The sequence below is a fragment of the Lissotriton vulgaris genome, chromosome 5 (genome assembly GCF_964263255.1).
Source record: "Lissotriton vulgaris chromosome 5, aLisVul1.2, whole genome shotgun sequence".
In the NCBI taxonomy this organism is placed as follows: domain Eukaryota; kingdom Metazoa; phylum Chordata; class Amphibia; order Caudata; family Salamandridae; genus Lissotriton; species Lissotriton vulgaris.
The window spans coordinates 1,943,683,456-1,943,755,544 of record NC_141693.1 but is presented as its reverse complement, the minus strand read 5'-3'; positions in this window follow the sequence as shown (position 1 = coordinate 1,943,755,544).

Here is a 72,089-nt window from a genome sequence, read left to right as displayed (position 1 = left end):
GCAGCAGACCTTTAACGTAATTTTGGACGAACAGATGATGTCTGGTTGCAGTGGTCATGTCCTGGCCACTATAATTGTAAAACACCGTCTCGAACCAGGAGAAGTACTCTGAGACATCTTCCTGAGGTTTCTGGCGGCAAGCCATTACTATCGACCAGTCCACCTTCTTTTCTGGGATCAGGGTCTTCAATTTCTGGACAATTTTGTCCGGGAGTTCTAAAATGGCTTTTAAGAGTTTCTGTCCCGGGTCTCACTGCTTATCTATGCCATCGAGTTGTATTCAGGTATGTCCGAACAGTTCAAGGTGGTCGACTTTCCGGATTTGCTTCCACACATCAGCTGGCAGACATAGCCCGAAAAACAAGTCGATGTCTGCTAGGGTCATAATTGTCGATCCTAAGGCTGTACCTAGTTCTGTGTAAAAGGCAGTGGGGTTCTTCCGTAAATCTGGCAAGGATTTTCGGAAGGTCAGGATGTCTTGTCGATCCCATGGTTGGTAGACCCAGTTATACACTACCCTTCCCTTTGCATCTTGATGATTAATGTCGTTGTGTGTTCCTTGACCTCGTGGGGGGACCCAGCAGGGAGCGGCCTCCTTTATAGGCATCATTGTGCTAATTTTCTCTGTTTGGGGTTCAGTCGTTACAGGAGTCATAGTTTTAGCTACTTGCCTTTGTTCGGTGAGGTGGCGGAAAACTTCAAGCGTATGCGAGAAGAGGTCCGTCACATCACACTTGCTTTCATATCCAATATCAACTTTCCTATACAAGGCCGCGAGGCGTTCGGGGCTTTTATTCTGGTACCTCTCCTCATAGGCAGTGAGGGTGTGATAGAAAAATTGTACAACAAAGTGTCGTCTATGGATATCGGCATATGAACTATACATATCCGATATATACTCTTCGCTTTCTTTCCATTCAACTAGAGTTTTCACTACTTTATCAATCCCCGCTTGTTCACTTTTGCTTAAGCGGTTCATTCTCGTGGAATCTTTTCTTTTAGCTTCGGGTACGTCTAGCGTTTCTGCTGGTGCTATGCTTAGTACGAGAGGCTCGGCCGGCGCGGAGGCCGTAGAGACCGAGGCCCTGGCACTATATTTATTTGGGTTTGGGGGTTGTGGATGCGCTACTAAAGGACGGGAGGGAGCATATGGAGGGAGCATATAGATGATTGGGGGACCTAATAATAAATCATTGTTTGCTTTTTGCTTTGAGGGTAGCTCGGGGTAGAGTGTGGAGGGTGTTCTAACAGGACATTGGCCTGATGTTTCGGACTCTCGTTCTTTCTTGACTCTCTCTCTTTCTTTGATCTCTTCTTCTAGTTTTCTACCAGCTAGGTGAGCTGCCTTCTGTAGCTCTTTGTCTGTTTTTGCTTCATCTCTCTTTTTACGTTGCGTTGCTTCTTTGCGCCACATGCCGAGACTATCGAGCATGGTTGGCGTGGTTTTATGTTTACGAAGGGCTATTTCTAGAGCTTCTATTTTATTTATATAAAAAGATCCTATCAGTAGCCACTGACTTTCTCGATCCTTCTTGGTATTTTTATGGCATAGTTTACTATAGGCTACGGCGACTAGTCCATATTTCGTGAACATGTCCTTATTAGGGGTGCCTTCCAGTGGAGCTGGATGATCCACCTCTAATAAACGGTCCGGGCTAAACCAACTACCAATCAGTGGGGAGAAGATAGGCATGACGTATAGCGGTCAAAAAGATCTCAAACAATAGTGGACAAAGGTCCGCACTACCTATCCTTCGCTACTTGCAAAGATTAGACAGAATATCTCTATTCTACGTATTTGCAAATAGGGAATATCTCAAGAGAACCAAAATCCAAACAATCAATCAGTGGGGAGAAGATAGGCGCGGCATATTATCAGCCCTTACCGATATGGACAAAAAGTCTGCGCTACCTATCCTTCACTACCTTCAAAGGGAGAGAGAATATTTCTATTCTTCACCATTTGTAGGCAGAGAATGTCTCAACAAACAATCAATATCGTTAACCGAGGTTAAGCGATGCAATTAATGAGTAATACTAGTATTTTCAAACAATCATTTCGCAATTCGTCGTGTTACATGACCTTACCCGACCGTATGGACAGTTTCCCGTCTTCCACTTCCAGCGCCCGATCGTCCTCTATTCTCCGTTGTTGCCGCGGCACTCCTGAGGGTTCCCAGTCAGGACCGTAGATCACTCGAGAGAGGTCTGCTCGGAACCAGTGAAGTTCGGTTGATCGGCTACCAGATGAAGATCTATCGGGCAGGAGCTCTTCCCGATCGTTGCAGTCGTTCACTCTGTCGTCAGGACCACTCCCACTGGATCCACGTGTCGCTGATGGGCCCCACGCTTGGGACGCCAATTGTCGATAAAGCAGTTTCAATAGATAACCTTTAGACGCTGCTTGGTGTTAGTCGCCTCTCTTCCATTCGAGGATTTAACAAATAAAGAGGCAGGCGCTGGAAACTGGAGAAGCGGGAAACAAAGTTTAATTCCGTCGGAACAGAACACGTCAGATCAGACAAACAGGGTATCGTCTCGAGGTGCTCTAACTGCATCTCTGAGGCCTGGCCTCTTATACACAGGTTTATGGTTTTTATTGCAGTTTTTTACATATGGCGCATTCTTACAAATGCTTTGATGTACGGAAAGACGTCCTCGGAATCCCCGCTTCAGACCCGTTCCCACACATATCTACAGTAGAAGTCCCCACCCCAATCTCAGTAGGTGATGACTATCGCGCAGCTGGACATTCCGCCGGTTCCCGGAATGTGTGCGATTGATCGGATCTCATGGGGTGGAAGCATTGATTAATCTTAGCTCCTTTGAAGAGGGGTGAGTTTTACAGTAGGAACAATAAACTACATCCGCAGGGCTAGGTGATGGCCTGGGATCAGTTCGGACAAGCGGGCATGGAGAAGGGGGTTATCAAAGGATCTATGGTCATGAAAGGGATGGAGGGAGGTGTTGGCCTGGTACGGGATGCGGTTCCGAGGCAGGGCCGCGCTGAAGGGGTGGTTTATGGCCCGAGCATGTGAGTGCGGGGGCTGTCAGTGCGCGGGGGATGCTTGCGAGGTCAGAGAGACGCGCTGGCATGGTCAGAGATGCCATGGTACTCAAAATGGCTGCTGCTTACGCACACATATGGGCCTGGAAAAGGGACAAGATGGCGCTGTTAATGTTTATGCTGCAAACTAGATTTTAACACCTTTTTGAAGATCGGGACTGTAAATGCATTCTGCAGCATCTCTGCAACACTTTCAATGGGACAGTACATGCAATCTGCAGCAGGGCTGCAACACTTTTAATGGGAGAGTACATGCACTCTGCAGCAGGGCTGCAACACTTTTAATGGGACAGTACATGCACTCTGCAGCAGGACTGCAACACTTTTAATGGGACAGTACATGCACTCTGCAGCATGGCTGCAACACTTTTAATGGGACAGTACATGCACTCTGCAGCAGGGCTGCAATGCCTTTAACAGTACAGTACATGCACTCTGCAGCAGGGCTGCTATCCTTTAATGGGACAGTACATGCACTCTGCAGCAGGGCTGCAACACTTTCAATGGGACAGTACATGCACTCTGCAGCAGGGCTGCAACACTTTTAATGGGACAGTACATGCACTCTGCAGCAGGGCTGCAACACTTTTAATGGGACAGTACATGCACTCTGCAGCAGGGCTGCTATCCTTTAATGGGACAGTACATGCACTCTGCAGCATGGCTGCAACACTTTTAATGGGACAGTACATGCACTCTGCAGCAGGGCTGCTATCCTTTAATGGGACAGTACATGCACTCTGCAGCATGGCTGCAACACTTTTAATGGGACAGTACATGCACTCTGCAGCAGGGCTGCTATCCTTCAATGGGACAGTACATGCACTCTTCAGCAGGGCTGCTATCCTTAAATGGGACAGTACATGCACTCTGCAGCAGAGCTGCTATCCTTCAATGGGACAGTACATGCACTCTGCAGCAGGGCTGCTATCCTTCAATGGGACAGTACATGCACTCTGCAGCAGGGCTGCTATCCTTAAATGGGACAGTACATGCACTCTTCAGCAGGGCTGCTATCCTTAAATGGGACAGTACATGCACTCTGCAGCAGGACTGCAACACTTTTAATGGGACAGTACATGCACTCTGCAGCATGGCTGCAACACTTTTAATGGGACAGTACATGCACTCTGCAGCAGGGCTGCAATGCCTTTAACAGTACAGTACATGCACTCTGCAGCAGGGCTGCTATCCTTTAATGGGACAGTACATGCACTCTGCAGCAGGGCTGCAACACTTTCAATGGGACAGTACATGCACTCTGCAGCAGGGCTGCAACACTTTTAATGGGACAGTACATGCACTCTGCAGCAGGGCTGCAACACTTTTAATGGGACAGTACATGCACTCTGCAGCAGGGCTGCTATCCTTTAATGGGACAGTACATGCACTCTGCAGCATGGCTGCAACACTTTTAATGGGACAGTACATGCACTCTGCAGCAGGGCTGCTATCCTTTAATGGGACAGTACATGCACTCTGCAGCATGGCTGCAACACTTTTAATGGGACAGTACATGCACTCTGCAGCAGGGCTGCTATCCTTCAATGGGACAGTACATGCACTCTTCAGCAGGGCTGCTATCCTTAAATGGGACAGTACATGCACTCTGCAGCAGGGCTGCTATCCTTAAATGGGACAGTACATGCACTCTGCAGCAGGGCTGCTATCCTTAAATGGGACAGTACATGCACTCTGCAGCAGAGCTGCTATCCTTCAATGGGACAGTACATGCACTCTGCAGCAGGGCTGCTATCCTTCAATGGGACAGTACATGCACTCTGCAGCAGGGCTGCTATCCTTAAATGGGACAGTACATGCACTCTTCAGCAGGGCTGCTATCCTTAAATGGGACAGTACATGCACTCTGCAGCAGGGCTACTATACCTTTAACATGACAGTACATGCTAGCTGCAGCATGGCTGCTATACCGTTAACAGGACAGTACATGCACGCTGCACAATGGCTGCTATACTTTTAACAGGACTGTAAATGTACTCTGCAGCAGGGCTGCAATGCCTTTAACAGTACAGTACATGCACTCTGCAGCAGGACTGTTTTTTTTTTAATGGACAGCACATGCACTCTGCAGCATGGCTGCAACACTTTTAATGGGACAGTACATGCACTCTGCAGCAGGGCTGCTATCCTTCAATGGGACAGTACATGCACTCTGCAGCAGAGCTGCTATCCTTCAATGGGACAGTACATGCACTCTGCAGCAGGGCTGCTATCCTTCAATGGGACAGTACATGCACTCTGCAGCAGGGCTGCTATCCTTAAATGGGACAGTACATGCACTCTTCAGCAGGGCTGCTATCCTTAAATGGGACAGTACATGCACTCTGCAGCAGGGCTACTATACCTTTAACATGACAGTACATGCTAGCTGCAGCATGGCTGCTATACCGTTAACAGGACAGTACATGCACGCTGCACAATGGCTGCTATACTTTTAACAGGACTGTAAATGTACTCTGCAGCATGGCTGCTATACTTTGAACAGGACAGTACATGTACTTTGCAGCAGGACTGTTTTTTTTTTAATGGACAGCACATGAACTCTGCAGCATGGCTGCAACACTTTTAATGGGACAGTACATGCACTCTGCAGCAGGGCTGCTATCCTTCAATGGGACAGTACATGCACTCTGCAGCAGGGCTGCTATACTTTTAACAGGACAGTACATGCACTCTGCAGCATGGCTGCAATGCCTTTAACAGTACAGTACATGCACTCTGCAGCAGGGCTGCAATGCCTTTAACAGTACAGTACATGTACTCTGCAGCAGGGCTGCTATACCTTTAACAGTACAGTACATGCACTCTGCAGCATGGCTGCTGTACCTTTAACAGGACAGTACATGCACTCTGCAGCATGGCTGCTGTACCTTTAACAGGACAGTACATGTACTCTGCAGCAGGGCTGCAATGCCTTTAACAGTACAGTACATGCACTCTGCAGCAGGGCTGCAATGCCTTTAACAGTACAGTACATGCACTCTGCAGCAGGGCTGCAATGCCTTTAACAGTACAGTACATGCACTCTGCAGCAGGGCTGCAATGCCTTTAACAGTACAGTACATGCACTCTGCAGCATGGCTGCTGTACCTTTAACAGGACAGTACATGTACTCTGCAGCAGGGCTGCAATGCCTTTAACAGTACAGTACATGCACTCTGCAGCATGGCTGCAATGCCTTTAACAGTACAGTACATGCACTCTGCAGCAGGGCTGCAATGCCTTTAACAGTACAGTACATGCACTCTGCAGCAGGGCTGCTGTACCTTTAACAGTGCAGTACATGCACTCTGCAGCAGGGCTGCTGTACCTTTAACAGTGCAGTACATGCACACTGCAGCATGGCTGCTGTACCTTTAACAGGACAGTACAAGTAAAACTTAATTTAAATCTTGCACCGGTCTCACCATGGACGTTGTCTCGGGTGAATGGTGAGAGATTCTTGGATTCTAATCATGGTAGAAAAATATGGAACACAGCATGTATAAACATAATTAATGAAGTGATATCATCTCAACAGCTTCAATTGCCAGACCGTACGCTCGATCCAATCAAGCACTTCAAGCAAATTCTTATTTCCACTACTAACAACCTACAAAAAATGGTCTCTGTGCATAATTTTTCTTTCAAAGCTATGAAGATTTTAGGAGGGGAGAATATTTCCAAAAAAGGAACCAATTAATCAAATGACAATTTATTACTTTCTCAAGTACAAGAAAAGCTGAAAGTGCCAGCTTGAAGAAAAAACTGTAGAGACTTATAAGGGAAAACAACAGAGCCATTTCGGAGAAACACTGGAGGGATCTACATATGGCGGCCACTAAAAGGAATACTAAACAATTTTGGCACTTGATCGCCAAAGGATCAGGAAGCCTTAAATGTATAGGAGCGACGCTGGTATAAGAGACTGAGTGGGAAGCTACCTTCTAGAACTCCATAAGTCAAATGTAGAGCACTCTGGTTGCAGGGAAATATTCGATTTGAGTCCATAGGATGAGACTGTACTATCTATATCCTCTCTCCCAGGAACAATAATTGAGCTCTATATAAGGAAGGAAAAAACTTCAGCAGGTATGGGGCCGGACATGATACCAATAAAAGGCTTGCAAAGTGATCCGGTGAAGTGGGGTGTGTTCCTGTCACCCCTTTTCTGATACTGTTAAGCCACTGCCCAAATTCCTTACTCATGGACTGGGATTATCATTGTTCCAATATTGAAAAAAAGAGCTCCCTAAACTATCTCAAATCACACTTTTGGATGCTACAGGGAAAATATTTGTCGAAAGTATTCTTGAGCATCTAAGAGAATAGGCTTTCTCCAAGGGCAGCTTTCCAAAGTTTCAAGAGGGCATTCAGCCGAATCATTCTGTAATTGACAATATCAGTATTTTGCAGTCAATAATTGATAAGTATGTTCTATCTAAATCTCAAGTAATATATTGCCTATTTGTCGATTTCTGAACATTTTTTGATTGGGTCAACAGACCATCGCTCTAGAGGAAATTAAAGGAACTAGGGATGACGCGCTCTATTTTAAAGCTAATTGTAGCCTTACATATGTCAATATGGTGTAAAGTACAGATGGGAGGTGACAAAGGCCTGACTCATAAGATCTCTACTCAGAATGGTCTAAAACTGGGCTGTCAGTTAGGTCCCCTCCAATTCTCACTCTATAGAAGTGATTTACCATAGATCTTTCAAAAAGTAAATAATGTCCCTCCTAAATTAGCTTTAGATAATATACATGTGTTGATGTATGAAGATGATGTGGTTCTTTTTGATCTTACTTCATTGCTATGCTATGCTATGCTATGCTATGGTGATTTGTATAGCGCGCGGCTGCCCCAGCGAAGGGGCGCCCCGGCGCTGCGGAAGGACAGAATACAGTTTACAATGAGGTGGAGACGCTAAGGATGAAGCTATTGTTGAAAGAGGTGTGTTTTGACAGCCTTTCTGAAGGCTAGGAGATCTTGTATCCCACGGATAGCTTCGGAAAGACTGTTCCATAACTTGGCCGCTAGGAAGCGAAAAGAGCGGCCGCCCATTCTGGCCAATCTGATGCGGGGAATGATCGCAAGATGCTGCCCCTCTGACCGGAGCGATCTCCTAGGGATGTACTCTGACAGGAGTGGGCGAAGCATTGGGGGGGAGGAAGTTTTAAGGATTTTGAAAGCGAGGCACAATGCTTTGAACTGGACCCTTTTGCCCACCGGGAGCTAGTGTAGTTTCTTCAGGGTTCCAGATACCGAGGAATGGCGCGGGAGACCCACCAGAGCCCTGGCAGCCGCATTCTGAACTCTTTGCAATCTAGTGATTTCTGCTAAATTAGCCCCCAATAGGAGGGAGCTGGCATAGTCCAGTCTGGAAAGAATGGTTGCCTGGACGATTAGTTGGCGAGTGCGGCAGTCAAAGAACTTCAGAATGGGCCTGATGTTACGCAAGACGCCAAAGCATGTGGCGGCAACCTTTTTTGTGTGGTGCCTGAACTTTAGAGCAGAATCCACCCAAACTCCCAGGTTTTTGACACATTCCTTAGGCCTAGGGGATGGGCCTAGCGCATTCGGCCACCAGTTGTCGCCCCAGGACGAAGTGTTTTTGCCCAGGAGGAGAATCTCCGTTTTCCCGGCGTTTAATTGAAGAAAATTCGCCGTCATCCAGTTGGTGATGTCAGTGAGTGTCTGCTTAAAGTGTTGTGCCTCCAGACCACTGTTGTCCATAAGTGACACCACCAACTGGGTGTCGTCTGCATAAGATACCAGGGCAAGTCCATTTCTTCTAGCCACCTCTGCCAGGGGGCGGACATATACATTGAACAGGGTAGGGCTCAGGGAAGAGCCTTGCGGCACTCCCTGTCCAATGTTATGTTCCTCAGAGATGTGTGGAGGGGTAGAGACTCTAAAAGACCTATTGAAAAGGAAGTCTCTAAACCATCCCAGAGCTGACCCTGTGATACCAATTTCCTCCAATCTCATCAAGAGGACCTCGTGTGACACCGTATCGAAGGCAGCACTAAGGTCCAACAGGACCAGTGCTGCCGTGCCTCCGGTGTCAAGGATGGTACGGAGGTCCTCTGAAACACTGAGCAGGGCGGTCTCGGTGCTATGACCAGCTCTAAACCCGTGTTGAGAGTCGTCCAAGATGTTATTGGTGAGGAGGAAATCTGTCAGAATGTTATTGACGTGTGCCTCGATGATTTTGGCAGGCCAGGGAAGCAGGGAGATAGGTCTGAAGTTCTCAGGGAGCGAGGGGTCTAGAGTGGGTTTTTTTAGAATGGGAGAAACCCAGGCCTGCTTCCACTTGGAGGGAACTTTAGCGGTCGAAAGGGACCGGTTGATGATATCTCGGATGTGCTCAGTGATAGATTCATGGGCTTCGCAGAAGGTGACCGGTTTAAGGGGATCTGCCGGGGAGCCTGGGCTAACAGAGAAATGTAGTCACCCTTACAAAATACTCAGAAACAAACCACTTAAAGGTGAATATTTCTAAGAGCAAGACAGTCCCATTTAGGAGTAGGAAACACCATATCCAATATGAATGAAAATTAGGCGATAAAACAATTGAGGTGGCAAAGTTATATACATATCCCAGGAGGGTCTTCTCGCAAACCCTAGAAGTCCACTCCCACCATCATAACATGAATCTAAAAGCAGTGGCACATAAAAAACACATTAAGAAGATTTTACTCTTATTCGGGCAACAGGCACTTTCAAGCTCTTTTAGAAGTTTATAGGGCAAAAATTCCCCCAACTATAACCTATGCTACAGAGTATATCCCTATAGCTATTTGGAGTGTTCTGAATAATGTTGAAGGCAAATTTCTACGGCAACTAATCCTATTGAGCCAGGCTGTCCCAGTACAGCTCCTGCGCTTAGGATTTGCCATAGTAAGTGCATTCTCCAAAGCTCTAGCGAATATAATCAGATGGGCTTCCAAATTATTACATGCAGAAGAAGGATCTTTAAGGGCCTTATTGAAATATGAAACTTTTAAGTCAGGGTAAAAACATGATACTTTTTACACAAATCTCAATGCAACCGTAGAATATTTTCAATGCACTGAAACCGTCTTTCAATCCTGGTCTCCAGCACACCTGAAGCATTTCTTGAAAAATAGGATCCCCGATTAAGTTATGAGCTGGATAAGGCACGTTGCCTTCAACTTTCTCAGTACAAATCTTTCACCTCTAGTATTGAGTTGAGAATCTCTCAAAAATATGTTGGATAGGAGGGGCGTGGCTAAGGCGGCGAACATGGCGGACGCAGCCTAAGTGAGCTCCGTCCCGCCGATCATTTATCCGGCGAGAATCCTGCGTCTCCCCGACCCTGGGACGTCCTAACCAGAGTGTTTGGCAGTCGGAACTAGACGCGGTGCCCCGGCTGCAATTTGAGCACTGAAGACGGCTGCCGGGCGGAGGTCCGGGGTCTGAGGAGGTACGGCCTTGCTGACACACGGAAAGCCGGAACCTCGAGTTTGAGGACGCCGGGTGGAAGTACAGCGCGGCCGGTGTGGATGCGGTGCTCTGCACTTCCGGTGCTTGGACGACCGCAGTGCGCCACATGATATGGCGGGGGAAGGGTGCAGTGGCTGGAGACACGGCTGCAATACCCCAACATCAAGTGCTGACTAGGTGAGGGGCGCGGAGGAGACTGGGCAGGCCCCACTCGGCGGTCGTGTCGGACCGGGGGGACGCTGCTGGTTCGTGAGTGCGGCGGAACACCTCTCCCGCTTTTCCCTCCTGCCCTCTGATGGAACTCGGCAGATGACACTGGCGCTCACTGCAGGGGGGCGAATGACCTCGGCCGAGGCTAACCACCGCCTTCAGACGGTGCTTCCTGCACGGCGCGCCGGGGCATACCCCCAGTTCAGCAGCATTATAAGGCCACTAAGGAGACCCTCCTGGGATGAGGGACCTGGACACTGATGACCGGTCGTGAAGTGGGTGAACACGAGCCGAAACACAGTGGTGCTCGGAGGTGGAGGCGAGCTACCCCACGCGGAGCCTGTGACTGACTGCACTCTGTGGCCCGGTTCCTTGATGGGGGTCTTAGACGGAATGGTGGCGAGGCCCTTGAAGTGACACCTACTCAACGGTGAGACCAACGCAACCCCGGCACTGACCATAGCGCACCTATCAGCATTAGGGTTAGAAGGGGGTGCAGAACCATTGAGGTGCCGCTGGTGCAAGGAGACGGGACGACGCGGGCGGACACACGGACTGGCCTAGGGGTAGACACTCATACCCTGATCAATACTCCTGTAACGCCCTGGACCCAGAACTTATAATCACAGGCCAACATGACGAGGGGTGGCAACAGTGGACACACCTCGAAGCAAGGCACGATAGACAAGTTTACGGGGCTGACTGGGAGTGCCGGAGCATCGGGGGGGCTTCCAATATCCGACCCGGATAATGCCGCCATCATGGCGGCGATAACTCAATCCAGAGACATGCTAGATGCAAAAATAGGGGCAGTTGGAGCCGACGTTACCTTGCTGCGCCAGGATCTGCGTAGCGCGGTGGCTCGCATTACAGAAACTGAGACTAGGATCACGGGAGTGGCGGACGATGTGGCGACCCTGAAAAAGAAGGTGGCCAACATGGAGGGGATCCAGAAGGGCCTTACCCTGCGTGCTGAGCATCCCGAAGGGCGTGCTCGGAGAAACAATCTACGCTTTGTGGGATTTCCGGAGGGCTGTGAAAAGGGTGACATGGAAGCCTTCCTGACCCGCTGGCTGGAGGGGTGGCTCCCTCCGGAGTACCTTTCGTGCTGTTTTATTATTGAACGCGCGCACCGAGCACTGATCCAAATGCCACCGGTAGGAGCTCGCCCTCGACCAGTGATAGCCAAGCTGCTCAACTACCACGACTGCGACACGATCCTGCGGCAAGCGCGCATAAAGGAGCCTCTGCTGTATGACAATCACAAAATTCTGATATTTCCAGACGACACCAGGCTGGTACAGCAACAACGCCAGTCCTTCACCGCGGCCAAGGTGTGACTAAGGGGCTTAAATATCCAGTATGCTTTTCTTTACCCGGCCTGTCTGCGGGTGGTTTTTCAGTCCCGGACTCCAGAAGAAGTTTTTGCCTGGACAGATGAGACAGTCCGGATCAGAGTACATACCCCCCCGGGTCGGGACTCGGACTCATCCTCCACGGCGGTCGCGTAGCAGAAGTAATTGGCGATCCCGGACAAAGAAGAATCCTCCTTCAGAGAATGGAGCTGCAGGGGCCACCGAGGCTACGGACCCTCAAAACCCGGCATCATAACCTCCGAAGGTGTGTGGCGGACTTCGGATCACGATCCGGGGTGGAGATTGGACTCCTCCTGGACATGGACGACTTTTGCAGTTTGCTGCCTGGCTGTGACTTCAGCTGAACAAGTAACTTTGTGGTTGGGGGCGCGGGTTGGGGGACGACATAGGGAGGGCGGACTCAACCCCTCAGTTCAGAAGGGTTTGTTAGTGGGGGGTAAGTTGGGACTAAGTGGGTAGTTCTTGGCGATCCATTGAGATAGTGGGTTTCTGACCTCCCGTTGGGGGCCGGTGACGATTTATACCGCGACAGGCACTTCAATGTTGCTGAGGTATGAGGTGGGGGGAGGTGGGGGAGTTTTGGGGGTAGTTAGCAATGGGGAGGTAGGGGGGTGTGTGTTGTGGGTGCGGTTGGACAGGATGGGAGGAGAGGGAGGGGTAGGGGTGCAGTAAGGGGGGTAGTTAGTATTGACACAGTGTCCGCGCGAGTTCTGCTGCAACTGTATGTGTGTGTGTGGCTCCAAGTACCCAGGACCTTGATTTTCCTGCCCATCGATGGTGGTTGACGCCCAGGGAACAGGCACTTCACACGCGTTATTGTGGGTGATGAGTTGGAATGTCCGGGGAATGCTCGATAAGATAAAGCGAGATGCGGTGTTGCAGCTAGGGAAAAGGGAACGTGCGGATGTCCTTCTCTTGCAAGAGGCGCATCTCCTAGGCACTAAAACCCTTAGCTTGCAGTGGTATGGCTATCAACAAGTTTTTCCTGCAGGTTTTGTGAGAGGGTCTCGATGGGTCGCAGTCCTAGTGCATCGCAGACTGCCCTATGTACATGAGACACAATGGATTGATGCCCATGGCAGATTTGTGTTTATTAAAGGTATGGTGGGTGATGAGCCAATGGTCTTTGGTAGCGTGTATGCCCCACCCCCATTGCAAGAGGCACTCATTGAAATTTTTTTTGCAGTATGGGCCGATATCCCGAATGTAATGGCAATTGTGGGTGGCGACTGGAACGATGTGATGAATGGACGAATGGACCGATATAGGCCCAGAGGGGGGCTTATAGCAGATACCCCCACTAAATTGAGCGGCATGGTGCAGGGAATGGGATGGATTGATGCATGGCGGTACCAGCATACTCATAGCCGCGAATACTCCTATGTCTCTGCAGTGCATAGGTCTTTTTCCAGACTTGATTACCTGTTTATTCCTTATACCTGGATAGGGAGGGTGGCCTCTACGTCCATGCTCCCACGTGGCCTGTCGGACCACTCCCCTGTGGTAATGAACTTGCACTTAGATAAGAGGCGGCAGCCCTTTAGATGGCGCCTGTCCACGTGGCACCTGCAACAAGAGAGCTATCAATCACATATGCGGGAGGCCATATCGCAATATTGGGATGACAACGATAGGCCGGAAACAGATGATGTAACCCTATGGGAAGCTCTAAAACCCGTGCTCCTGGGAGTCGATATTGCCTGGTGTGCGGGGGTCCGCAGGACCCGTAAGGAGGACATAGAGGAGGCAGCAAAGTGGGTCCGGGATCTGGAGGAGGGGTGTAGTGCTGGGGACAATGTAGATGCCGTCGGGCAGCTGATGCTGGCGCAGCAATCTTATACGTCCCTGCTACTGAACGAGGCTCGCCAGCTGTGGTTTGCCACGCAGAGTAGAATTTATCAATGGGGAGATAAATCCAGTACCATGCTATACAGGCTTTGTCAGAATACCTTCCAGGCGCAGTCCCTGCCAGGACTTCGGGACGAGATGGGGGACCCTGTGACGGTCCCAGAGGAACTGGCGGCCAGTTTTGCACAGTATTATGCGGCCCTGTACGCCCCCTGGGAAGTTCTCCCAGCGGACACATTTCTGGCAGACCTCCCGCCGCGGGCGCTTTCAGATGAGGGACGCGACCGGCTGAAGCTCCCACTATCGATGGAGGAGCTAGACACGGCGCTTGGGGAACTGAACACTGGGAAGGCCCCTGGACCTAATGTGTTCCCATGTGAATTCATGAAGACATTTCATCTCCAGCTGGGGGTGCGTTATAGAAGGGCCCTGGAGGCGGCCAGGGAGCATGGTCGCCTTCCGACGGACTGGTGACACGCTGAAATCGTGGTCTTCTGTAAGCCTGGGAGGCCCCCTGAACACCATTAATCATATAGGCCAATATCGCTCCTAAATGTTGAAGCGAAAATACTGGCGAAGGCCCTGGCCAATCGCCTACTCCCATATATTACCGATCTAGTCCACCCTGATCAAGCTGGGTTTATGCCCCACAGGGCGACGAGGCACAACATCCGACACGCGCAGGTGGTGGTGGAGGCGGCCCAGGCTGCCGGGATCCCGGCGTCCTCCTTCTGGCTGACATTGATAGAGCCTTTGACTCACTTAGTTGGGTCTATCTCCGAGCGCTCCTGTCCCGCCTGAATCTTGGGCCTCATTTCCTCTCATACCTACAGTTGCTGTACACAGATCTGAATGCGTCTGTGAGAGTGGCGGGAGCGGTGTCCGATCCCTTCTCTGTCGGCCGGGGTACCAGACAGGGCTGCCCCCTTTCACCCTATTTATTTGCCCTGGCCATGGAGCCTTTGGCGGCGTGGGTGCGAGTGGACGCACAGTTGCAGGGAGTTGAGTGGGAGATAGGACCGTCCGATCAAATTGCACTCTATGCTGACGACGTCCTCTTCTTCCTCACGGACATAAATAGGTCAGGCCTAGAGTCCTTGAGATAATGCGGATATTCGGGGAGGTATCCGGCCTACACTTGAACGTACGAAAATCCACGTTGTGGGTGCTGGGGGGACGCGAGAGGAGAGGAACTTGGGCATCGGCGCTGCAAGAGGCGACTGGCGGCATTAAATATCTGGGCGTCTTCTTGACGGATGTACTTGGAGTGGCTTGGGCACGCAATGTGGTGCCTGTCTGGGACCGCGTACGATCTGATATGAAAACATGGTCCAGAATTCCCCTGAATATATATGGTCGATCGGCGATATTCAAGATGGTGGCCCTTCCGCGTCTCCTATATCAGCTGCAAAATCACCCATATCCCATAGCGCCACAGTGGTTTAGACAAGTGAATTTGGCGTTGAGCCAGTTTCTTTGGGCCGGAGGAGCGGCGAGAGTGGCACTCCGTACCTGCTTCCTCTCCACGTATTGTGGGGGCCTAGCGACATCAGACATCCTATCCTATTACCAAGCATCTCACTTGTTGGTACTGAATGAATGGTGGTATGGGGACCGGAGTGACCCGGTATATGCCCTTGAGAGATACATGATGGATCCGGATACGCTGCATACCATTTTATATTCGGCGGCCGTCAGGAAGAGGCTCCCAATGGTTACCCAGGTGATTTTCCGAGTGTGGCGTGGAGCTCTATGCCACATGGGGTGGTGGAATAAATTAACCAGAGAGACTCCGCTGTGGCAGAACGGCCGGCTGCTGGCCCTGGCGTCCTTGCAGGGATTCCGGGGCTGGGATGCCATCGGCATATCGGCGTTGGGGCACGTCATGAAATGCATGACCCTCAAGTCGTTCCAAGCATTGAGAGAACAATATGATATGCTTCGAACCCAATTTTTCAAATACTTGCAACTGCGACATGCCTTGTCCCCCTCCTTGGTAGGCCTGGACTCGTTGCCCGGATTTAGTCCCCTTGAAGCCAAGGTGTTTATGGGGGAACTGGAGGAGAAGAAAATATCTAATATATATCAGACTCTGGTTACGCATTGCTCCTCTCCATTAGATAAACTACGTTCTGTGTGGGAGGGAGACATAGGTGCCTTTGAGGAGGAAGACTGGAGGGAAGCCCTGGAAGCTCCGAGAGGAGCGGCAATAGCAGTGCGCTTACGTTTCATTCAATTCAAATACCTACATAGAGCCTACTATACTAGAGACTGACTGTGGAGAGCTGGTTTGATTGCCTTCCCTGAGTGCTTGCGGTGTGAGCATGCAGTGGGCACATTTATACACACGGCATGGTCATGTGAGAAGCTGTCGAGGTTTTGGATGGGTGTATGGAATTGCTTGTCTGAGGTGCTGGGCTGGGACCACCCCACTCGCCGCAGCTGGGCCTTCTCCATATTATGGAACAGGTTGGAGGAAATATATATAAACGCCATCTGCTAGTCCTGGGCCTTACAGTGGCCAAAACAGGATAGAGATCGAGCCTGGAAGGACCCCAGGGCTCCTTTGTTGGAAGTGTGGAGGAAGGGTTTGGACTTTTGCATGGGACTGGAGCGCCCGATATTCGAGGCCAGGGGCTGCCCCCGGAAACATTTTAAAATATGGAAGCGGTGGGCGGACTATAGAGGGCTGTGGCTGGAACCACCAGCGCAACAGGAGGCTGATGTAGAACAATTGCTTGTTGATACTGGGTGAAAAGGAGTACACACTGTTTGTGATTTGATAAATTTTACTTTTGGACTATGTAGACACTGTGCGGGGATGGGGGTGGGATCCGGGAAGGAGGGTAAGGGGAGGGAGGTCGGGATGGTTCATTTATATCAAAATGTTGATTGAACTGACTATATGCGATGGCTCATTATTTGCTCACTGGTCCTCCCGTTTAATGGGGGACAGTGTCCTCTATGTAATTCATCAACAACATAATAAAAACTTGTTCTGAAAAAACATATGTAGGATATACTTTTGTTGCGTGTTTATCTAGGTTCCTGATCGATACTGTGACCTTATGCCCCTATTCGGCTATAAATCCATTTATTCCCTATATTGGCATAACCGTTCAAGTGCGATTTTCAGAAAAGTCATCTCTGGCCTCACACGAACAGAGCCACATTCCAGCATAGTTCTCTCTGCCACTTCCTTTGTGACCAATTAGTGCAATGACAGAGCAGAAGTCACTATCTGATATTCCTAGATTAACACTCAGAGTTCTTCAACAAGATAAAAACTCAGCAAACCTGGAAATCCCCGCTTGCTGTGTTTTGATTAGTAATGGAACTCTAATGAGCAACTGATAACTATCACTTCCGAGTGACATCTTTAATTGACGTCTTATGTCCAACAAACTTGCGTCAAACCCGGCACCTGTCAGGTATAAATATTACCAACGTTGCCTTAAGCAAGGCGAGCTACTGTTGCTGATGCCAGCTGCCTGCAAGACCCCGTGTTGGTGAATCTAGCACTCTGTCGCTGCAGCCTGCTGTCCCTGTGGTGGTGAAGCTGCTGATACCATTATCGCTGCTAAAGCGCGAACTATGGTGCAGTACGCTTAGGAGCTGAACAGCCGTCCCTCTGCGAAAGACATCCAGCAGATTCCAGCTGCCTGCGGACGCTGTCCCCCCTCCTTCCTCGACGCGCTGAAGAGACCCGCTGCCTTTCTCCTGCAGAGAAATCCAGCTCCGGCGTTTCCGGTCCACCCTCGCGGGTGACTGGGATATCGAGAGTGACCCCTGAAGGAGATACCAATCCTCCATCATTCTATTCAGAGGTATGGTGTTGACTAAACCCTTAGACGAGAATTCTTGAAGCAAACCTTGGCAAAACCAACTTAACTTAAAGCTACTTACTTACTCCCCTTCCACGTGTTAGGCTTAGGTCAGGCACACTGGGGTAGGCTTAGTTAGAAGCACCAGTTGAGTATGTTAGCCTAATGTATATATGACTGTATATATGTTTTATTACTTTTAAACCATTGTATGGCTAAGAAACCATATCAATGCTTTTACAGTTCTATTTCGCAATACTTATCTTACTGTACGTACTTTTTATAATAACAAGTCTTGCAATTGTGGCAATACATTTCTCTTGTACGAGAAGAAAGACTGTTCAATAAATGTTAACCCTTTATTGACAAACGCCCGTCTCTCTATTCTCTACATCTCGTGAAAGTAAACTGCACTAGACTGACTGAGTGAAATACATGTCTATTGTTTCACACGACCCTAGAGATTGACTCTTGATCTGAGGAGCAAAGTTGTCATGTTGCACGGTTGTTGGAAAGCTGAATCCCTTCTTGTCTGTGCCAAGGAAGCTGATCACTTCCTATGCAGAGAAGAAAGTTTCCAGTGACCTCTGAGCTAGTTGGTAACACAACCCAATTAAGTTTAGCATAGTCAGTGGAGGCCTGGAATATCCGCAGTTCCACGTCGATACTACTATTTATGTTATTCCAATGCGCAGGGCCTAGTGGGAAACTAGGAACTACACTACATGGCGCCCAACGTTTGGTAAGGCGATAAACTAACGCAAGACAGTTAGAGTAACTCAGTCGTGCATATTTCACAGACCCCTTTCTCCCGTAAATACTCCAATAGACGTCTGGAGTGGGTGAAAGGTTAAAATCTGCCCGACCTTAGTAGGAAGAGATTCCTATGTAAAGCTCTGGTTTATTCAACGTTGAAGGATACAGTGTTCCAAAATATTGTGCACCTAATCTTTGTCTCCTTGGAGACCTACTCTGCAAAACCTGCATTTATACAATGTCAGTAGAAAATAACGGAACCACTGGGGGCGCAGTAGATGCGACTCAGCAAGGTCCCGAATACACAGACCCGGATGCTATAATCATCCGGGCACACTTAAGAAGATCTATAACTTTAAAACTTATAGAAAACGGACTGACACCTCAAGGTGGTACAGTAATTTTCGTGACAGAGGCTCACGAGTATCGGCAGACAGAGGTATTCTATTCATGGATAAACTTTCCAGCAGTAAACGCTAGAACAAAAGAGTTTCACTATTACAAAATAGAGAAACCTCCGGAAGAGTACGCTCCTTTCGAGGAGATTGAAATTCCACTTAAATTTCAAGAGCACCTGCTCTGGTTTAATGGTGCCCTAAAACATAATGATCACATTACCAGGCTCGGTCCACTAGGTAGACCAGGAGCCACGTGGCCGGTTCTAGCCAGCTACACACCACATCCTGACATTGTAAAAATGTCTAGAGAAGAGCTGTTAGTACAGCTAAACACATTAATAAAAATACATAGGCAATTAGTCCAATATGTAATGCGGACTGCAACAGTCCAGCCAGCTGTTAATACTCCACAGCTGACCCCTCATCAGGGGAACACAAATAAAATTACACCACAGAACATACAGTCATGTCTTGGTAAAACACCCGTAAAACGGGAACAAATTCCTTTCTGGTTAGCACAGAAAATCACTCAAATAGAGGCAGTATTTCCTGATACTACCCCTATTGAGAAACACAGAATCTTGACCATCTGCCTTCCTATGGGAATCGCACCACACGTGGAGGACTGTGACACTTGGGGTACAGTCTTTGCTTCCATTTACACAAAAACACACGGTGTTCCGTCTATGGCGGTAATACCAGAAGTGCTAAAACAGATTCAAAATGAATTCGGTCCAGAGCCCGCTGCCAGTCTCCCCAGAGGGAGCCCTCTGAGAAAAGATATAACCTTAGAAATAGGGATAATCTGAAAAAACCTGATAGATATCAAAGTATTGATACACGTCCCTCTCGATCTCTTCCACAGAATTCAGAAAGAAGAGGACGGTCAGACCCAGGAGAGCACACCAAGTCCAAAGACAGGGAACCTGCTCAGAGTAAAAAATCTTAATTTCAGAAAAAGAAGGTAGCCAGTATTAGAGTAATCAACCATGCCGAGAATACTGAGGACACAGTTGAAAAACGGGGAGTGGGCATTGACAATGTTGGACAGTGCAGCAGAAATCAGTATAGCGCGCAAGATCTTGATGAGTCATCTGGAGACAGTGGACACGAATGAATACATTCAAGTTGAAACTGCCGACGCCAGACTTAGCGAGCCCCATAAAATATACGAAATAACATTGCGTATAGAGGGTGATAAGACTAGGAAAATTAAGGGTCTATTTTGGGATAAGCTCTCAAAAGGCTATGATATTCTGTTAGCTGAAAAAGATTGGCTCCCAGAGTTTGTCAGGGAGTGCCCTCGTGGCGAAGAAGTTATTATGCCTGCCTTCTCGAATCACATTCCGATTCACAAAAAATATACATATGCACGGAAATGGGCAGTGGCCCAGGCACCTGCATTGTATAAAAATCATGTAGGATGGGATGAGGATTCACCTCCTCACAAAATCCAACTAAAAAGTGAACCAACTGCCCAACGGCAGTATCCCATAAAGCAAGAAGCTAAAAAACAGGTCAGGGAGATCTTAGATCAACTTGAGTACCAGGGGGTGATTGAAACATGCACCTCTCAAATGAACAATCCTTTGTTTCCTGTCTCCAAGCCAGACAATTCATATCGTCTAGTTTTGGACTACAGACACCTTAATACATGTTGCAAAACTTTTGCAGTACAAAACTCGCATAGTGCAGCCCTAATGAATAACATAGTTAGGAAAAAATACAAAACAACATTAGACATTTCTAATGGTTTCTTTTGTCAAAACATTGCACCAGAAAGCAGATATTTGACCGCTTTCTCTGCATTTGGGTCACAGAAAAAATTCTGTCGACTCCCACAGGGGTTCAAGAACAGCCCAGGACTATTCTCAGCTAGGGTAACAGAGTTACTACAAATCTATGATGATGAAGCATTATCTTACGTAGATGATATTTATCTCACAGACGACGACTTGGATACTCACTTGAAAAGAGTGAACACAATTATACTTGGGTTCGCAGCAGAGGGTTACAAATTCAACTTTAAAAAGTCCCGAATTGCCCATCTGACAGTACTGTTTTTAGGGTACGAATTATCAAGTGAAGGGAAAAGCCTAGCGGACAACTTCTTAGAGAAGTGCGCTGTACTCCAAGCTCCAAAAACGCTGAAGAATTTACAATCCATATTAGGTTTTCTGAATTTCGGAAGAACTTACATACTAAATTACGCAGAGAGGGTTAAACCACTCTACGAACTAATTAAACCTGATTTTAAACAAATCAATTGGACTCAAAAACACACAGAAATTTTGAGATCACTGCAAACAGACATGTTAGCAAAAACAAAATTAGATACACGTGACAACACACTTGATCTTGTAATCCGAGTCATCCCAGGAAGATGCGGATTCACGTACCTAACCTCTAATGAGGGAGAAAAGGTACCAATTTCAATTAAATCTCACTTGTACACACAAGCAGAAAAAACATTCAGTCACACAGAAAGAACTGTGAAAGCAGTGCAAATCGCATTAGCAAATGAACGAGAACTAGCACACGGCAAACAGATTAATATCCTTACAGCGGAATCCGCCTTCGAGGCGCTATTCAGCCCAGTAAACCTGCCTACAGTGTCACTGGATCCGAAATGGATACAGTGCATAGATTCTCTAGGAGCGGAAGACGTGAAATACTATTTCGCCCCGCAATTTGAAGAACTGAATGATTTAGAGTATGAAGAAGAATATCCTCTGCCAATCGAAATTCTGCCTCTCCCACAATACGCCTGTATAATCTATACAGATAGCTTTGAACAGCATTTCAACGTAGAGAGCAAATCCTACAATGCAGCGTGTGCGATCATTAAAGGTCGTTGGCTGTGCGGTAAATTCAGACCGAAAGTAACAAAAACTGAATCTGTAAGAAACTGTTCGGTTCAGAGAACTGAAATCAGATCTTTAAAGATGGCGCTCGAAAATGCAGAACGTGAATTCCCGACACTCATGGTGTGCGATTCTCATTTTTGCGTCAACTCTTACAACAATAAGCTGCAGAGTTGGATTGAAAACGACTACAAAGATGACACAGGTGCCACAATAAAGCATAAATTGCTCTGGAACGAGGTAGCTCTTTTACACAAAGAACTACAAAAGACTCACGTGATTCACGCACAGAGTCTTCAACGTGATGGCGTTCACGTTGCAGGGAATTCATTGGATAATACAGCCAAAGCGGAAGCAACTAAACCGGCTTCCGTAGCCACAAAAAAGCGTACAGATAAATACATAGACGGGGAAACCATGCTGGCAGCAAAAACGACCGTAAAAGGCGAATATGCATACATAATCGATGCAAACTCCGTTCCTTTTGCTCGAATCCCTGGAGTGGGGGACAGAGTAATTCCAAACATGAACAGGAGAATATTTTTAATAGCAAACGCACACATGGGTTTGGGTTTAAGGCACAGAGAGATCAAGGAATCACTGACTGAATTACAATCAGTATTCTGGTGGCCGGGAATGAGTGTAGAACACCAGATATATGCAAACAACTGTGAAAACTGTAATAGGGATCGCAGTAGCGAATCTTGCTACCGGCTACCAGTCAGAAAGAGCGTAACGCTGCCGACACCCCGTCCTGTGTCCTATTAACAGTTAAGACGAAAAGCACTTAAAAAATGAGGCCCCCAGCGCTCGGCTGACGCTAGAACGGTTATAAAAGATTTGCGAGTCTTTATCGGCACATACGCAATTACCACGTTCCATTCTGACCAGGGTCCTGCTTCCAGCTCTCGAGCTTATAGGGAGGCCATGGCTAGCATGGGAATTGGGTTGCGGTATTCTTGTCCGTCGCACCCGGAAGGGAACAGTGTGGTAGAAAGAAAAAACTGTGACATTTAGCAATCTATAACAGCGAAGGTATTAGGTTCAGGCGCTGGGTGGGTCAAACATTTAATAAGTGTCCAGACTAGTCTTAACAACATGCCAAGAAATTCTCTAAAAGGTTTCAGCCCATACGAACTATTGTTCGGAATTAGAATGCGAGTTCAGGACCTCGATAGTCAGATGTCAGTGGTACAAGAAGAAACAACGCACTTTGATGTAAAGGATCGTTTGGCTGTTTTACAGGAACTGAATGAAACAAGAAAATCCTTAAGCAACATAAAGTTAAAGCAACAGCCAAGTACCACTGACGAGGCACCACCCGCAACAGCCCCAGCAAGGCCTGTCTGGATTCCAAAGATTGGGGATCTAGTCAGAGAAAAGATCGCGGTTAAGAAGGAATTTGGGCCTTCTTACAGAAAAGCAGTACCTGTCTTAGCAGTCACCGGAACAAGATCAGTTGTGCTACCGCCCCTTGCTGGTAAAAAGGAGAACAGAGTCGTGTCTATCGATCTGGTAAAACCACAAGCATGTGGCCTATAATCAACAGTAGGCCCAGTGGACTCCCAAGAAACAACAGAATACCCAAACTTGCAACAATCCAAGAGGTTCAAACTGAAAGACTAATCACATTCGATCAGCCTGCAGTGCACAATGAAGGACTATGCAATAATGCCATGGAACTCGTGCCTCTTGAAACACAGATTGAAACAGTTTGTCAAGAAACAACACCAGTCTACAATGATGTGGCATCAGAAAGTGCTACAGAGAGACAGATTGAAAGAACAATCCCATCAATTGACAGAACTGCCTCTGGTTATTTCATCAACTTCGACAACTTCTCTGAAGATTTAAACGACCCGAAGTGATGCCAGAAACAAAAAAAACTTTTAAAGAAAAAGCAACGGAACTCTTTCAGCAACTGAAGGAAATCTACCTTATTTCCCCTTGGCTAGAGTTCTGGTTCGGTCTAGGTGTATTTTTCCTCCTGCTTTGGCTCATCATGGTACTATGTTTGGGAAAATTCATTGAAGGAAAATACAATTGAATGGACACAGCAAGTCAGAACATCAACCTAGTCCTGAAACCACACAGATCATCCCACGTGAAGAAAAGAGAACTGTCAACAGTAAATGTCACAGCAATTCCAATACCTGGTGGGGTAGTATGGGAGAAAACAGACTATGAGATCTATGGTCCGGTCGAAATCCTGAAGTATCCTCATCAACTAAAGGTTTCCTTAAGTGACTTTGTGACACCTAGTACATTCTCTGATGATTGGGACTTTAACAGTATTTATGACATGATGTCTGATTTAGTAATGTCAGCTAGATTCACAGATCATGATTATTTACAAGGTTCATCTAGTTATGAGCAGTTATTCTGTTATACCCACTATGGGGATCATTACTTGCATAAATCTGCACAGCCTAGAAATGTTTTTATGTATAATCAATGGGAACATTGTTCTACACCACCTAAAAGCTGTTCTAAAGCATTTTTTGAGAAATTCAAATACTTCTCAGGGTTTAACACCAGTGATGCAGAAACGTTTTATTAAAAACTGTTAGATAAAACAGGAATGAAAACAATGCTGACAAATTCTAAATTGATATATTCAGAAGCATTTTATGACAAAATGATGACATTTGGTTTTGATTATTGGAAAAATAATATTGAAACGAAAACAAATTGGGGTACAAAAGATTGGCAGGTGCAAGGCATTGAAGCACTATTTAGAACCTGCATGATACCAGAACAAATGTTATTTTTAAATGACACAGTACACCAAACATCTTGTCTTGGCCTAGCTAAGATCAAAGACCTTAAAACACCGTCTATACCAAAGCCAATACCTGAGAATACAACCACAGATATTGAGTTAGACGTGTCACAAATTTTACATTTCAACAGAACACATCCTGATTGGAAAAAGTGGTTAATCTGGCCTACAGACACAAATAGCTGTCAAGATAGATTCCTGAATAAAACACAGGGGTTAAAAATGACCAGATTAGACCCTAGATACTCCCAAACCCGGCACCTGTCAGGTATAAATATTACCAACGTTGCCTTAAGCAAGGCGAGCTACTGTTGCTGATGCCAGCTGCCTGCAAGACCCCGTGTTGGTGAATCTAGCACTCTGTCGCTGCAGCCTGCTGTCCCTGTGGTGGTGAAGCTGCTGATACCATTATCGCTGCTAAAGCGCGAACTATGGTGCAGTACGCTTAGGAGCTGAACAGCCGTCCCTCTGCGAAAGACATCCAGCAGATTCCAGCTGCCCGCGGACGCTGTCCCCCCTCCTTCCTCGACGCGCTGAAGAGACCCGCTGCCTTTTTCCTGCAGAGAAATCCAGCTCCGGCGTTTCCGGTCCACCCTCGCGGGTGACTGGGATATCGAGAGTGACCCCTGAAGGAGATACCAATCCTCCATCATTCTATTCAGAGGTATGGTGTTGACTAAACCCTTAGACGAGAATTCTTGAAGCAAACCTTGGCAAAACCAACTTAACTTAAAGCTACTTACTTACTCCCCTTCCACGTGTTAGGCTTAGGTCAGGCACACTGGGGTAGGCTTAGTTAGAAGCACCAGTTGAGTATGTTAGCCTAATGTATATATGACTGTATATATGTTTTATTACTTTTAATCCATTGTATGGCTAAGAAACCATATCAATGCTTTTACAGTTCTATTTCGCAATACTTATCTTACTGTACGTACTTTTCATAATAACAAGTCTTGCAATTGTGGCAATACATTTCTCTTGTACGAGAAGAAAGACTGTTCAATAAATGTTAACCCTTTATTGACAAACGCCCGTCTCTCTATTCTCTACATCTCGTGAAAGTAAACTGCACTAGACTGACTGAGTGAAATACATGTCTATTGTTTCACACGACCCTAGAGATTAACTCTTAATTAATTAATTAATTAATTAATTGTGGGTTTATATAGCGCTAGGATAGACTCCCGGAGGAGTATCTCCGCGCTTCGACCGCTGCGAAACCCTTCCTGGCTTCCCTGAGAGATGGTCCCTTAATGGGTATCTCCAGGGTGAGACCAGGCATCCCCAGCGGTCTGGTGGGGCCGTTAGTGCAGATGAGGCAAGCTTATGCCCAGAGTTGCCGAGTGTGATCGCTGATCAGAGTGGGCACCGAGGCGAGAGAATTATTGAGTCCGCTGACCCTGGTCCAGAAACCTGCCGCGTCGGGAATCGAACCCTGGTCCCGGGCCGTCCTCTGCTCTCGGGTCTGCCGCCTCTAACCAGTGAGCCACACTACTCCTCTTGATCTGAGGAGCAAAGTTGTCATGTTGCACGGTTGTTGGAAAGCTGAATCCCTTCTTGTCTGTGCCAAGGAAGCTGATCACTTCCTATGCAGAGAAGAAAGTTTCCAGTGACCTCTGAGCTAATTGGTAACACAACCCAATTAAGTTTAGCATAGTCAGTGGAGGCCTGGAATATCCGCAGTTCCACGTCGATACTACTGTTTATGTTATTCCAATGCGCAGGGCCTAGTGGGAAACTAGGAACTACACTACACTTTGGAGCATAGTATCAGGAGATGTATTATCATGCTGCGGTTAGGTAGACTCCCTTTAAAAGCTCATACAAGAAGTTGGAGTAACCAAGATAAAGATAGCGGGGTTTGTGATAAATTCTTTAATGGTACTCAGAACTTAATCAATGTCTTCAGGTTATGCTCCAAGAAGAAGGTAGTTAAGGCTAGAAATAGTTTTATAGAACCTACTGTTTTTAGATATAACTTCTCTTCTATTACTGATCTGATTGATTTTTTTTAAAGCCCACTAAATGAATTTGTTTGTCATAAATTGCAGAAGTTTATTAGCTCTATCTTATGCATGTTTGCATGTTTCAAAATTAGCTTGTTTATTTTCTATAGAAGAATTTTGCATAAAGTGATGGAATTACGTATAATTGTGGAGCTCGTAAGAGATCTAAAACAATACAAATTAAATTGTACTTGAAAATTGACTACTGTACTTCTAATGGGACAGTGTATGCACTCTGCAGCAGGGTTGCTATACCTTGAATGGGACAATAAATGTAAATGTAATTTGTACTTGTAAAGCACACTAATACCCCAACTGGGGTGTCCTGGCGCTGGAACGCATACCGCTGTGGAACCTTTCCTGGTTTTCCCTGTGAAATGTCCACTCCTGGGCACCCCCAAGGTGAAGCCAGGCAGCCCAGCGCTGTTGGGGCCATTGTGAAGATTAAGCAAGCTTGCCCAGAGTTGGACCCATGATTAGAATAGCCACTGAGGCAAGAATTATCAGGTCGGAGGAAATTGAGCCCAAGACCCGCCGAGGCAGGATTTGAACACTGGTCCTGGGGCCAGACCTCTGCATCAGGGTCTGCCGCTCTAACCATTGAGCCACACTTCTCCACAGTACATGCATTCCTCAGCAGGACTGTTATACGTTTAACAGGACAGTACATGCACTCTGAAGCATGGCTGCTGTACCTTTAACGGGATAGTACATGCACTTTGCCGCATGGCTACTGTATTTTTAACGGGACAGTACATGCACTCTGCAGCAGGTCTGATGCACTTTAATGGTACAGTACATGCACTTAGCATTGGGGTTGGGATATTTTTAATGGGGATGTATATGTTCTTTGAAGCAGGGTGGCTGTGCTGATTGTTTGTCAGTACGTGCATCTGCAAGCAGGGATTCTGCACTTTTTACAAGACAGGTGCATGCACTTAAGAGTTGTTCTACTTCTAACATGACAGTACAGGCACTTCACAGTAGGACCACTATCTCATAAAGGAACAGTTTGTTAATTTAAAACTGATATTGAGGGGTTGGCCCTCTCTCTGGTTACTGTTTGTATTCTGCAGAGGTCAGTAGCATAGACATAGTCTGCTCCCTAGGCTTAATGTTGTTTAATTAAGATATTTTGGTGTTTTATACATCTTTTGAATCAGATTGAATTAACATACTATTTATTGGACCTGATGTACTAATTTAGGGTTATAACTAAGCACTGCCATTTGGTCATCAAGAAACAAACAAGAGACATCCATCCAGTGGTTGAATTGAACAATGCGTGTGGGAAAGCGCCCTTTTTGTAGGGCTGCCCTCACATTCTTTTCCCCAGTGCTGATGGTTATGACTCTGAAAATGCACTGGTGCCTGCTAACCAGGCCTCAGTGTCAGTGCTCTCTCCCTAAATACGAGAAATGTGAATTGGTAACTCCAATTGGCAAGCACTTTAACCCGCCTATAAATCCCTGGTAAGTGGCCCCAGTGGTGAACAGGGCATGGGAGTTGAAGGGGTCCTCAGGGCCTGAAGCACTGATTGTGCCACCCTGAGTGACACAAAGCAAACAGATGACATCAGTCCTGCTATTGCAGACAGCAGGATCAGTGTAAACTGCTCAAACTCAATCTTGCCCTCATCATGAGTGGCAATGCCACAGCACTATTTTAAATATATGTCAGTCATCTCTAAAGTAGGCCCCCTGAGCCCAGGAGGTAGGGTGCATTATATTAAAAGTGTGAACATATAAGTTCAAGCTTATATGTCCCTTCTTCCATAAAGGGCTGGACTGGCACCAGGGCACCCTGAGGTTACCTGCTCCATAATGGTTCCATTGAAAGTGTCATTTGTGGCATCAAACAACTTGTCACATCAAATCCGACTTTTTCCAAAGTCAGATTTTATGTGACATGCTTCCAGGTGGCTACTTTACAGGTTGCCCACCCGGTTGCCCCAGGCTTTCCTGTGCCCCTGCTGACAGCCTGCAGCTGCTGCCTCCAAGACTGGAATCTGACTCCCTGGCAGGAGGTGTGAACACTCCCAGGAGTCAGAAGCAAAGGCCTGCCTGGGGAGGAGGTGGCACTTCCCTCCCACCATGACAGGATGGCTACTGAAGTGACAGATCAAGGTGGTGAGCTTCAAAGCTTTCGCCACCTCTGATATGCATCCAGGCTGCAAACAGCCAGCCCCCTACCCCCAAGAACAATTGCTCCCGAGCTGGCAGAAAATTAGGTAGTCCGGAGGTGTACACCCCCAGAAGGCTAGTCATGCTACTTCTCTCCGAACACTGTCTGCACAGAGATTATACCTGCAGACTCTACACAAGCATCACAGGTACCTTTCACAGGCACAGACATTACATCAACAGACATTGCCTGCCTCTGACATTCTGCACAAGAATTCCAGGCATTTTCGCTATAACCTTGAGTTTTAAGCACCGTCTGCATCAGCACTCTGGTGGAGACCTCACAGAGAACTCCCTGTAATGCAAAGTTTCCTAGATAGAATAGTAAAGCAAAGTCCAGGTGTAATTTCTTTTTTTGTCACCTCGGAGGCTCACAGGAGGGCTCTTTAATGAAATTAACACTTTGACACAGCACAGAAACCTACTAAAGTAAAAGAAATTTTGAAAGTGCACTACTGATCCCAGCATGCAACACTTTTTTCTTATTTTATATTTTTTATTTTATTTTTATTAGCTTTATCATGAGAAAACAAAAGAATTTACAAATACATACACAGGTACATTGCCTCAAAGCAGCTTGTTATGCATCAATAATTGTTACACATGAACCATAATCAGACATTTAGGGCAAACCATCTGTATAATACTGTTACCGCCCAAGTCACAGCCAACAAAGATATAATACCCGATGTGGTCTGCCATTGTCCCACTACAGTAGCCATGCATCCACCCGTGGCCCCCATGTCTATGATGGCCCTACTACCTACATGGATCCCTAAGTGGGAGTGGTCTGCAAGCCTGAGTTTGTGTCGGCGGCCTTACTTGTTAGGTACGTTTGGTAAGGTCCCCAGCAATTTGTAGTGCAACTTCTCTGGGGGAGTAACTCATTGTATGCATCGGCCTGGGTGTTGCCAGTCTTAAACCAATGTCAATGGAACTCCCATCTATCTCATCCATCGCAGTGCCACCTGGCATTTAGCCAAGAGTAGGCCGATGGCTAGCAATGGTCTTACTGCCTTACTAACTGTGAGATCTCATACCAGAATGTAAATGTAAATGTAAATTAATTTATATAGCGCTGAATCACCGACCGGTTTCTAAGCGCTTGCTTAGGGAACCCGTCCTGGTATTCCAGATGTTATTAAAGACATAGGTGAGTATTTTGCTTTCCTACCTTGCTAATGTTATCATAGCGGCCATGAATCAAAATAACCCATTAATGGGCATCCCCAAGGTGAAAGCCAGGCATCCCGCTGCGAGGGGCCGTCGTGGAGATTAAGCAAGCTATTGCCCAGAGTTGCAGAGTGGGACTCCATGATTGGAATAGGCGCCGAGGCGAGAATTGTCAGGTCTGGGGAAATTTGAGCCCAAGACCCGCCGAGGCGGGGAATTGAACCCTGCAGACCTCTGCATCAGGGTCTGCCGCTCCAACCACTTGAGCCACACTTCTTTGGGGTGGGGCTCTTGGTCAGCGCTGATAATTGTTAAGTCCAGATGTTATTAAAGACAGAGGTGAGTATTTTGCTTTCCTACCTTGCTAATGTTATCATAGCAGCCATGAATCAAAATAAAGTACACTTCCCATATACCCCTGGGTCATAAACTACAGGATGAGAGGAAGTGAAACCACCAATTGTTCATGAGCTTAGTCTATATGCAGCAATTACCAGGAAGTAACAGTCTCTTTTCCTTATGTTAAGTCGAATTAAACGCCATGAATAAAAATTAAGATCATCAGAAAAAAGCCCAAGAGAAACAATAGAAAAACTTCTTTCAGATCACCAGACGACTTGTCAGGAATATCTACAAGTCTGGCTGCTTGCGCTTCATATGTGTCCTCTTGAGATGAAGCCTTGGGTAGAACCAGGAGTGGCAGCAATTGAAGCTGAAAGAAATACACAAGAACATTTGTGGTACAGAAAATTTGATTGGAGGAAAACAAACTTCTGACAAAATATAAAGAGTGGCGTGACCATATCTGTCTTTGTGTCTTTAATAAAATCAGGGGCATCCTTCGCTTTTCTAGATAGGAAAAACTGCATGTTATTACAAGACCAGAGGATCATATTATGCTTTTTTTAAGCACATTTACTAACACCAAATAGGCATGAGCTACCGGTTTTGCTTTGAATGTTGATACTGTGGACCAATCAGGAGATCTAAGAATGTTCTGTAACCTGGTTTCAACCAAAAAGGCTCCGTGGGCCAGGTCTCCTTTAGAGGAATGACCCCAAAGTGTTTGTGTATCTTTTTCAACCAAAGACATCCTTTGCCTACAATGTAAATAAGAGGAGCACCAAAGAGTCTCAAATCGTGCATCAACCCAAAATTTGAAAACCTTCTAATAACCATTCCTTAGGCAGTAGATTCGATTAAAAAAAATCTTTATTGTAATGATTTTTTTTTTTTAATTCTGTTTATTAGCATAGTGATTAGAGCAACAGTACAGAGTTGTTACCATATGACATAACCAGAAGTAGGCATGCTCTTTCAGGTATAATAACAGCAGTTATATTGTACATTTTAATTTTTGTTGTAGTTTTGAGTAAGTGAACAAACCCCTTAAGAACTGAAAAAAAATTCCCTCCCGCCACCCGCAAAAATCCCACCCAAGACACTCTCACTTTACGTATGTATATAAAAGTTGGTACTTGGCTGCACCCACAGAACAGATCTTACCAAGTATGTCATTCCACGCAATCAGTCAGTGACATAAGCAATAATATCATGGGGTATACCGTATCATAGTCTAGTGCACCACGTTTGTTTACGGCACATGGAAGCCGACTGACGGCAGGACACAGTTCAGTTTATGGGTATCGAAACAGCAGACTCATCATCATCACCCCCTGCTTTGAACCTCCCCAGTATGGCAAACCATTCCAATGAAATCGGTGTTTTCCTGAGGCCCCTGAGTTCTTCACGCTGTAGCGCTTCACCCTCTGCTTTACCCCAACGTATCACTTCCGTTTTCCATAATTCGGGATCAGGTGGCTTGGGTGACTTCCACCTCATTGTGATTGCACGTTTCGCAAGTAACATGGCCATATCAGTGAAACGTGTTACTACGCTCCTTGTACGCGCTGCTGGTCCCAGCCCCAGGAGCGCATATTCCAGGGTGAGTGTTTGTATCAAGGCACCTGCTCCGGTGAGCGATTCATTAATAGTGGTCCAATAATAGCCCAGTTTGGGGCAGTTCCACAACATCTGTACCAGTGATGCATCGTCTGTAGCGCATCGAGGGCATGTGTCGACTGCGTTAGGGAACATAGCGTGTATGCCGTGTGGTGGTAAATACGCTCTATGTAGGACCATTAGCTGGATAAACTTAAATTTGGGGCTCCTAGCTACTTTTTTGGGAAATTGGAGGATTCGCTCCCATTCCTTGTCCCTAAGTGGCCTCCCATTTGGTCCTGAGAGGCGACAGTGAGACCGCCCGTCCTGTTCTGATGCTAGCAGTGAGCCATTTAGTTAGATGACTTCCCGTCCCCATGAGATAATGCATCGTCAACAAGGGGTTCGTGGGTGGTTCTACTCCCTCATGCGCCCACCTTCTCGTGACATAATGACGGAGGCCTGCATGCAGGCGGAACGATCCCCCAGGGACCCCATGTGTGGTCCTGAAGTCTTCAAAGGACAGCATTTGTCCCTCAGCAAAAAGATCTCCTATGTGCGTCACACCAGAGTCGTGCCACGGCACAAGTTTGTGAGTTGTGAGCGGTCCCGATTCCAGAGGGATACCCAGAAGTGGGATTGTGGGGGCATATGATGTCATCGGGCCGTGTATTTCATCGCTTTCCGACAGTATTGGACCGCAAGCCGGAGAAGTGGTGGGGTGTCTCTCGGCAGTTCCGAGCGGGGCAATAGCAAGACATAGATTTTCCCTTTAGAGCGATCTTCCTCTGTCATGTTAATCTCATGTAGGTTTCGACCCGCTATCCAGTAGGCCAGCCATTGCAGTTGACATGCGAAGTTGTAGGCCCTGAAGTCTGGTACTCCCATACCTCCGGTTCCAGAGGTGAGCTGCAACTTAGTAAGGCCTATGCGCCTTCGCCCTGGTCCCCATATGAGTTCCGTGAGGAGTGTATCTAGTGCCTTGAACGTCGTGGCAGGGATCAGGAACGGCAAGTTAGTGAAATAGTAAATGAGACGGGGAAGTATTACCATCTTGGAGATGGCTACTCTGCCGGCCACCGACAGAGGCAGCGACAACCAAAAGTTTATCTGTGATTTAAGTGCTCTCATTGCTCTTCCGAGGTTGCCGTCTATCATTACTTCGGCATCCCTGTAAACTTGTATCCCGAGGTATCGGAAGGTGGTGTCTGCCATTTGAAATGTGTATGGCGTGAAGGGCAGTGGTGTAGACGAGTCAGTGGCAGCAAAGGTGAACCCGTAGGACTTGGGTTCGCTTATGGTGAGGCCCGATAATGACCTGAATTCCTCAAATATTTTAGGTATAGGATCCAGGTCGCCCCGTAGATCATGTAGGTATAGGATAATATCGTCAGCATAGGCGGACACTATATGAGTTGTCTCACCCCTCCGAATGCCACAGTGGGGAGCCACTGTCCAGAGTTTACAGAGCAGCGGTTCAAGTGCTAGGATGAATAGGAGCGGGGAGAGCGGGCAACCCTGCCTGGTACCTCTTGCTATGGCTAGGGGTCCTGAGATGTATCTGGATGTGCGCACTCGAGCCGTGGGGTGGGTATATAGCAGTTTGACCCAGGCAATATATTCGGGAGGTATCTCGAATTTCGTGAACGTAGCAAACATGAAATCCCATCTGAGGGAATCAAAGGCCTGCTTCAGATCTAATGAGATGCATCCCTCAGAGCCCAAGTCTGCCGGGTTTCGTAGCATCAGCTGGGCTAGTCTTCTAAGATTCATGGCCGTGCTCCTGCCCGGTACAAATCCGCACTGGTCAGGGTGAATCAGTTGTGGGATGTATTGTGCCAATCTCGTCGCTAGTACCTTACTCAGTATTTTATAGTCGGTGTTAAGGAGAGATAAGGGTCTGTAGTTAGCTAGGTGCATTCCATCTTTACCCGGTTTTAAGAGGGAAGTTATCAAAGCTTGTAGGGATGACTGCGGTAAGGAGTCAGTCCGCAGCGCCTCTAGATAAATGGTGTGTAAGTGCGGGGCTAGTAGATCTATAAATGTGGCATAGAACTCGGCCGGCAGGCCGGCCGTCCCAGGGGTTTTATTTCTCGGGAGTGCGTGTATTGCCTGTCTAATCTCCGCAACAGTAATATTATGCTTCAAGTCGTCGCTTTGCCTGGCAGTGAGTTGGGGTAGTTCTAAGTCCAAAACAACAATGGGAGAGGTAGGGAGATTCAAGGACACTCTCTCAGTCCCCGGTTAGATACAAATAAACAAAAACAGAGAGGTCAGATCGGTCTCAAAAAAGCCACAGAGACGGAGCGAGATAGATAAGAATCACACACCCACTTTGGTTGGATAGAAAAGCCCTCACACACCGACCTAGTCAGTGTCATGCTTCATCACCGGGCCCCACCAAAGAGGCCGAGTGCCTCTTCGGTGTGCTGCGACGCCAGAAAGACTGCGGAGCTGGTTGTGTGAGAAGGGCGTGCTGTGAGGGTAGCTAAAATTAAAAGTGCCTAAAAGGGTATCAGTAAAAAAAGTTTAATGAGTGATCCCTAAAACACAAGTGAAGAGTATTATGTGTCTGAATTTAGCTGTCAAAGTTTAGGGATTGGTTAAATTCAGAAAAAAATACTTAAGTCAGTCAACATGTTTCTGCCATATGGGTGGTTTCAATTTACCAAGGCATTCGTCAGGACTAAACCCCGGCGTTATAGACTCTCTAATCGTCCACCCTGACCTGGGGACGTGAAAGTGAAAATCTTAAAAAAGGTGAAAAAAGTGCTTAGAAAAGGTGGAAGAGCGGGTCGCTCATTCCGAAAAATGCTCCAAATTATGGAGTATCTCAGCACCTGTAAAGTAAAATACACATACAAACACAAAAAGACATATACACAATTAATATAAGCCATTGCGTTTGATCATGGTGCTCCATAGTTAGTGGCATAAATAGTGTTCCCAAAGTAGACACTAGTTTTAACACCATCCAAGTAGCCCTGTGGGGATGATATTGTTAACTCTGGGAAGTGAAGTGGTAAGGGTGTCTTTAAAAACTAAAGCAGTGGATAGAAGGGTTAAAAACACGATGTATGTACTCCTTATGAAGGGATCAATGGACCAACGATCTGTGACCCCCTAAGATGGTAACTTAGACTTATATCTCACTTTTTTGTAGAATGCCAGCGATCCTATAGCTGAAGTGCACTCACGCCCTCAACGCTCTCAGCGAACCTGGGTATCGCCTCAAAACCGGACCCCGACGATGGAGAGCGGGGCCGGTAACTGAGTCTTAAAGCGTTCGTGCTGCACGCCGCGCTCTTCCGGGTGGGCGTGTCCAGCCAAACCGAGGCTTGGAACGCACCCGCCCAGTGTGGAGAGGCGCGGCCGGAATCCAAATGGAGGCTTGGAAAAGTGAGCCAATAGAGAGCCTGACCGGCGTCGATGCCTGTGTGAAGCTTTATTGGGCTCATGCACAGACGGCGGTAACTTTCAGGAATGTGCTTAAATCTCAAAAAGTTTGCAACATCAGTAAGAGCATCTGTGGTTGCATGCAGATAGTGCAAAGGATTGATCAATACAAGTCGTTATGCTGAGTGCACACTAATAGTAAGAGTGGTATGAAAAGGCACTAGTGTAGTAACAGCAAGGGGTGAGGAGGCATGTTAATGCTATGTAAGCAGGCAAAAGTGATTAAACCTTTCGCCGTATTAATTCGTATTGAGGGCAACATAGCACCTAGAATGGGATATTGTTGCAGAGGGGCAAAGAGAGCCAACAGTACAAGAATAGGTAATGTCTCATTCTGTGTCATAAAGGAGTTTGAAAGATCAAATGCTGTCCACACCAGATTGGTTAAGTTGGAGTGAACACAGAAGGAAATCCTGTGTGGATGGTCATGTTGGTTACTAGGCACATATACACATGTAACACACATACATGTAACTATAAGACAATACAGAAATTGGTTATTCACGTCATTGTGGATTCAAAGGTATTCTGCTCAAGATAGCACAGTATTCCACAGGATGTCATCGTTGAGGCCGTTGGTATTAGTGCCTAAGCGATTGTCTTGACATGGTTTTCGGCTCTATTTCAGAGTGATGAAGACTTTAAGCTTGCTCACATCCATCATCTGTATTCTTACCTTGTGTTGGCCCTTTTAAGCCCTTTTTTCCAGACCTAGAAGAGGATAGCTGCTTTATATGATGATAGATCCCTTATTCTTGACTCTAATCCATCTATTGCCTATTGGCTTTGACATAATTATGTGTTCTTTCATTATCCTGCCTATAGTAGAGGGTGGATCCTGTGGTCCTGACTTTATATTACACATTGGTATGGTTTGTGTAGGTACTCTGACAGAGCTAAGGGTTATTTCATCCTTCTCAGGCCTACAAGGCCCAGAACTAGAGAGACTCCATTTTGCTTTCTATCCCTGCAGAGCTGAGATGCTTGAAGGGTAAAGGTAATGTTTATAGTTAAAGCTGTTGTCCACTTGGAGAGAACCGGTCTGGGCCAGCCCTTATCAGTAGGCTGTATTATTCTCTGTGTGGAAGACACCACAAAAGACCGGCCAGCTGGGTGTGTGTCCTTGACGCGGAGTGGTGCAGAGATCTGATGGGCGGCGGGCTGATGGCTGGAACTTTCCATGAGGAAACAGCATTCCATATTAGTGAGGTGCAGAGGCGGAGTCAGTCAGTTGAGTTGGAGGAGCGGAGAGAGTTGAGTTGGAGGAGCTGAGAGAGTTCGAGCTGGAAAGAGTTTGAGCTGGAAGCAGTTGAGTTGGATTGAAGCAGAGGAGAGGAGTGGAGTTGCAGGAGGAGAAGAGACAGAAGATGCTTGGAACAGAGAGAAGACAGACAGACAGTCAGTGAGCTGGAACTGAAGGAAGCAGTCAGAAGCAGTTACTTATCAGGAGGAGTTGTGAATAGCTGGAGTCTGAAGTAATGCCTTTTAGAAGAGACTGAAGTTATATCGTGGATTAATCTGTGGGAGCAGCTGGAGTGAATTGGACATTGGCATGGAGACAATCAGATAGAGTGAAGAAGCTAGTGGAGCGAACGATTATCAGAGCGGCAGAAACCATTAGACTGAAGTTGGAAGGTGGAGAGAGTTCGTGGGGGAGAGGAGTCCAGTGCAGAGTGATCAGCGCAGATGTGTGTCCAAGAGTGCAGGAGAGGATCTAAGACGAGCTAAGGCACAGACGAGAGAGAAGCCCAGATGACAGCTAGAGCAAGACCTCATACTCCTTAGGTGATATGGTTCTTTACTTTTCAAACATTAACCTTGTCCTTATACTGTATGTCTAATCCCTTTTCTTTCAGCGGTGTGTTACAGTTCCTGTTAGTCACAGAGACCCTGCAGATTACATTGTCCCTGTTATATATCTAATCCTTTTTCTTTCAGCGGTGTGTTACAGTTCCTGTTAGTTACAGAGACCCCGCAGATCTGTGTATGTGTCCCATTCTATTGTTATTGTAATAAAGATACCCCAGTTCTTAGTGAACCAGTGTGCATGTGTTGTTCTTATGATAGAGAGCGTTTAAATCAGGGAATAACTCTTGCATACAGTGTGTGTCTCTTGTTCTTAAAGCACAGGTAACCTTTCCTTCTAGTCAGGTGTTACAGCCAGAACAGATGCTGCCCCTGATCCGGTAAGTAGCCACTGAATAATTAGGGAGAGAGAGGAGCCCGTGGGCTGGAAGAACATTGATACTCTAAGTGATTCGGCCATCCCATAATATTATTGTAGTAGCGAACCTTTAGTGAATAGTGAGAGAAACTTCCCAACATAGAGAGAGAGAGCTGAAGGTATTCATAGGAAAGTGATCGTCGTTGTGTAGCGGCGTTAGTGAGAGCACTGATTGTGGTCAGTGTGTATGCCCACATGATTGTGGCTTGAGAGAGCACCGGGGGGATACGGTGTGTAATGAGATCGCCTCTAGGGAAAGTGGCGTTAGTGAGAGCACTGATTGTGGTCAGTGTGTATACCCACAGGATTGTGGCTTGTGTATGTATGAAATATAGAGAGCACTAGGGCTGCAGCCTAGTGTGTAGACACGCCGGAGTGTGTGTCGAGTGAGCACTGATGGTGATCAGTGTGTAATGGTAAATAATCAGAACTGCCCCAGGGTAGATTAGTTTGGACCCATGTGGTCGCGAGACTATGAGGTATGAGTGTGGTGTAGGGCATGGACGTCCTTAGTAATCAGTGAGTATTCCTAGTAATCCCTATAGATTTAGTGGTGTTTCTAATGATATGAGCTTGTATATTGCGAGTTCCCCATCCTCAGGTAGGTACTCAGGTGCCTGGATAGATGGGTCCTGAGGAGGGAGGTGGTTACGTTCCGGCTAGGTTGGAGGTGCTCTAAGGAGCTGATCCCATCTGGTTCGAGAACCCGGTCGTTACATCTGGCGTAGTCGGGCAGTTTTGAATTAAGCGCAGAGGTGGGAGCCCTTGGCATGTATTTGGATAGTTTCCCATAAGTTGTGGGGGAGTGCCCTAATCGCCAGTTACATCTGGCGTAGTCGACAGCTTCGCACATGTTGCACAGAGGTGGGTGCCCTGGTCATGTATTTGGACTTGAAACCCTTTAAATTTGACATCTGGGAACAGTCTGTGACTTGCATGGTAAGGTGTAGTGCCTGACCTATGGGCTTGAACAGTTGGAGTGTAAGGAGATTGCAGTGCATCATGGCATTTGATTAATGCAGGGTGGAAGAAATGCTTTTCATCTTGGTGTTTGAACTGTCAGGCTTGAAGTGTGACATTACATGAGGGAGCCAATTTCATCTTGGTGATGATGCAATTGTACATATGTGTGTGAAAAATGCTTTTAAATTGCCCATTAAATTGCTTGCTGCATTTGCTTATGCTGTGCAATGTGAAATGTGTTCAATGTAATATGACTTGTGGAGTTCCTTATAAATAACTCCTTGTAAATATGGCTTGTGAATAGCGCCATGTAGATGTGGCTTGTGAGGAGCATGTTCTCATTTTGACTTGCTGTGTTCCTTGTGAATTGCGCCTTGTATATATGCCTTGTGAAGAGCATGTCATTATTGTGACTTGTTGACTTTCTTGTAAATATGGCTTGTAAATAGCGCCATGTATATATGGCTTGTGAGGAGCATGTTCTCATTTTGACTTGCTGTGTTCCTTGTGAATTGCGCCTTGTATATGTGCCTTGTGTAGAGCATGTCATTTTTTGGACTTGTTGACTTTCTTGTAAATATGGCTTGTGAATAGCGCCATGTGGATATGGCTTGTACAGAGCATGTTATTGTTGCGTTAGGCAGGAGAGAGCTGGATCTCTTTCAAATGCTTGGAGAAAATGTTTTGAAGATGTGCGCACGTGTTATTTGAAAACGTGGAGTGATAAGTCCTTGAATTTCCCATGTACTGCAGACATTGGGGAATGATTGTGTTTGAGCTGCCAAAGGGTTAATATCTTGAATTGAGACAGCAGTATTTATTTTAACATGCTGTTTAACATGCATGGTTATGTGAGCTGACACTAAAAGTCAGTGATTGTTTAGATGGATGGTGGTTTGATTTGACTTTTTCATTGGTTGCTGGGTCTGCCTATGTGCTTTGTCAGCTTGCTGACAGAATGGTAACATCTTGCATGGAGAGAAAAGCAGTGTTCATTTAACATTCTATTTCAATTGCATCCACGAATTTGTGTGGGTTTGCCTTGGAACACATGATTTAATGTGTCTGACTCGGAGGTCGGAAAGTTATAAATCAACCAGTCGGATTGGGATAAGGGTTCGCATGGAGGGTGCTTTAATGCTTTAACTGTTGAGAATAAAAAAAATAAAACAGACCCATCATGGAATGTGCTTTTAATTAGTGAAATGCAACCGTGTGCTTTTAAAAAAAAGTATTCTAGAAAATATACATGATTATTTTTTCCAATGCAAGCTGCCCTTTAGAATAACGTGTGAAAGTTAACCCACTCAGTTAGAAAAAATGGCTATTTCAACAAAAAAATGAATCTGGCCCTTTTAATAGGTAGAGTAGAAAAGCTTGCACACTAAATTATGAATCCTTGGTTATGCAATGCAAAATTACATGTTGCAAAAAGAAAAATGTAATGTGTTTGCATGCAATGTTGTTTTAATATTTTTCCCTTGCAGCTAGTAGCACTATTTTATGATATAATTATTTTAGAATGCTAGCATGTGACAATGTTACAGAAAAATGTGCTTTTTTACCACGTTTAAATCTGCTTCAGTTAGTTAGAATTCATGGTCAGTGTCTCTGGCCTGGGAAAGGCTGTAATGTTTTCGGTTTGAAGGCATTTGTTTTGACCTTGACTGATATGAGCCCTGCATCTGTTCGCGCTCAGACTTTTGAAAGGGTGGAGGCCGTGGGTAACTTCTGAGAGCAGAGAGAGCCAGTTTGTTATTCTTGGCTATGTTACAATTTCTTTCCGCGGAGAAATGTTTATGTAAGGGGGGGTCAAGTCGCTCTTCCTTGCTGTCGGTGCAGACAGCTTCATTGACTTCAGATAAGGGATCCTTGCACATGCAGAATAATTGGCAGACGCTTGGCCCTTGGAGTTAGATAAATACAGTAGTCCCAGTGAGCTTCCCTGACTAGAGATTAGAGATGCTTAAACAGAATGGTTGGCAGTAGCTTTGCTCCTGCAATGAGATCAGCATTTGGCAGTGATTCAAAATTACATCGCACTGTAGCCCGGCTTCTGCTTATTATGATTGGAGCGGATTCAAAACTCCGAGCGCGAACATGTTTCTGAAGGGAGGGGCTGTTTCTCAGATGAGTAAGGAGTAGCTAGGCCCCAGCCCTTCTGGCTGTGTATGACAAGATTGGATTTTGCCCAAACAAATTTAAAGAATATGATTTATATAGAATGTTTAAATTATTCCTTGGATTTAGAAGAATTATTTTTCATGAATTAGGAGGTTTCTTTCGAAAATAAAAAGCACTTGGGGTGCTTTTTAAATGGAAAATGTATTTTTGCTAGATTGATGATACTTGTTTTTCGTTTCAGGTTGTTGGGATGTGGTGTTTGGTGTGTGCGTCGGCCCACCCCCCTCCCACTCCCTTTCTTATTTTATTTTATTGTTTTTATTTTTTATGTTAGTTTGTTGTTTTTGGAATATAGAACCAGACCAGACCGGATGGTGGCGGATGAACGGCGGAAGCTGGTGACTAATACCAGATCAGAGGAAGTGCTTCCTTGGCACAGGATACAGATGAAGATGGAGGGTGGTGACCTACACTGATGATGAGTGGAACTTTCTCCTTTCTGTGGAGCTATTTCTAAAATATGAAGACCGTGTGTTTATCACACTGGACAACCTTACTGAAAAGAACTTCCTTTTGATGGAGACACTTTATCACATTCAGAGTTAATTTATTTTTCTAATAAAAATAAAAAGTGTCACAGACTATGATCCATATTAGAATCCACAGTTGACTGCCTTGGCAGATGAATTTATACCTCTTCATTACAATTTCGATGATCTGGATTTCCTGAACTTTTTTGACAAAGCCAAAATTTATATCTTTTAAAAAGTGAACTGAATTTCTGAAAAAAAATATATATTTTTGAACCCTAAATTACAGTATTGCACGAGTCATGTGCTATGATCCCTAATGATGAAATGCTGATCTAAAAGAACCCATTTTTATTTGGTTATAATTATGTTTCCAACAGAAGGAGTCTGAAATGTAATTTCTTGGCCTGCGTTCTTGAGCCTTGCATTTTTTCCCATGTTTCTATTTCAGATGGACATTATGCCACTTTTGCAGTTACTATATACAGGCCCCACTTAAAAAGTCTCACAGTCCTGTTCATGGTTTTGATGTTTCATATATATTTTGCCTTTAGTATGCTATGCTATTTCATTATTGATACACTTGTTTATCTTTCACCTATTTCATAGTTTTCCTGTTTTCTGCAAAACAGTCTTGCCAATGGAAGAGAAAGCAGTGTTTTAAATGATGGTGCACACATGTGTTCCACAGCATGATGCAAAGAGGAACTAGGTGCAAACTGTTTCCTGATTTCAATGATTTGTGATCTTTACCTATTGCCTTTGGCATGGTTATCTTTTAGACAATATATACACCACATTTAGATAATTTTCTTTGATTTATTGCTTGATATGCATAGTGCTACACCAGCTATTTTGTAGGAATGGGGTTATCCTTATTTTCCTGTTATTACACTTTCACTTTGATTAATCAACTCTTAATTAGAACAGTGGGATTAGTTCCAAGGGTGGTCACCCTAAGCTTTAAGTTGTCCTGGGAGGTGTGTCTTTTAGTCAGGTTATGTCCTACATCTATTAGTAATGTTTGCCCAGACCTTGAGGACCCTTTGTCATGTTTATTTGTCAGATTTCACCAAATTCTTTCTTAAGTTGACCGGAGTAGGTAGGCCTCATTTAGGCCCATTGTTATTCCTCACACAAGTCAAGTCAAGTCAGAGAATTTATATAGCGCACTACATACCCAGAGGGTCTCAAGGCGCTTAAGGAGGGGTGGGGAATTACTTGTCAAATATCCACGTTTTAAGTTGCTTTCTGAATGCAAGGTGGTTCTGGGTAAGGCGAAGGTAAGTGGGAAGTGAGTTCCAGGTTTTAGCTGCCAGGTAGGAGAAGGATCTACCTCCCATGGTGGTTTTGTTGATGCGAGGTACAGTGGCAAGGGCTTGGTTGGAAGATCGAAGCTGGCGGGAGGGAGAAGGACAGTCGTGTGTTGAGGCATTCTGGTCCGATTTCGTAGAGTGCTTTGTGTGCGTGGGTTAGGAGCCGGAAAGTGATCCTCTTATTGATGGGAAGCCAGTGGAGGTTTTTCAGGTGACCAGAGATATGTTCTTTATGTGGGATGTCTAATATGAGCCTGGCTGAGGCGTTTTGGATTCGTTGGAGTTTTTTCTGGAGTTTAGCGGTAGTTCCGGCGTAGAGGGTGTTTCCATAGTCCAGTCGGCTCGTGACCAGAGCGTGGGTGACCGTTTTCCTAGTTTCGGTGGGGATCCAACGAAATGTTTTTTTAAGCATGCGAAGAATGTTGAAGCAGGATGAGGAGACGGCGTTGACTTGTCTGTTCATTGAAAGTGAGGAATCCAGGATGACGCCCAGATTCCGTGCGTGGTCTGTCGGGATGGGTGCTTTTCCAAGGGCTTCTGGCCACCAAGAGTCGTCCCATGCTGAGGGGAGGTACCTAAGATGAGGACTTCTGTTTTATCTGAGTTCAGTTTCAGACGGCTGTGTTTCATCCATTCGGCTACTTCTTTCATTCCTTCGTGTAGGTTAGTTTTGGCGGTGCTAGGGTCATTGGTGAGTGATAGAATCAGTTGAGTGTCATCCGCGTAGGAGATGATGTTGAGGTTGTGTTGGCGGGCGATGGCCGCGAGGGGGCTCATGTATACGTTGAAAAGGGTGGGGCTGAGTGAAGATCCTTGTGGTACGCCGCAGATGACTTCAGTGGCCTCTGACTTGAATGGTGGAAGGCGGACTCTCTGGGTTCTTCCGGTGAGGAACGAGGTGATCCAATCTAGTGCTTTTCCTTGGATTCCGATGTTTCTGAGGCGCTGTAGAAGGGTGCTATGGCAGACTGTGTCGAAGGCTGCGGAGAGGTCGAGGAGGATGAGGGCGACTGTGTCTCCATTGTCCAGTAGAGTTTGAATGTCGTCTGTTGCTGCGATGAGGGCGGTCTCAGTGCTGTGTTTTGCTCGGAAGCCGGACTGTGAGGAGTCGAGGGATTCGTTGGCTTCGAGGAAGGCGGCGAGCTGGTTGTTGACAGCTTTCTCGATGACTTTGGCCGGGAATAGAAGGAGCGAGATGGGGCGGTAATTTTTGAGTTCGGTGGGGTCAGCTGTGGGTTTTTTCAGAAGGGCGCTGAGTTCAGCGTGTTTCCAGCTTTCCGGGAAGGTGGCGGATTTGAAGGAGCAGTTGATGATGTCTCGGAGGTGCGGTGCTATGATGGAGTCTGCTTTGTTGAAGATGTGGTGAGGGCATGGGTCTGTGGGGGATCCTGAGTGGAGTTCATCAGGCGGATGGTGTCCTCAGTGGAGATTGGGTTCCAGTCATTAAGGATGTTCGAGGGGGGAGAAGGTCCAGCAGATGGTTGGGTGGGTTGGTCTCCGGGTTGGTTGTCGAAGCTGTTGTGGATGTCTGCAATTTTGTTGTGGAAGGATGAGGCTAGGGAGTCGCAGAGGGCTTGAGAGGGGGTGATGCCGTTAGAGTTGGCCGAGGGATTGGTAAATTCCTTGACGATGTTGAAGAGTTCCTTGCTGTTGTGGGCGTTGTTATCTAGTCGGTCCTTGAAGGCGGTTTTCTTGGCCTTTCGGATCAGTTGGTGATGTATGCGGGTGGCGTTTTTGAAGGCGTCCTTGGTGCTGGTGGTTGGGTCTTTTCTCCAGGCCTTCTCAAGGGAGCGGCAGAGTTTCTTGGATTTCTTAATATCATTGTTGAACCATGAGGACTTCTTGCTGCCAACTTTGCTTTGTCGTTTTTTCAGTGGTGCTAGGATGTCGGCGCTGTTGGATAACCATAGGGTGAGGTTGGTGGCGGCTTGGTCGGGGTTTGCGGAGTGGGCTGGGGGGTTAAGAAGAAGCGATGAGGAGATCTGGTCGATGGTGATTTTGTTCCAGTTTCTTTGCAGAGTTGGTTGGGGGTGGTAGTTGGGTTTGGGCTTGTTGTAGGTAAAGTGAACGCAGCTGTGGTCAGTCCAGAGGAGAGCCGTAGTGTGGTTGAAGGAGACATGATTGCTGGAGGTGAAGATAGGGTCGAGAGTGTGACCTGCGATGTGGGTGGGGGAAGTGACCAGTTGTTTAAGTCCGAGGTTGGCGAGGTTGTTCAGAAGGGTGGTGGAGTTGCGGTCGTTGTTCTTTTCAAGGTGAAAGTTGAGGTCTCCCAGAAGGATGTAATCTTTGGAGGGGAGCGCGTGTGGAGTGATGAAGTCCGTGATGTCCTCACTAAATTGTGCGCGGGTCCTGGTGGCCTGTAAAGGAGGGTGCCTCTAAGTGTGGTCTTGGGGTCGATGTGGATCTGGACCAATAGATTTCATGAGTTATCACTAGGAGTTGAGGCACATTTAGTTCGAGGGTACTTTGGTTAGTTTCTGTTGTTATCAGATCAATCTTAGTTACATTTCAGCATTCAGGTCAAGGGTGCTTTGATTTGTTTTCAGTTGGTTGTTAGATTTGTATTCCCTACATCAAGTTTTAGGTGGAATTTCCTTAAGTTGTCATTTATTTTAGAGAGTCTTTTGGTTTTTGGTTTTGTTGATAGATTATGTTGATGTTTGTTTATTAGTTTGTTGTTGTTTATAGATGTTCGCAAGATAAAGTCTAGGGTGGAATGTCTTGACATGGTTTTTGGCTCTATTTCGGAGTGATGAAGACTTTAAGCTTGCTCACATCCATCATCTGTATTCTTACCTTGTGTTGGCCCTTTTAAGCCCTTTTTTCCAGACCTAGAAGAGGATAGCTGCTTTATATGATGATAGATCCCTTATTCTTGACTCTAATCCATCTATTGCCTATTGGCTTTGACATAATTATGTGTTCTTTCATTATCCTGCCTATAGTAGAGGGTGGATCCTGTGGTCCTGACTTTATATTACACATTGGTATGGTTTGTGTAGGTACTCTGACAGAGCTAAGGGTTATTTCATCCTTCTCAGGCCTACAAGGCCCAGAACTAGAGAGACTCCATTTTGCTTTCTATCCCTGCAGAGCTGAGATGCTTGAAGGGTAAAGGTAATGTTTATAGTTAAAGCTGTTGTCCACTTGGAGAGAACCGGTCTGGGTCAGCCCTTATCGGTAGGCTGTATTATTCTCTGTGTGGAAGACACCACAAAAGACCGTCCGGCTGGGTGTGTGTCCTTGACGCGGAGTGGTGCAGAGATCTGATGGGCGGCGGGCTGATGGCTGGAACTTTCCATGAGGAAACAGCATTCCATATTAGTGAGGTGCAGAGGCGGAGTCAGTCAGTTGAGTTGGAGGAGCGGAGAGAGTTGAGTTGGAGGAGCGGAGAGAGTTCGAGCTGGAAAGAGTTTGAGCTGGAAGCAATTGAGTTGGATTGAAGCAGAGGAGAGGAGTGGAGTTGCAGGAGGAGAAGAGACAGAAGATGCTTGGAACAGAGAGAAGACAGACAGACAGTCAGTGAGCTGGAACTGAAGGAAGCAGTCAGAAGCAGTTACTTATCAGGAGGAGTTGTGAATAGCTGGAGTCTGAAGTAATGCCTTTTAGAAGAGACTGAAGTTATATCGTGGATTAATCTGTGGGAGCAGCTGGAGTGAATTGGACATTGGCATGGAGACAATCAGATAGAGTGAAGAAGCTAGTGGAGCGAACGATTATCAGAGCGGCAGAAACCATTAGACTGAAGTTGGAAGGTGGAGAGAGTTCGTGGGGGAGAGGAGTCCAGTGCAGAGTGATCAGCGCAGATGTGTGTCCAAGAGTGCAGGAGAGGATCTAAGACGAGCTAAGGCACAGACGAGAGAGAAGCCCAGATGACAGCTAGAGCAAGACCTCATACTCCTTAGGTGATATGGTTCTTTACTTTTCAAACATTAACCTTGTCCTTATACTGTATGTCTAATCCCTTTTCTTTCAGCAGTGTGTTACAGTTCCTATTAGTCACAGAGACCCCGCAGATAACATTGTCCCTGTTATATATCTAATCCTTTTTCTTTCAGCGGTGTGTTACAGTTCCTGTTAGTTACAGAGACCCCGCAGATCTGTGTATGTGTCCCATTCTATTGTTATTGTAATAAAGATACCCCAGTTCTTAGTGAACCAGCGTGCATGTGTTGTTCTTATGATAGAGAGCGTTTAAATCAGGGAATAACTCTTGCATACAGTGTGTGTCTCTTGTTCTTAAAGCACAGGTAACCTTTCCTTCTAGTCAGGTGTTACAGCCAGAACAGATGCTGCCCCTGATCCGGTAAGTAGCCACTGAATAATTAGGGAGAGAGAGGAGCCCGTGGGCTGGAAGAACATTGATACACTAAGTGATTCGGCCATCCCATAATATTATTGTAGTAGCGAACCTTTAGTGAATAGTGAGAGAAACTTCCCAACATAGAGAGAGAGAGAGCTGAAGGTATTCATAGGAAAGTGATCGTCGTTGTGTAGCGGCGTTAGTGAGAGCACTGATTGTGGTCAGTGTGCATACCCACATGATTGTGGCTTGAGAGAGCACCAGGGGGATACGGTGTGTAATGAGATCGCCTCTAGGGAAAGTGGCGTTAGTGAGAGCACTAATTGTGGTCAGTGTGTATACCCACAGGATTGTGGCTTGTGTATGTATGAAATATAGAGAGCACTAGGGCTGCAGCCTAGTGTGTAGACACGCCGGATTGCGTGTCGAGTGAGCACTGATGGTGATCAGTGTGTAATGGTAAATAATCAGAACTGCCCCTGGGTAGATTAGTCTGGACCCATGTGGTCGCGAGACTATGAGGTATGAGTGTGGTGTAGGGCATGGACGTCCTTAGTAATCAGTGAGTATTCCTAGTAATCCCTATAGATTTAGTGGTGTTTCTAATGATATGAGCTTTTATATTGCGAGTTCCCCATCCTCAGGTAGGTACCCAGGTCCCTGGATAGATGGGTCCTGAGAAGGGAGGTGATTACGTTCCGGCTGGGTTGGAGGTCCTCTAAGGAGCTGATCCCATCTGGTTCGAGAACCCGGTCATTACAGCGATACACCCAGCGCTGCTCTTTTTCAAAGAGTCTGCTTGTTATATTTGTTGTGCCGTTGACTACCTCAATTATAGTCCACCTCATGTCATTGGGTGTATGGTTACTGTCCAGAAAGTGACGGCTTAGCTTGGTTGTTACTTTTTTACACCTGACATTGCTCCGGTGTTCACAAATACGCTGTTTGAACCTCGCCGAAAAGAAAAGCCACCTCATGTTATGCCCACAGTAACTGCAGCATGGGGTCTGCCAAGAATCACCGGGCATTACCCCTGCTCTGACTGCAGCGTCTGCCATCTAACGGAAGCAACAAAAACACTGTCGCTGGAAGTAGGGAGGGTATGGACACAGAAAGAACACACAAACTGTAACTCAATGAATGTGGTTTATCTGATCACTTGCCCCTGCCAGCTTCGCTATGTTGGCATGACAACACGCAAGGTCAAACAGCGTATTTGTGAACACCGGAGCAATGGCAGGTGTAAAAAAGTAACAACCAAGCTGAGCCGTCACTGCTGGGTGTATCCCTTAGGCACTAATACCAACGGCCTCAACGATGACATCCCGTGGAATACTGTGCTATCTTGAGCAGAATACCTTTGAATCCACAATGACGTGAATAACCAATTTCTGTATTGTTTAAGTTACCTGTATGTGTGTTACATGTGTTTGTGTGCCTAGTAACCAACATGACCATCCACACAGGATTTCCTTCTGTGTTCACTCCAACTTAACCATCCTGGTGTGGACAGCATTTGATCTTTCAAACTCCTTTATGACACAGAATGAGACATTACCTATTCTTGTACTGTTGGCTCTCTTTGCCCCACTGCAACAATATCCCATTCTAGGTGCTATGTTGCCCTCAATACGTATTAATACGGCGAAAGGTTTAATCGTTTTTGCCTGATTACATAGCATTAACATGCCTCCTCACCCCTTACTGTTACTACACTAGTGCCTTTTCATACCACTCTTACTATTAGTGTGCACTCAGCATAACGACTTGTATTGATCAATCCTTTGCACTATCTGCATGCAACCACAGATGCTCTTACTGACGTTGCAAACTTTTGGAGATTTAAGCACATTCCTGAAAGTTACCGCCGTCTGTGCATGAGCCCAATAAAGCTTCACACCGGCATCGACGCCGGTCAGGCTCTCTATTGGCTCACTTTTCCAAGCCTCCATTTGGATTCCGGCCGCGCCTCTCCACACTGGGCGGGTGCGTTCTAAGCCTCGGTTTGGCTAAACACGCCCACCCGGAAGAGCGCGGCGTGCAGCACGAACGCTTTAAGACTCAGTTACCGGCCCGCTCTCCATCGTCGGGGTCCGGTTTTGAGGCGATACCCAGGTTCACAGCAGGCTGAGAGCGTTGAGGGCGTGAGTGCACTTCAGCTATAGGATCGCTGGCATTCTACAAAAACGAGCTAAGTGTACACCCGTTTTACGGGGATTAAAAGCAAACCCTTTCTTTTACAGGATGTGCCAGGCACGCTCCAACCCCCCCTCCCGAGACCCATGTTGCAAGTAGCGCCCTGTTTTACAGTGAGATATAAGTCTAAGTTACCATCTTAGGGGGTCATTGACCTTTGGTCCATTGATCCCTTCATAAGGAGTACATACATCATGTTTTTAACCCTTCTATCCACTGCTTTAGTTTTTAAAGACACCCTTACCACTTCACTTCCCAGAGTTAACGATATCATCCCCACAGGGCTACTTGGATGGTGTTAAAACTAGTGTCTACTTTGGGAACACTATTTATGCCACTAACTATGGAGCACCATGATCAAACGCAATGGCTTATATTAATTGTGTGTATGTCTTTTTGTGTTTGTATGTGTATTTCACTTTACAGGTGCTGAGATACTCCATAATTTGGAGCATTTTTCGGAATGAGCGATCCGCTCTTCCACCTTTTCTAAGCACTTTTTTCACCTTTTTTAAGATTTTCACTTTCACGTCCCCAGGTCAGGGTGAACGATTAGAGAGTCCATACCGCCGGGGTTTAGTCCTGACGAATGCCTTGGTAAATTGAAACCACCCATATGGCAGAAACATGTTGACCCCTTCATAAGGAGTACATACATCGTGTTTTTAACCCTTCTATCCACTGCTTTAGTTTTTAAAGACACCCTTACCACTTCACTTCCCAGAGTTAACAATATCATCCCCACAGGGCTACTTGGATGGTGTTAAAACTAGTGTCTACTTTGGGAACACTATTTATGCCACTAACTATGGAGCACCATGATCAAACGCAATGGCTTATATTAATTGTGTGTATGTCTTTTTGTGTTTGTATGTGTATTTCACTTTACAGGTGCTGAGATACTCCATAATTTGGAGCATTTTTCGGAATGAGCGACCCGCTCTTCCACCTTTTCTAAGCACTTTTTTCACCTTTTTTAAGATTTTCACTTTCACGTCCCCAGGTCAGGGTGGACGATTAGAGAGTCCATACCGCCGGGGTTTAGTCCTGACGAATGCCTTGGTAAATTGAAACCACCCATATGGCAGAAACATGTTGACTGACTTAAGTATTTCTTTCTGAATTTAACCAATCCTTAAACCTTGGCAGCTAAATTCAGACACATAATACTCTTCACTTGTGTCTTAGGGATCACTCATTAAACTTTTTTTTACTGATACCCTTTTAGGCACTTTTAATTTTAGCTACCCTCACAGCACGCCCTTCTCACACAACCAGCTCCGCAGTCTTTCTGGCGTCGCAGCACACCGAAGAGGCACTCGGCCTCTTTGGTGGGGCCCGGTGATGAAGCATGACACTGACTAGGTCGGTGTGTGAGGGCTTTCCTATCCAACCAAAGTGGGTGTGTGATTCTTATCTATCTCGCTCCGTCTCTGTGGCTTTTTTGAGACCGATCTGACCTCTCTGTTTTTGTTTATTTGTAGTTCTAAGTCCCTCATAAATTCCTCTAGCGCGGTCTGTGAGAGGCATTGGTGTGGGCTATAGAGTGTGGTGTAATAGTCCTTGAATGCGGTGTTGATTCCTACTTGAGTCGAAGCCAGTATGCCTTCCTGTTCCAGTACTTCCAAGATTGGGTGGTGCGCTGGAGAGTCACGTATAATACGGGCCAGCAGAGGGCCCGACCTGTCTGCTTGCGTGTGCTGTCCATTAGTGTATTCCCTGTAGTCTAACAATCTCAAGTCTTCTAGCAGTTCAGTGTGTTTTATATGCGCGTCCTGCAGTGGTGTGAAGTGTGTGTTCCTGCCCGCAGCCTCCCTCTCTAGCATTGCCAATCTACCCTCCACTTCTTTTAGATTATCGATCACTTCCCTACTCCTGCCCACTCGGGTGGCCATCGCTTCCACTCTGATGAAGACTTTGAAGGTGTCCCATTCTATTTGTCGGGAGCTGGCAGTGTCAGCGTTCGTGTCGAAGTAACTCTCAATGGTGTCTGCCATAGATGACCTGAATACCGTGTCTTCTAGTAGTTCCGTGGGTAATCTCCAAGTCGGGATTGGGGTCATCTGCCGGCCCCATTGCCAGGTCAGTTCGACAGGATTGTGATCGGAGAGGGTCTTCCCCATGTGCTGGGCCTGGATAACCGATCCTAGTATGGAACGGGAGCAAAATATACGGTCTATTCTGGTGTGGAGTTGGTGTGGTGGGGAGAAAAAGGTATATTCCCTGTCCAGTAGATGTGTACTGCGCCATGCATCTGCCAGGTCCCATCCCTCCGCCCATTGTGCCAGCACATCTGCCTGTCTCCTGCTTTCCGTGGCGTGTAGTGGGGGGTGTGACCTGTCCAGTGCACCATCTAATACAGCATTGAAATCCCCTCCAACCACCCATTGATGATCTGCCCAATCCGCAAGGACCCCATTGACATTTATCAAAAAATCTGATTGGCCCGAATTAGGTGAATACACACATCCAATCACAACAGCAGCCCCATCCAATAAGCCCCTTACAAACACATATCTACCCTCCTTGTCAATTCTCTGTTCAAGTGGCTTGAAGGGAACAGAATTACGAAGCCAAATAACGGCCTCCCTAGAGAATGCGGAGTAGGACGTAGCAAAAAGTTGACCCTTCCATTTCTTACGCAGTTTCAAATTTTCAGCACAGTTCAAGTCTGTCTCTTGGAGGCAAGCTATCATAACTCCCCTATGATTGAGCTGAGCTAGTATCCTGTGTCTTTTGTGAATCGAGCCCATGACCCGCACATTCCAGGTGCACAAGTTATAAACATTATGTGGCCCCGTGACTGATCGTGTAACGCGACACAGATGAGCTCGTGGTTGCACACGCCCGGTACATCTTACTATAGGAGAGGAGTGTCATGCAAACAGTTAATCCCCGAACATTAAGGTCCCCAGGCCAACAGGCTCGAGGTCCGAACCATGATGCCCAACATGGGCATAAGTCAAACAGTTCCATGTGCATGTGGTGGGGTGAGCAGACCACTTGTGCCTGACTCGTACTGGCCTGCGATGGCATAGCAGCCCTTAGTAAACCAAACCCTCAGGCAACCCTCCTGTGTGCAGAGAGTGATACAGTTTATATATTACCACCCGGATATCGTTCTAGGCACTGATGTTAAAATTCCTCTGCCATCTGCGCCGTGATCTTGGGGAAGAGTTGTAGGCTGTCTGCCAATCCTGACACTTCTGTGTTTGTGTCAGAGTTGCTAGCCAGGTCCCTGGCTGTGTCCGCGTCATGAGCGGCGAGTGCCTCCTCCGTCAATTGTACCACCGATGATTGGTCTGCCAAGCGGTTCTTTGCGGCTTGTCCCTTCGGCGATGGCCGTGGTGAGGGGGCTTGTCCAGTGTTGGAAGCGGTGCGTCTCCGGTCCGTTTGACTCCGATGTCCGTCGCTCCTGGGTTCCGTAAATGGGTCCTGTGAGGCAGGCGGCGTTAGCGTTACTTCCATCCACTCCTCTGCGTCTTCCGGCAAGTCAAAGAAGTATGATTTGTTACCGTGTAGGATCTTGAGGCGAGCGGGGAACAGGAGGGCATATTTTAAGTCTCTCTCCCGTAACTTGCGCTTTACCCCCAGGAAGGTGGACCTGGCTCGCAGCACCGTGGGTGTGAAGTCAGGATACACTGAGATATTCTTGTCTTCATAGCGATCTTTATTGTAATGATCACAGTTCATTTCAACATGTCAAAAACAGCCAGGATCTTCTTTATTCTATCAATCATAATTTATTTCAACAAGTTAAATCAGCCGACGCGTTTCGTCCTCAAGGGACCTCATCAGGGCTGAAATAAATATTAAAACATGTATCAAAAAAAGTATCCTGATCAAATATTCCAAAATTGCAAGCAGCGTCATCTTACAGAAACTCAAATATTATTCATAATTTTTCACACAACCAGTATCTCCTGCCTATGTCCATTCTAACAATTTGACCCTGTGTTTGTTAATTTGCTGAGTCAATTTAATTATGTTCCATGAGCTGGTTAAAAATAGTGTTGCGAGGTGAGTCTTTCTCGTTAGTTGTTTTAGACGAGTATTCTAGAATGAAATGTTGAAGGTGAATACAACATTCTAATTATGGTTTGTCGGGTATATAACTATTCAGACTTTAAATTACAGTGGGAAACAAGCAGCAATGCCCTTTCTGTTATTTGTAGATATTTGGATTTTTCTTGTGCGTGGGATAATAGGATAACAATTGTCAAGAACCTGGGTAAACTTAGGCCATCATATTTTTTATTTTATTTTAATATTTACAGATGAATTATGGATAAATATCAGCGGAGAATCAGGCTTATTAAACTAAAGTCAGCCATAAGAAGTGGAAGCTAAGGACTATCAACATAGCGCTCTTCTTGTATACATCAGAGTTATGTGGGCAGTGAGAAAAATTCAAATTATACATTGTTCAACTTGTCCCTCATTGATTTGGATTGTATTCAAAGGAGGATGGGGGCATTTCACTGTATGAAAAGATAGGTTCACCTTCATCATGAACAAGCCAAATTGTTAGAATAGATATAGGCAGGAGATACTGGTTGTGTGAAAAATTATGAATAATATTTGAGTTTCTATAAGATGGCGGTGCTTGCAATTTTGGAATGTTTGATCAGGATACTTTTTTTGATACATGTTTTATTATTTATTTCAGCCTTGATGATGTCCCTTGAGGACGAAACGCGTCGGCTGATCTAACTTGTTGAAATAAATGAAGATTGATACAATAATGGAGAAGATCTTGGCTATTTTTGACATGTTAAAATGAACTGTGATCCTTACAATAAAGAAGAAGATATTTTCGAATCAAATCTGCTGCCTAAGGACTGGTTATTAGAAGGTTTTCAACTTTTGGATTGATGCACGATTTGAGACTCTTTGGCGCTCCTCTTGTTTATATTGTTTGTTTCATTTCGCAGTGGCCTTTGGGTGGTAAGAGTGAGCTCCAGAATTTGACAGAACTTTGGTACTAATAAGTGAATATAAACTTGTGCACTGTGGTGTTAAGCCCCCTCCGCCGAAGCTGCAAGTATTACATCCTTAGCCTATTTAGCTGAAGTAGGAGAAGATACAGGAGCATGCTTTCCCCCCAAATTTTAACAATGGAGGAGATGGCATTCTTAAAGTAGTTCTTAATTCATAATTCAAGGCCACTACACACAGCTCTGGATGAGTAGCAAAGTAAAGATACTGAGTACCAGTGGAGGCCTTCTTCGTGAAGCTGGTTACAGAAAATAATATCCCTGAAGGAGACTAATGTCTTGTAGAAACACCTGGAGCCCTGTGATTTGAGGCTATTTCAAAAGGAAATCAAGCAGATTAGAGAGGATAGTTTTGCAATGATAGAGTTATTGTCAGGCCAAGATTAGAACAATTACAGAATTAGTCCAACATCCCATGTTGAGGAATAGTGGAGTTTAGAGCAGGTGTCTCCAACAGTTTGTGTAATAAGAGCTACTTATTTTCAATGAACATCATCCCGAACGACTAATAGTATTGGAGTTGTAATAGTGACCAATTTAGCCAAGGTTATATAAGTAGCAACCTCATGCAGGATTAGCAGCAGTGATCACCTCAGTGCATCAGGCAGGGTTGCCAGCAGTAATGCAAAAATAAAGGCTTTGTCAATATGGAATGCGTCTAAATGGGTAACACACAACAACGCCATACCTGCCATAGCACCAAGATATTAATCTTAGTAATACATCTCCCTATTGCCACATGATTTAGTACTCAAATACCAGCTGTAAATATATTTTGGAATTTCAGCCATTTTCCCCCAAACATCAGCTTACAGTTTCTAATTCATCCACACATTTTTGTTGTGAACACACACACACACTTTTGGTAGAACTATGTAAGTATAAATTAATGTTTGTTTTTATTTATTTGGCTTCACTAAGCAAAGTGACTACCTATATATTAGTCCTGATGAATGCCCAAAACTCACTGATTGGGTCCAGAGATGGACAGAAACATGTTCTACCTTTTGTACTGATTGGATTGAAGGTATTCACAATGCTCTGAGATTTCATCTACCTAATTGAGACATTGAAATTTCTTATTAGTCCACCATAATGTAGTTTTATCCTCTTTCTCACATTCACTGGGCACACCCTCCCCACAAGTAGCTCTCAAAAGGATATTGCCTCTGTTATAAAACTCTCCCAAGAGTACCTCAGTTTGCCTGTTTTCTGCTCAGGGAAGGTAGTTGTAGCCCACACCATAGAATCAATGCTCATGGGGTGAGGAGGGACCCGATGAGGAAGCATGCCAACCAAGGGTGGGTGAGGGTTTTCGTCCTACAGAAAAACGTTCTTTTTTTTAGTTACAGAAACTACCCACATATACAACTGATAGCTTCCCTGATTCCATTGACCATGCACATCCCTTTGTGTACTGCATCCTAAAGATCATAGTCGTACTTTTTGGCATTCTCCAGAACATTAGTGTATTTCATTCTCTTGCATTCTACCTCCAGGCTTGAGGGTCAAAGGATTGACTAAGTATCAGTATCTTTGTCTGGTTAAAAGCCGCTAATCACAATGCAGAATGTTTTGGAATTATCCCAGTTAGTCTTGTCTGGATCAGTGGTATCATAATGCTCATTATCACACAGTTGGGCATTCTCCAACAGTAGGTCATTTCTTAGTCTACCATCCTCCGCGTGATGGGAGAGTCAAAGGATTAATTGAGTGACAACTTATTCGGGAGGTTGAAACCTGCTAATAAAAATACTACAGAGTCAGAAATCCAGTGTATAGAAGGCTCCTGGACCTTATAAGAATACATGTGTTTGGATTTAAATAACATTTACATCCTTTAGTTGAAGTCTCAATTTCTCTGCCTACAGAGACAAACTCACCAACGAGTGCGCATCTTCAGAATTGGATTTGCACAACCAATTACGACCACCAGGTGAGAGATAGGTTTTCAGTAATTGCACTGGCCCAAGAGCCAATATCCTAAGCCATGCATTTAAAAACTGAAATAGAGAGGGGAGAATATTGACTATTATTTCTATAAGTTCTCCCTCATCGAATTCAGAATCATGAAAAGTATCTAGTCCGGTGTAACTATTGTATCCATATTCTCAAATTTACATGAGAACCACTACAACAGTAGTCACACAACTTGAAACCCACGGTTTAGAAATTAGAAGGGCCACACTCATGTAAGTGTCATTTTCATGTTTACTGTTCATGCCATGCACCAAACAATCTGACTTCTATAAGTAAAATACCATCAACTATTCCCACTTCAAACTTTTTCACCAATACTTCCTCAGAAATTCATGAACAGGAATAGCAGGTGTGAGCCATAAATGCATATAGGCAATCAGGGAGCACATATTTAATAAATTGCTCTAGTACTGTCTTTATCTTGCAATAGCAAAGCATGCAGTTCATTGTGGTGTCATTGCCATGTCTTTGCACAAAATGTCAGTGGGTGAAATATAGTGTGCCAGCAGCGGGAGCCCAAGTAGCAGGAAAGGGAACCAATGCCTGAAAATGTATCTAGATATATAGAAACAAAGCAAATGAGAAGCACAGCTGGCCCTCATTTATGAAGTCAAAATCAAAAAGGACTAGCTGTATTAGGGGGAAGGTTCCTCGTTCCGGGCACCGCAGAAGGACGACAGGTCCAAGGAGGATCTAGACCGGCAATTCCGGTCTCTTTCTCTGCCAGGTGACCCAAGGAAACTTTTTACAGCAAATAGCCTGTTAAAGCCAGAGGGAATCCCCCTCTAACATATAAACGCACCTTAGGGAGTGCGACACATAGCCAAAAAAATACCACAAACACTATAATTTAGTATTTTTATTTAAATTGCACTTTTTTGACATACTCACTTGGTCCTGAGGAAAGCCAGATTTAAATTAAAAAAGGCCTGGCTGAAACATGTAGACCACACAGGACGCTGGAGGTCTTAATTCACACTCCAACACGTCCAATTGCCTTTTAATAGCTAACAGGGGCCCAGTTAATAAAGTTTATCCATTTACCCTCGGGTACTGGGACCCACTATATAGCTTTTTAACTTTCACTTTCTCACTCACCACACTGCACACTCAGCGAACATACCAGCTCTGCAGTAACCTGGCGACGAAGCACACCCGGGACACATTCGGTGACACTGTGGTGGGCCCGACGATGAAGCATGCCACCAACTAGGTTGCCGGCACGCATACTTCTTTGATTCCCTCTTCCCCCTAACATAGCTAGTCCTTTTTGATTTTGACATATAATCCTGGGGATCCAGACTAGCTTATCTAGTCCTCACTCTCTACTTTGATTTGGCGGCCTCATTTATGAAGGCCTTGCGCCGCCGGTGCGTCACTTTTAACATGGGAAAAAGTGACGCCCCGGTGGCGCAAGGCCTTCATAAATAAGGCCCAGCTGTGTTTAATACTGCCCAGCACACAACTAGATATGCAACAATAAATATAGTTCAAACATATTTCTAACAATGGAATACAGAAAGCAGTGACATGGAGCGCTAAAAATATGGCTGAGCAGCAAGAAGAGAGGCTGTTACTTCCTAGTGACGGTTATATTTAGACTAAGCTTATGAATGATTGGTGATTTCACTTCTCCTCAATCTATAGTTTGTGAACACGTTTTGCTGAGAACTGTAATTTTTTGTGATTCGTGGCTGCTATAATTTGCTTTAGTCTAATCATGTGAAATTTTGGCACAAGTATTAATAATTATGCGAAATGCAAAACCATCATTTAACACAATGGGCCTTTTTACGATGTCGGGCGGACGTCGCGGAAACGGAACCGACCGACCTTACAATGTGACCGCACATGGTGTGGTCGCATTCTCCCATTTCTCAATGGGAGATTGTGTTACGGCCGTAAACTGGGAGTCATTGAGAAATGGGAGTCTGTGTTCATCCCTGCACCCAACAGCGTAGAAGGATCAACAGAGGGGCACCATAGGTGCCCCCTCTTGGCCCCCAACCAGAGGCCGAATACAAAAGGGAGGTCTGCTAGGGGCCCCTAGACACACTTTCTGACAGAGTTTCCATGTCAGAAAGGCCGGCATGGAAGCCCTGTCGAAAACCATGCATAGTAATCCAGAAGGCCGAAACGCCTCCCATTTGGATTACGGGCCAGTCTCCAACTGGCCGACAGGCTCCTGGAGCACTGGAAGCCAGCCAGAATGACCGGCCAGTTTCAATTCCAACCGGCTGTATCATCATTATTAGCAGTCAGAATTGAAACCAACGATGTCAGTCGTAAGGCCTCCGACCGATGGTCCGAAGCCTTATGACCGACATCGTCCAAAGCCCCTATATATTAGGATGAAATGTGTCCTTGCATCAATGTTTGATGTAAAAACACATTTCGTACTAAATATTAAAAAAGTGCAAACAGAAAGTACCATGGACAGCTGCTGCATTCTGTTCTCCCACATTCGCAGTAAGAGGTCCATTAGGATGGCGGACGGACAAAGTTCATCCGCCATCCTGTCTGAGGACGGGACCATCCGCCACAGGTGCGGAGGTCCCGTCCGTGGAATTAGGATGCACCCGCCACAGTGGCGGGTGCATTCCGCATTTTTAACATTGCGGCGGGCGGTGCTGAAAGCCCCTCCTGCCGCAGTGTTAAAAATGCATGTTGTGCGTTTTAAAGTACAACATGACAGGCACTGCGCGGTGCATGCCATGTTGTATTTTGAAACGCAGGGGGGTACCATAGGTACCCCCCATGTGCACCCCCCTTCCCCCGTTGCGGGCCCCCAAAGCAAGGACCGTATGCCTTTTCGTGGCAGCATTGCCGCCACAGAATTGCATAACCCCCAGCACATCCTAATATGGCTAGCGGTGTCTGATAGACACTGCCACCATATTAGAGCTTTTCCGCCGTTGTCGCAAGGCGATCGCGGTGGAAAAGCGGCGGATGGTCTTCTCGTCTGCCACGGTGCCCCCGCCATTGTAATATGGCGGGCGGGGGGGAAGTAGGTGGCGGGTGGACAAGGATGGCGGACGGATCGCCACCGCCTGCATGGCGGTGGCGATCCGTCCGCATTCCTAATTGACCCCTAAATGTTTATATTACATTTTTTAGGTTGAAAGTATTTTATTAAGGCACAAAAACACGGGGAGGGGAGCAGGAGGTCAAGCATACATACAATACAAGAAGCGGAACGTTGCAGCGAGTCAGAAGAAAAGCAGGGAGGCAGGAAGTCTCAGAGGGTAACTAGGCAAATACAGAAGGCAATAAGGCATTGTGAGCGACCCCCCTGTTGACCCCCACTCCCTAAGCAAGGCCACACCCGAATAGCACCCCGCAACACAGTAAAGGAGAAGCATACCGTACCACCAACCCCCCGACCCCAGAAAGGAAGAAGAAAGGAGAGCAAAGGAGGAAAAGAAAGAAAACAATACCCCAACATCCCCGTCCGAAAGGCAGCAATAGAAGCATATAACCCCTCTTCCCGCCCCCAACCCCCGGCCCCCAATCCGCACATTCACTCCGCCGCAGCTGCCGGCGGCGTCAGCCTAAGGAGGCGCAAATACCGTGGACTCGTGAGCTCGTGGAATTCCGTGGACAGCAATGCCAAAAAGGGGCGCCAGAGCTCCTCGAACTGGTCGACATTCCCAGCCACCGTTAGCGACATCTTCTCCATGCCCAGTACCTGCCAGAGTCTATGCAGCCAGCCAGTGATAGAGGGGGCAGTAGGGGTGCGCCAGAGTATCAGTATGTTCTGAACGGCTGAACCTAGCGCAACCGCAATCTGCCTGCCCCTGCGGGATTTCAGCGGGTACATCAAATCATTGGGGAGGCCTAGCAAGACATACGCGGGGAAGCGCGGAAGCTCTATCCCAAAGTGCCTATCCACCTCATCTAAGACTTCCTTCCAGTAGGCCGACAGCACCGGGCACTCCCAGAGAACGTGCGTGAGGGTGCCCTCCTGTCCGCAGCCGCGCCAGCAACCTTTATCGCCTATTTTGCGCATCTCATAGAGCCGCTCCGGGGTATACTACCAATAGGTGGACACTTTAGTGAAGGTTTCCGTCAGCCCAGTATGGTACGCAGAGTGCCTCGCCCGATACGCAATCTTGTCCCACTCCTTGTGACTCAGGGCCCTACCCAGTTCCCTGTGCCAGCGCTCCCTCCCTGGGTTATGGTAATAAAACGGCGGGGGTTGGAGAAATTTATACAAATCAGTGATGAGCTTGGCGTCCGAGGTCCGGGTTACCAACCATCGCTCGTAGGGCGTGATTGAACGGGCAGCGACGTCACGCACTGGGGGTTGAAGAGCCCAGTGGCGGACCTGCATGTACCGCAGCCTGTCCCCCTCCGTCAGACCAAACTCCTGTCGGAGCTGCTGGAAGGGGAGCACGCCCTCCGGCCCGTAGATCTGGAAAAGCGCCCTGCAGCCCGCACTCACCCAGTGGGAAAAAGCTCCCGGCTCCAAACCCGGGGTAAAGTCCGGATTGTCAGCGATGGGAGTGAACGGCGATGGAAAGGTCGTGAGCTCACGCAGCTCACACACCACGTCCCACACTCTCAGCGGGACCCGGGTGATAAAAGAGGCGTAGAGATTAGGCGGGCGGTGAGCGCGCAGCAGGAACGGGACCTCCTGGAGGGTACGGCCTGCGACTGCCTGGTCCTGAAAGAGCCAGTGTTTATCCGATTCCCACCGGCTCCACTCCACCAGATACCGAAGCTGCGCCGCCTGAAAGTATCTCCGGAGGTCCGGGACTCCGAGACCCCCCGCCTCCGGGGCCAGCATGGAGAGGACCCGCTTCATCCGAGGCTTACGGCCCTGCCACACAAAGCGAGATATGTCCGCCTGCGCCTGCCGTATCCAACCCACGGGGGGCTGGAGGGGCAGAGCGCGGAAGAGATATAGGATCTGAGGCAGTATCGTCATCTTCACCGCCGCGATACGGCCCAACCACGAGAGTAGGCCCTTGTTCCATCGGCCGAGTTCCTCTTTGATCTTTTTGCCCAGAGAGGAGTAGTTAGCTGCAACCATGGCAGGCAGGGAGGGAGCAAGCAAAATGCCTAGGTAAGGCACCGTGGAGGAGGACCACTGCAGAGGAAAGAGACTCTGAAGGTCCTGCCTGGTGTCAGCAGAGAGCGACACATCCAGTGCAGCCGACTTAGTCATGTTCATTTTAAAACCCGCCACACGGGCAAAAGCGTCCAGTTCCTGGACGCAGGCAGGGAGCGACCGCTTGGGGTCGTCCAGGGTCAGCAAGACATCGTCCGCGTATAAGCTGACATTGTGCGTGTATTGCCCCATCTTCACCCCAACAGCGTCCGGATTATCTCGAATCCTCTGTGCAAACGGCTCCATATAGAGGGCAAAGAGGAGCGGCGAGAGGGGGCAACCCTGTCTCGTGCCGCGCTCAATGGCAAAGCAATTGGAGCTGTGTCCATTGACACGCACTGACGCAGATGGTCTCCTATAGCAGTTAAAGACCATAGTGCGGAACTTCTCGCCGATCCCCAGTTTCCCAAGGACCAGCTCGAGATATGGCCAATGAACCCTATCAAAGGCCTTCTCCGCGTCGACTGATAGCAGCATCCGCTCCCCCGGAATGCGTGAGGCCTTTTCCAGCACGTGCGTCACCCTCTTTGTGTTGTCGACCGTCTGCCTACCGGGTACAAAACCGGCCTGGTCTGCCTCCACCAGACCTGGTAAGTGTAAACCCAATCTGGCCGCCAAGATTCCGGTGTAAAGCTTGAGGTCCACATTTAGGAGCGAGATGGGCCGGTACGAGCCGCACAGGGTCCGGTCCTTCCCCCGCTTGGGGATAACCGACACCGTCGCTGAGAGAAGGTCCGGCGGGATAGCTCCCGGCTCGGAGAAGGAGTTGAACAAGCGAGCCAGTAGAGGCGCGACAGTGGGACAGAAGGTCTTGTAAAACAAGGCCGTATAACCATCCGGGCCCGGGGCTTTGCCGTGTTTCAGCCGTGCAATCGCGGAGATGACCTCCTCCACGTGAATGTCCCTCTCCAGGTGGTCCGCCTGGGAGGGGTCCAGGGCCGGAAGGGTCACGGACTCCAAATAGGCCTCAGCCTCTCCCGGTGGGGAAGGCTCCGCCGCGTACAGTTCCTCGTAAAAGGAAAGAAAGGTATCTGCCACCTCCGCGTCACCGGAAACCGGGATCCCGTTCACTCCCACCAGCTCCTTCACCACATTGCGCTGCTGCGCAGCCCTGAGCCTATGGGCCAGGAGTTTACCGCACCTGTCTCCGCCGGTGTAAAAGGCATGCTTCAGGCGCAGCGCAGCATACTCCGCCCGATCTAGATCCAACGCAGAGAGGAGTTTCCGAGCCGCCTTCAGCTGCTTCCAGATACGAGGAGCCCTCGTCCGGCGGTGAACCTGCTCGAGCTCCCGAACCTGCGCTGTCAGTTCCTCCCTCTTGCGTTGGCGTTCCCTGTTTTCCGCCGAGGAAATGGAGATAAACTCCCCTCTGACGACCGCTTTCAAAGCCGCCCACTGCGTCGCCAGGGACGTGGCACAGTTGTTATTGTGGGTCAGGTAGTCCTGGATGACCTCCTCCACTCGCTTTACGACCGATTTCTTATGGAGAAGCGTGTCCCGGAGCCGCCACATCCCCCTAGAGGGGGGGGCCGCCGGCCAAGCAAAGATTCCGGAAACCGGTGCGTGGTCGGACAGGGACAAAACCCCGATGTCCGCTGCCGTGGCGGCCGAGCGAAGCGGTCCACTCACCAAGAGGTAGTCCAACCGTGAATACGTGCGGTGCGCGTGGGAGAAATAGGAGTAGTCCCTATCGGTGGGGTGCAGGACGCGCCAGAGGTCATGCAGGTCCATTTCCGAAAGCTGGTCCTGCATCGCCCTAGAAAGCTCCCCTGTCTGCGGAAAGCGTTGGGCAGACCTATCCAGGGTGGAGTCGAAGACCGTATTCAGGTCTCCCCCCAAGATGATATGGCGATCGGGCGAGGCAGTAACGTCCACCAACACTGATTCCAGGAAACGATCCTGGTGGTCATTCGGGCTGTACGCCGAACCAACCGTAAAGGTAACACCTCCCAACCGCATGCGATACACCAGAAGCCTCCCTTTCTGCTCAGCATGTTTATGTAACACCTCCCCCCTGAAGGAGCTGGCTAAAAGAATGGCCACCCAGCAGTCTTAGTCGTAGCAGAGGAAAAGAATTGCGTGGGGAACTTGGCAGAGCGCAACCTATGGCAATCTTTGGAAAGCAAATGGGTCTCCTGCAGGAGGCAAATATCCGCCTGCGACCCCTCCAACAGGGAAAGGATCGCCCTACGTTTCACGGGGTTATTCAGGCCCTTAACATTAAGGGTCACTACCTTCAGGGGCGGCATCGCCTCCAGGGAAACAACGCGCTATGCAGTGGGCAAGGGATCAGCGGAGAGGGCGCGCGGGGCAGGGGCGCAGGGAAGGCCAGAGGCAACATCGCACATGTTCGGACCACTTCGGACGGGACCCCCCCCACACCAAACCAACAGTTAAACCCCCCCAGAGCCAACCCATGGCAACCAACCAAAGTAAGAAAAAACAGAAAACAACACCCCATAGTCTCAGTCTAGCCCAAATGGGCGAGTCCGTAGAAAAAAGTCAAGTGGACGTCCAGCCACACCCCCCCCCCCACCCCCCCAGCCCCAGCTCAGCACCGTTAAAGCTAAGAACCTCTCCCCCCGGAGAAAAGTTAGGCCGTCAGGGCCACACCAGTAGCTTCAGGCAAGTTCCTGGCCGCATTCCTCAGGGCCTCCGCCATTTCTGCCCTGATGGTGGGCGAGTCCGGACGACTCGCCGGCGCTGACGATGGGCGCCTCCTCGACCTCCGCCGGCCCCGCCGCTCGGGGCGCCGCCATGCAGGTGTAGCCCCCTCCTCCTCTGTAGCAGTAAGGCCCAATACTCCACAGACATCTTGCAGAGAGCGCAGCTGATGCAGCACCCCATTCCATCGAAAGATAAGACGGAAGGGGTGGCCCCAGGAATAGGGTGTCTCATGCTCTCGCAGAAAGTCCGTCGCGATGCGGAAAGACCTGCGCTTCTGCAGCGTGATGGCGGACAGGTCCTGATAGAGCGCCACAGGTCTGTCACGAAAGGTCAGCGGCTGCTTCCTGCGGGCCTCCGTCATGATGCGCTCTTTCAGGGGGAAATCCGGCAGGAAAGCTAGGATATCAGGCGGGGGAGCCGATGACTGGCGCTGGCGGCCCACCCTATGCGCTCTATCAATGCGGATCGGGAAGTCCGCTCCTTCCTCCAAGATGTCGCGGAACAAGTCCTGCAGATAGGCCACCAGGTCCCCACCCTCATCCGTGGACGGAACACCTCGCACCCGAATGTTATTCCGCCTGGACCTGTTCTCGAGGTCTTCCGAATGGGCCTGGAGCTCAACACACTGCTCCCGGAGGCAGAGGACGTCCTGCTGGAGATGAGTTATCTCTTCATCGCGACGCTGGGCCGTCGTTTCCACAGCATCGACCCGCTCGCCCAGGCCCTCGACCTCCCTGCGCACCTCCCGGACCTCTCCAGCCACCTCGGTCTTAAGAGTTTGAAATTCCTCCTTTAGGGAGCTGAATAAGTCCTCCATGAAGGACCTCGTGACTGGTGGCTCGCCCACGGCTGCGTCCGTCGATGTCCGGGAGGCCCCCGGGGACGGCTGTGTCCTGTCGCGTAGTTGCTGGGACCTGCCGAGCATTTCCGGCAAAGTGCGATCTCCTCGTGCTGCGCCACGTCTCCCAGCCATCTTGGCCCCCGGTGAAGCCTAGGGTCAGTCGCTGTAGGCGAGCGCCACCGCTCGCGGGCACCAAATGTGAGGCCCTCGGTGGGAACAAGGGTAGTGCGTCACAGGCGACAAAATGGCGGCCCGGTCCTGGGCAAGACGACCCCCGGGCCAGCAGGGCAGGCAGCAACGTCCAAAGTGGAGGCCTCCAGTCTCGTATTCCCAGGGAGGGCAGTAGATGAGTCGGTGCCAGGACAAATCGAGGCCTTCGTAGAAGAAGGGTGCGGGCGAGGGCCACTGGGCACAGCTACACAAAGACAAGATGGCGGGAGGGTGGGACCCAAGGAGGTAGCCCGGGCCGGCAAGTCCATGGGCGACCCCCAAACAGCAACGGGTCCGGAAGGGGCGAAACCGGCGGCTCCCCTCGCCACTAGTTAATTCGCCCGGCACGGGCACAGCTCGAACTCCGCCATCCAGCGTCTCCGGGCGCGGAGTTCGCAAGGCGTCACCCCTCGAAGTCCAAGGCAGGGGGAGGGTCGCCGGCGCAGGGGTGAGGTCCGTCGCCCATCAGCGGTGTTCGCCACCAGGGCACTGGCCAGGAAGCTCCGGCACTCCGCGAAGTCCGCCTATTCCGCTCCCTCGGGAACTCCGGCTTTCAGCTGTTCAGCACTCGGCCTAGCCGAGGCGAGCGGACAGCGCCGCCGTATGCTCCGCCTCCAAGCTCTTCTCCTCGGGACGACCCAGGCTCCGCTCCTCGGAGCGATCTTCGGATAAACTTTTCGGGGACTTCCCCCGGAGCCACGAAAGTCAAAGTGGCATCAAAGTGTGCCCCAGGAATTCCGGCACAGTTCTCTCGCCCGCAGTGCAGCCGCGGGGGGAGAGAAGCGCGGCGATCAGGGCTCGGGCTGAGCCGGGCCGGAGGAGCTACGGGAGGAAGCGTCCGCTCACCCCGCCATCTTGGCCACGCCCCTCTATATTACATTTTTTACAGCAAACTGTGCATAATAAGACAAAGCTGTGTAATGACATACTTTGAGTGATTTGGCATAACAAGTGTAACATGAAATTCCCAAAATTACATAAATTACACCAGCGTAATTTATGTTTCATCAAAGCCAAAAAGTAGCACGTTCAGACTCCGGTCTTGTAATAAAATCACAAATGCAAGCATTGCGATTTTGAAAGAATAACATCACATTGACAACTGAGCTCAACTCGAAACTATATACTGCTTGCTTCCCATATTGAGCAGAAATAACGCCATAAATAGGTTATCTTTGTACAATGTGAGGCGAATTCACTCTACAACGCTACAACTGCAGCTCCTTTCTACTTCCTCCTGTAAGAGGAGAATGCTGGTTGTAAAGCAGGTGATTTACAGTAGGGCCATTCACATGTAATGAACCTCAGGCTGCTCTGAATTACACTTGAAAGGAACAATCAAACATCGTTTTCTCATTTCCTATTTTTGGAACGCGAGAAGCCTTCCTGTAAAATATAATATATTTCTCTTCCCTTGAAAATAACTCTGTTTCAGATGGAGTGTAATGGTGTGAAGAAGGGACACAAATGGGTCTGGACCTGGCTAACAGAATATGTCACAGACAGACACAGGTATTTCCCTAGGGTTGAACCACACGCAAACCACGCTAAAAATAAACTCCAAGCAGAAATGGTAAAAACGTCACAGTAAAGCAGCGCAGACACAACAGTACCTAGAGACAAGGGGAATGCAATGCACCTGAAATGTTTGATGCTGCATTCTGTGGTTCAAGCGGGATTCACACAAAATATCGAGAACAAAATATCGACTTATTAAAATATCAAGTTAAAAATATTGTGATATGGTAATTTCATCAGCAAGAAAATCGTTGTCAAGAATATCGAATTTAAGGTAAGTAATATTGGGGGCGATTACGATGGCTGTGAACCCACCACTGTCCGGCTGCCGGTGGCTGGTTCACCACCATCGTGCGGCAAATTTTCCACCCGCCAGATTGTGATGGTGGGCGGTTTGTTGGCGGGCGGAAAGCCAGACGGTCATGGGTCAGAAGCAATCGTACGATTGCCTGTCAGACTGCTCTGCATCCTCACAAAGGTGGTGGTGCCTAGCAGGCACCGTCTGCCAGATTAAGATGCTGGATCCCGGCCAGACTTTCCATGGCGGGTCATACGCCATGGAAGGACTGGCGGGGATGGACTTTGGTGGCCAGTTGGGAGTCCCTCTTGACCAGATGCAGTTCTTTTTTGCACTGGGGGGCATCTATTTTTTTTTTTTTTTTAAACATGTTTATTGGCATATAAAAGTATTATATTCATCACATCTTTCATTGCTGATGGTGTTGGCATATAAGTAACCCCGCACAGGAACATAATATTATATCATGAGAACATAAGTATTTGAAGGTTGTTGAGCTTCTTCGCTCAGTCCATTAATCGTCGATGACCCTCATGGGTCTGTGTCCATCTACCAGGAACCTTCCTGCATGTCATTCACCTCGCCGCACTGGGGGTGTGATGTGCAGCGTCTCCCCGCACATGGGCTTATAGGGGTTTTGAAATAGTAGCCACATTCTAACCTTGAAATAACTTGGGGTAGAAAACTGGGATACACTGTATCGTACGTTATGTTTACAAGTACTTAAGCGCCTGAGAGCTGAATTATTGTGGGACATCATGGTGTATTTGTGTCGAAGCATCTGGACTGTGAGGTGTTTGGGCTTGTTGCTCACCCACCTGAGCATCCTCAGGGTCTGTAAGAGTCATTGGAGAACCTCCCCTCCTCGTCTCCACCTCTGTCACCATTTCTTGTGTGAAGGAGTGAAGTAGCATTGCCCAAGACATGGAGATCGGATGTTTTTGAAGTCCCTGGATTTCCTCACCCCGTAGTATTCCCTCTTCCTCTGCGCCCCATTTCTTGACCGCACCCACCCAGGCCGCTAGGGGAGGGCCTTCTGGTGCCTTCCAGTGCATAGTTATACACCGTTTGGCCAGGAGTAGCACTAGGAAAGCAAAGTGCATCTCTATTTTCATGTGCTTATGATGCTTACAGATACCTAGGGCGCTAGCCTCCCATGTGTTAAGGTCCCGTAGCCCCGTGATCGTTCTAGGTGTAGTATGGACCGTACGCCAGTAGCTTTGGAGGGATGGACAGTCCCATAGCATGTGGGAAAATGAGGCAGCGGTCACCTGACATCTAGGGCAGGCGAAGAAGCCATCGGGGAAATACTTCTGGAGTTTTTCAGGAGTGAGATATGCCTGATGCAGGATATGCAATTGTATGTTTTTGCAGCGGTAGTTGCGGGATACCTTTTTAGTGTATGCTAATGCTTTGACCCATTCCCCATCACGCAAAGGCCTGCGAAAGTCAGTTTCCCATTGTTCCCTGCGGGATGCTAGTATGGGCTGCTTGAGGGATCGTATGGCTTTATAGATCCAGGTAAGAAGGTGCCGCCCGGGGCTCATCTGTAGGATCGTGTGGAGAACCGGGTGTGTAGGGGATTCTTTGTCATTGTGTGCCAGTGTTGACGACGTTCATTTAAGAGCTGGCTATGCAGCAAGAACTGTCCCCTAGGGAGCTCAAAGTCATTTACAAGTGCCTCAAATGTCTGCAATTGTCCGTCAAAATAGAGCGCCCCAACGTCCGTCAGAGCGTGTTTTGTCCATATGTGCAACATTCTCTCTGTGTAGTGTGTGGGACCTTTGGGAAGCCCTACTAGCAGCAGGAGAGGGGAGTACGGAGGCATTCCACAATGCATTCTGTGGATGTGCGTGAGACAGGCATGTGCCGTCATCAACTGGAGTGGCTTGGTCGGGGGGTGCAGCTCTCGGTAGTAGCATACGGTGGATGGCGGGATTTTGAAGTTGTCCATCCGCGGTGATCAGTTCTCTTGGCGCCCGGCCCGCCGCCAACGGGACACTCATTGTAGTTGGGCGGCCAGGAAGTAGGCCTCGATGGATGGTGCAGCTAGTCCTCCTTGGTGGAGAGGCAGCTGGAATTTTGCCAGGGTGATACGCCTGCGACCAGATCCCAATATAAGAGTCCCAAACAGGGTATCTAGTTCGCTGAAAAACGAGCAGGGGGGAAACCACTGGGAGGTTGGTGAAGAGGTATAGGAGTCGTGGGACTCGGATCATTTTGGCAATCGCTATCTTGCCCGTGACTGCTAGTGGGAGATCTTTCCAGAAGTGTATGGATGATCTGATGCCTGCCATCATCTTTCAATAGTTACCCTCATTGATGTCCTGCGGCGTATGATACATTTGGACTCCCAGGTACCACACTGCCTGGAGGCTCCATGAGAGGTCAACATCACCTAGCCTCAGCTGGCACTGGGGCATTGCCTGTACCAAGGGGTAGACGTGGATTTGGACCAGTTAACTCTCAGTCCCACCACTTCCTCAAAGTCCTGCAAAATTTGCAGCATAGGGGTGAGGTCCGCTGTAATGCCCTGGACATATACAAGGACATTATCAGCGTATAGTGACACCGCATGGGTGGAATTGGCAATAGGGATTCCCCACTCCTCCCCCGTGGCACGGAGGCAGGCTGCCAAGGGCTCCATTGCCGTGGCGAAAAGTAGGGGGGAGAGCGGACAGCACTGTCGAGTACCGCAGTGGACCAAAAAGGAGGCGGAGATGAGGGGCCTATTCTCACTCTAGAGGTGGGCGTGGAGTATATGAGCCTCGTATATGCCTGGAGGCGAGGTCCTATTCCCATATGCTGCAAGACCCGAAATAAGTATGCCCATGAGAGGGTATCAATGGCTTTTTCCAGATCCAGGACCAGACAAGCCGCACGTGGGAAACGGTCACGGATCTGATCCTGCATGTGGAAAGACGTCGGATGTTGTAGAAAGTGTTCCTGCCTGGCACAAATCCATTTTGATCCGGATGGATCAACTGCGAAAGGACAGTGGCGTATCTGTTCGCCAGTATTTTCCAGTAAACTTTATAGTCCACAGGCAATAGGGCTATGGGTCGGTAAGAGCTCAGCTGATGGGGATCCCTGTCCGGGTTGAGAAGGGACACTATAACTGATTCACACATAGATTGGGGTAAAGTGCCCCCGTCAAGTGCCGCTCGGAATTGCCTCTCTAGTTGGGGGACTAATTGGGAGGCGAAAGTGCGGTAGAATTCTAAAGGAAGACCGCCTAATCCGGGGACCTTGTGGGTAGCTAACGCCTTCATGGCATGTCTGATTTCTGAAGCTTGGATGGGGTCATCAAGGTCTCAGCGGGTGTCAGGGTCTATCCGAGGCAGCTGGTGGTGAGCCAGGAAGTGGGAGAGGACCACCTCAGACATCTGTGCAGGACTAGTGTACAAGGATGTGTAATCCTCTCAAAAGGCGTGCAGGATTGCGTCTTGGAAATATAATAGGATACCTTGAGTATTACGCCAGTAACGTGCCCGCCCTGTCACCTTCTTTGTGAACACGCGCTGCGTGTGCTGCGAAGTTATACCTACGTAACTGACTGAAGCTTCTTCATATGCTGTTTTTGCTGCAGCAATTTGGGCTGGGGTGGCTTTGTCTGGGTCAGTCTCTTTTGTAAGATCGGCCTGTGTTTCCTATGGTGCACCTCTACATTTCCCTGCACCATGTGCCAGGCACAGCGTGATGCCTGCCACGTAGTGCAGGGAAAAGCAAAACCTACCTTTTTTACATTGCAACATGTGCTGCAGCCAGCAGCACCTGCCAGAATAGAAAAAATGCCTTTAGCGGCCACTGTGGTGGTGGCTGCATTGCAATTTGATATGTGGGACCACCCCTTTATAGTCGGGCGGTCCCTATCACCGGGACGATGGTGAATGGACTTCAGTCTGTCCGCCTTTGTAATACACCCATAGTTTTTTAAACCATCAAAGTCATTAATATCATTTGCAAAAATATAGTTGGTTATAATTTCTTTTTTAAATTATTGTTATGTATTTGAGTATATATATTAAATGTACAAGTAGCAGTTATTACATTTAATTTAAGATTTTTTTGTGATCTTAGGACTGTATCGGGTTGTGGGTTTACGAGGTACTGGTTGGGAAGTAATTTAATTATAATAAATTCATGATTATTTTTAAATTAATATTATTTATTTAATCAATAATTATGTTAATTGTGCAATTACTTCATTTAAATAAAATTTTTATGTGCAAGTTGTGGAGTTTATATGGGGTATATAATGGGAAGTAATTTAATTTTAATTAATGAATTAATAGTTGTTAATTATTAATAATTATTTAATTGATGTTAATTGTGTAAATATTTTTTTTTAGGTGCGGGTTGTGGGTTTTATAAGGGTACACGGTGGGGGTTAAATTAATTCAAATTAATTGTTAATTAATTTAAATGATGTAATTGATAAATATGTTAATTGTGTATTTCTTTTTAGGTGCAGATTGTGGGTTTATAGGGGTACGGCATGGGAAACAAATGAATTTAAATTAAATAATTAGTTAATATTATTCGCTTAATTGATTATGTTAATTGTGTAATATTTATTTTTCATTTTAGATGTGAGTTGTGGGATTCATAGGGGTACAGGGTTGGAAGTAAATTAATTTTAAGTAATTAATGTTTTAATTAATAATAATTATTTAATTGATAATTAATTTTGGTAATTGTGTAATTACATTGTTTAAATTAAATTGAATTGAGTCCTGGCTGGGACGTTCAACATCCTATGATTCTGGGCAAATCATTTAATTAAAATAAAAAAATGTGTGTACTTCTGTAACACAACTGGTACTCATATAAAATGCCCTGATACCTTCTGCTCAAGTTTGTGCTATATAAAAGTACCCCCGCCAAATACATTTATTTTTATTTTTTAATTGATATTAATTATTACATTGATAATTATTCTTCTCAATTGTATACATGTGAAATATTTTAGGAGTGTGTTGTGTGTTTTGTGGGGGCATATTTTGGGAAGCAAATTATTTATATTTAATTAATTCATTTTTTTATTAATGATGATTAGCTTGTTGATAAATATTTATGTTGAAAGTGTAAAAAATAGCTTTTAAAGTTCAGTTTTAGGTGCTGGTTGTGAGTTTTGTACAGGTATATGATAGGGAAGTAACTAAGATAAAATTATTTAAAAACCAATTTTTTCTATTAAATAATTTAGAAATAAAAATATTTATTTATACGAAAAATATGTTTGTATTTTAATTGTAATAATTGCTGTAATTATTTATATGTATTTAACATAATATGTATTTATTTTATTTAATTTTTAATATAAACTATATTTGTATTTTGTTTAACATATTTATATTTTTATTTGTTTACTATATTCTTGAAATAATTTTATTGTGTTGAAGGGAATTTCTTTGTGACTATGGTTGCATTGTACGTTTTTATCTCTC